Source organism: Salmo salar, chromosome ssa09 (genome assembly GCF_905237065.1).
Source record: "Salmo salar chromosome ssa09, Ssal_v3.1, whole genome shotgun sequence".
NCBI classification, from domain to species: domain Eukaryota; kingdom Metazoa; phylum Chordata; class Actinopteri; order Salmoniformes; family Salmonidae; genus Salmo; species Salmo salar.
Window position 1 is genome coordinate 92,503,370 of NC_059450.1, and position 60,948 is coordinate 92,564,317.

Sequence of the window (60,948 nt, forward strand, 5' to 3'; positions counted from 1 at the left end):
TATATACATGAGGGAGGGTACATACAGGATGTTTAGTGACATGAGGGGAGGGTACATACAGGATGTTTAGTGACATGAGGGAGGGTACATACAGGATGTTTAGTTACATGAGGGGAGGGTACATACAGGATGTTTAGTGACATGAGGGAGGGTACATACAGGATGTTTATATACATGAGGGGAGGGTACATACAGGATGTTTATATACATGAGGGGAGGGTACATACAGGATGTTTATATACATGAGGGGAGGGTACATACAGGATGTTTAGTGACATGAGGGGAGGGTACATACAGGATGTTTAGTGACATGAGGGGAGGGTACATACAGGATGTTTATATACATGAGGGGAGGGTACATACAGGATGTTTAGTGACATGAGGGAGGGTACATACAGGATGTTTAGTGACATGAGGGGAGGGTACATACAGGATGTTTATATACATGAGGGAGGGTACATACAGGATGTTTAGTGACATGAGGGGAGGGTACATACAGGATGTTTATATACATGAGGGAGGGTACATACAGGATGTTTATATACATGAGGGGAGGGTACATACAGGATGGTTATATACATGAGGGGAGGGTACATACAGGATGTTTAGTGACATGAGGGAGGGTACATACAGGATGTTTAGTGACATGAGGGGAGGGTACATACAGGATGTTTATATACATGAGGGGAGGGTACATACAGGATGTTTAGTGACATGAGGGGAGGGTACATACAGGATGTTTAGTGACATGAGGGGAGGGTACATACAGGATGTTTAGTTACATGAGGGGAGGGTACATACAGGATGTTTATATACATGAGGGGAGGGTACATACAGGATGTTTATATACATGAGGGAGGGTACATACAGGATGTTTAGTGACATGAGGGGAGGGTACATACAGGATGTTTATAGACATGAGGGAGGGTACATACAGGATGTTTATATACATGAGGGAGGGTACATACAGGATGTTTAGTGACATGAGGGGAGGGTACATACAGGATGTTTAGTGACATGAGGGGAGGGTACATACAGGATGTTTATATACATGAGGGGAGGGTACATACAGGATGTTTAGTGACATGAGGGAGGGTACATACAGGATGTTTAGTGACATGAGGGAGGGTACATACAGGATGTTTATATACATGAGGGGAGGGTACATACAGGATGTTTATATGACATGAGGGAGGGGTACATACAGGATGTTTAGTGACATGAGGGAGGGGTACATACAGGATGTTTATATACATGAGGGAGGGTACATACAGGATGTTTATATACATGAGGGGAGGGTACATACAGGATGTTTAGTGACATGAGGGGAGGGTACATACAGGATGTTTATAGACATGAGGGAGGGTACATACAGGATGTTTATATACATGAGGGGAGGGTACATACAGGATGTTTAGTGACATGAGGGGAGGTACATACAGGATGTTTAGTGACATGAGGGGAGGGTACATACAGGATGTTTATATACATGAGGGGAGGGTACATACAGGATGTTTAGTGACATGAGGGAGGGTACATACAGGATGTTTAGTGACATGAGGGAGGGTACATACAGGATGTTTATATACATGAGGGGAGGGTACATACAGGATGTTTAGTGACATGAGGAGGGTACATACAGGATGTTTAGTGACATGAGGGGAGGGTACATACAGGATGTTTAGTGACATGAGGGGAGGGTACATACAGGATGTTTAGTGACATGAGGGGAGGGTACATACAGGATGTTTATATACATGAGGGAGGGTACATACAGGATGTTTAGTGACATGAGGGGAGGGTACATACAGGATGTTTAGTGACATGAGGGAGGGTACATACAGGATGTTTATATACATGAGGGAGGGTACATACAGGATGTTTAGTGACATGAGGGGAGGGTACATACAGGATGTTTATATGACATGAGGGGAGGGGTACATACAGGATGTTTATATACATGAGGGGAGGGTACATACAGGATGTTTATATACATGAGGGGAGGGTACATACAGGATGTTTAGTGACATGAGGGAGGGTACATACAGGATGTTTAGTGACATGAGGGGAGGGTACATACAGGATGTTTAGTGACATGAGGGGAGGGTACATACAGGATGTTTATATACATGAGGGAGGGTACATACAGGATGTTTAGTGACATGAGGGAGGGTACATACAGGATGTTTAGTGACATGAGGGAGGGTACATACAGGATGTTTAGTGACATGAGGGAGGGTACATACAGGATGTTTAGTGACATGAGGGAGGGTACATACAGGATGTTTATATACATGAGGGAGGGTACATACAGGATGTTTAGTGACATGAGGGGAGGGTACATACAGGATGTTTAGTGTACATGAGGGGAGGGTACATACAGGATGTTTATATACATGAGGGGAGGGTACATACAGGATGTTTAGTGACATGAGGGGAGGGGTACATACAGGATGTTTAGTGACATGAGGGGAGGGTACATACAGGATGTTTATATACATGAGGGGAGGGTACATACAGGATGTTTAGTGACATGAGGGAGGGTACATACAGGATGTTTAGTGACATGAGGGGAGGGTACATACAGGATGTTTATATACATGAGGGAGGGTACATACAGGATGTTTATATACATGAGGGAGGGTACATACAGGATGTTTAGTGACATGAGGGGAGGGTACATACAGGATGTTTAGTGACATGAGGGGAGGGTACATACAGGATGTTTATATACATGAGGGAGGGTACATACAGGATGTTTAGTGACATGAGGGGAGGGTACATACAGGATGTTTATATACATGAGGGAGGGTACATACAGGATGTTTATTTACATGAGGGAGGGTACATACAGGATGTTTAGTGACATGAGGGGAGGGTACATACAGGATGTTTAGTGACATGAGGGGAGGGTACATACAGGATGTTTAGTGACATGAGGGGAGGGTACATACAGGATGTTTATATACATGAGGGAGGGTACATACAGGATGTTTAGTGACATGAGGGAGGGTACATACAGGATGTTTAGTGACATGAGGGGAGGGTACATACAGGATGTTTAGTGACATGAGGGGAGGGTACATACAGGATGTTTAGTGACATGAGGGAGGGTACATACAGGATGTTTATATACATGAGGGGAGGGTACATACAGGAAGTTTAGTGACATGAGGGAGGGTACATACAGGATGTTTATATACATGAGGGGAGGGTACATACAGGATGTTTAGTGACATGAGGGGAGGGTACATACAGGATGTTTATGTGACATGAGGGGAGGGTACATACAGGATGTTTATATACATGAGGGAGGGTACATACAGGATGTTTAGTGACATGAGGGGAGGGTACATACAGGATGTTTAGTGACATGAGGGGAGGGTACATACAGGATGTTTATATACATGAGGGAGGGTACATACAGGATGTTTAGTGACATGAGGGAGGGTACATACAGGATGTTTATATACATGAGGGAGGGTACATACAGGATGTTTAGTGACATGAGGAGGGTACATACAGGATGTTTAGTGACATGAGGGGAGGGTACATACAGGATGTTTATGTACATGAGGGGAGGGTACATACAGGATGTTTAGTGACATGAGGGGAGGGTACATACAGGATGTTTAGTGACATGAGGGGAGGGTACATACAGGATGTTTATATACATGAGGGAGGGTACATACAGGATGTTTAGTGACATGAGGGGAGGGTACATACAGGATGTTTAGTGACATGAGGGAGGGTACATACAGGATGTTTATATACATGAGGGGAGGGTACATACAGGATGTTTAGTGACATGAGGGGAGGGTACATACAGGATGTTTAGTGACATGAGGGGAGGGTACATACAGGATGTTTATATACATGAGGGGAGGGTACATACAGGATGTTTATATACATGAGGGGAGGGTACATACAGGATGTTTAGTGACATGAGGGGAGGGTACATACAGGATGTTTAGTGACATGAGGGGAGGGTACATACAGGATGTTTATATACATGAGGGGAGGGTACATACAGGATGTTTAGTGACATGAGGGGAGGGTACATACAGGATGTTTAGTGACATGAGGGGAGGGTACATACAGGATGTTTATATACATGAGGGAGGGTACATACAGGATGTTTAGTGACATGAGGGGAGGGTACATACAGGATGTTTAGTGACATGAGGGGAGGGTACATACAGGATGTTTAGTGACATGAGGGGAGGGTACATACAGGATGTTTATATACATGAGGGGAGGGTACATACAGGATGTTTATATACATGAGGGAGGGTACATACAGGATGTTTAGTGACATGAGGGAGGGTACATACAGGATGTTTAGTGACATGAGGGGAGGGTACATACAGGATGTTTAGTGACATGAGGGGAGGGTACATACAGGATGTTTAGTGACATGAGGGGAGGGTACATACAGGATGTTTAGTGACATGAGGGGAGGGTACATACAGGATGTTTATATACATGAGGGAGGGTACATACAGGATGTTTAGTGACATGAGGGGAGGGTACATACAGGATGTTTATATGACATGAGGGGAGGGTACATACAGGATGTTTAGTGACATGAGGGAGGGTACATACAGGATGTTTAGTGACATGAGGGGAGGGTACATACAGGATGTTTAGTGACATGAGGGGAGGGTACATACAGGATGTTTATATACATGAGGGAGGGTACATACAGGATGTTTATATACATGAGGGGAGGGTACATACAGGATGTTTAGTGACATGAGGGAGGGTACATACAGGATGTTTAGTGACATGAGGGGAGGGTACATACAGGATGTTTATTTACATGAGGGAGGGTACATACAGGATGTTTAGTGACATGAGGGGAGGGTACATACAGGATGTTTATATACATGAGGGAGGGTACATACAGGATGTTTAGTGACATGAGGGAGGGTACATACAGGATGTTTAGTGACATGAGGGGAGGGTACATACAGGATGTTTAGTGTACATGAGGGGAGGGTACATACAGGATGTTTAGTGACATGAGGGGAGGGTACATACAGGATGTTTAATGACATGAGGGGAGGGTACATACAGGATGTTTATATACATGAGGGGAGGGTACATACAGGATGTTTATATGACATGAGGGGAGGGTACATACAGGATGTTTAGTGACATGAGGGGAGGGTACATACAGGATGTTTAGTGACATGAGGGGAGGGTACATACAGGATGTTTATATACATGAGGGAGGGTACATACAGGATGTTTAGTGACATGAGGGGGGGGTACATACAGGATGTTTAGTGACATGAGGGGAGGGTACATACAGGATGTTTATATACATGAGGGAGGGTACATACAGGATGTTTAGTGACATGAGGGGAGGGTACATACAGGATGTTTAGTGACATGAGGGGAGGGTACATACAGGATGTTTATATACATGAGGGAGGGTACATACAGGATGTTTAGTGACATGAGGGGAGGGTACATACAGGATGTTTAGTGACATGAGGGGGGGTACATACAGGATGTTTAGTGACATGAGGGGAGGGTACATACAGGATGTTTAGTGACATGAGGGGAGGGTACATACAGGATGTTTAGTGACATGAGGGGAGGGTACATACAGGATGTTTATATACATGAGGGAGGGTACATACAGGATGTTTAGTGACATGAGGGGAGGGTACATACAGGATGTTTAGTGACATGAGGGGAGGGTACATACAGGATGTTTAGTGACATGAGGGAGGGTACATACAGGATGTTTAGTGACATGAGGGGAGGGTACATACAGGATGTTTAGTGACATGAGGGGAGGGTACATACAGGATGTTTATATACATGAGGGAGGGTACATACAGGATGTTTATATACATGAGGGAGGGTACATACAGGATGTTTATATACATGAGGGGAGGGTACATACAGGATGTTTAGTGACATGAGGGGAGGGTACATACAGGATGTTTAGTGACATGAGGGGAGGGTACATACAGGATGTTTAGTGACATGAGGGAGGGTACATACAGGATGTTTATATACATGAGGGGAGGGTACATACAGGATGTTTAGTGACATGAGGGGAGGGTACATACAGGATGTTTAGTGACATGAGGGAGGGTACATACAGGATGTTTATATACATGAGGGGAGGGTACATACAGGATGTTTAGTGACATGAGGGGAGGGTACATACAGGATGTTTATATACATGAGGGGAGGGTACATACAGGATGTTTAGTTACATGAGGGGAGGGTACATACAGGATGTTTATATACATGAGGGGAGGGTACATACAGGATGTTTAGTGACATGAGGGGAGGGTACATACAGGATGTTTATAGACATGAGGGGAGGGTACATACAGGATGTTTATATACATGAGGGAGGGTACATACAGGATGTTTAGTGACATGAGGGGAGGGTACATACAGGATGTTTAGTGACATGAGGGGAGGGTACATACAGGATGTTTATATACATGAGGGGAGGGTACATACAGGATGTTTATATACATGAGGGGAGGGTACATACAGGATGTTTATATACATGAGGGGAGGGTACATACAGGATGTTTATATACATGAGGGGAGGGTACATACAGGATGTTTAGTGACATGAGGGGAGGGTACATACAGGATGTTTATATACATGAGGGGAGGGTACATACAGGATGTTTAGTGACATGAGGGGAGGGTACATACAGGATGTTTAGTGACATGAGGGGAGGGTACATACAGGATGTTTATATACATGAGGGGAGGGTACATACAGGATGTTTAGTGACATGAGGGGAGGGTACATACAGGATGTTTAGTGACATGAGGGAGGGTACATACAGGATGTTTATATACATGAGGGGAGGGTACATACAGGATGTTTATATACATGAGGGGAGGGTACATACAGGATGTTTAGTGACATGAGGGGAGGGTACATACAGGATGTTTAGTGACATGAGGGGAGGGTACATACAGGATGTTTATATACATGAGGGGAGGGTACATACAGGATGTTTAGTGACATGAGGGAGGGTACATACAGGATGTTTAGTGACATGAGGGAGGGTACATACAGGATGTTTATATACATGAGGGAGGGTACATACAGGATGTTTAGTGACATGAGGGGAGGGTACATACAGGATGTTTATATACATGAGGGAGGGTACATACAGGATGTTTAGTGACATGAGGGAGGGTACATACAGGATGTTTAGTGACATGAGGGGAGGGTACATACAGGATGTTTATATGACATGAGGGGAGGGTACATACAGGATGTTTAGTGACATGAGGGGAGGGTACATACAGGATGTTTAGTGACATGAGGGGAGGGTACATACAGGATGTTTAGTGACATGAGGGGAGGGTACATACAGGATGTTTATATACATGAGGGGAGGGTACATACAGGATGTTTATATGACATGAGGGGAGGGTACATACAGGATGTTTAGTGACATGAGGGGAGGGTACATACAGGATGTTTAGTGACATGAGGGGAGGGTACATACAGGATGTTTATATACATGAGGGAGGGTACATACAGGATGTTTAGTGACATGAGGGGAGGGTACATACAGGATGTTTAGTGACATGAGGGGAGGGTACATACAGGATGTTTATATACATGAGGGGAGGGTACATACAGGATGTTTATATACATGAGGGGAGGGTACATACAGGATGTTTAGTGACATGAGGGGAGGGTACATACAGGATGTTTATATACATGAGGGAGGGTACATACAGGATGTTTATATACATGAGGGGAGGGTACATACAGGATGTTTAGTGACATGAGGGGAGGGGTACATACAGGATGTTTAGTGACATGAGGGGAGGGTACATACAGGATGTTTATATACATGAGGGGAGGGTACATACAGGATGTTTAGTGACATGAGGGGAGGGTACATACAGGATGTTTAGTGACATGAGGGAGGGTACATACAGGATGTTTATATACATGAGGGAGGGTACATACAGGATGTTTAGTGACATGAGGGGAGGGTACATACAGGATGTTTAGTGACATGAGGGAGGGTACATACAGGATGTTTATATACATGAGGGGAGGGTACATACAGGATGTTTATGTGACATGAGGGAGGGTACATACAGGATGTTTATATACATGAGGGGAGGGTACATACAGGATGTTTAGTGACATGAGGGAGGGTACATACAGGATGTTTAGTGACATGAGGGAGGGTACATACAGGATGTTTAGTGACATGAGGGGAGGGTACATACAGGATGTTTAGTGACATGAGGGGAGGGTACATACAGGATGTTTATATGACATGAGGGGAGGGTACATACAGGATGTTTAGTGACATGAGGGGAGGGTACATACAGGATGTTTAGTGACATGAGGGAGGGTACATACAGGATGTTTAGTGACATGAGGGGAGGGTACATACAGGATGTTTATATACATGAGGGGAGGGTACATACAGGATGTTTATATACATGAGGGGAGGGTACATACAGGATGTTTAGTGACATGAGGGGAGGGTACATACAGGATGTTTAGTGACATGAGGGGAGGGTACATACAGGATGTTTATATACATGAGGGGAGGGTACATACAGGATGTTTAGTGACATGAGGGAGGGTACATACAGGAGGTTTAGTGACAGGAGGGGAGGGTACATACAGGATGTTTATATACATGAGGGGAGGGTACATACAGGATGTTTATATACATGAGGGAGGGTACATACAGGATGTTTAGTGACATGAGGGGAGGGTACATACAGGATGTTTAGTGACATGAGGGGAGGGTACATACAGGATGTTTAGTGACATGACGGGAGGGTACATACAGGACGTTTAGTGACATGAGGGGAGGGTACATACAGGATGTTTATCGACATGAGGGGAGGGTACATACAGGATGTTTAGTGACATGAGGGAGGGTACATACAGGATGTTTAGTGACATGAGGGGAGGGTACATACAGGATGTTTAGTGACATGAGGGAGGGTACATACAGGATGTTTAGTGACATGAGGGGAGGGTACATACAGGATGTTTATATACATGAGGGAGGGTACATACAGGATGTTTAGTGACATGAGGGGAGGGTACATACAGGATGTTTATATACATGAGGGGAGGGTACATACAGGATGTTTATATACATGAGGGGAGGGTACATACAGGATGTTTAGTGACATGAGGGGAGGGTACATACAGGATGTTTAGTGACATGAGGGGAGGGTACATACAGGATGTTTAGTGACATGAGGAGGGGTACATACAGGATGTTTATATACATGAGGGAGGGTACATACAGGAAGTTTAGTGACATGAGGGAGGGGTACATACAGGATGTTTAGTGACATGAGGGGAGGGTACATACAGGATGTTTAGTGACATGAGGGGAGGGTACATACAGGATGTTTAGTGACATGAGGGGAGGGTACATACAGGATGTTTATATACATGAGGGGAGGGTACATACAGGATGTTTAGTGACATGAGGGAGGGTACATACAGGATGTTTAGTGACATGAGGGGAGGGTACATACAGGATGTTTAGTGACATGAGGGGAGGGTACATACAGGATGTTTATATACATGAGGGAGGGTACATACAGGATGTTTATATACATGAGGGGAGGGTACATACAGGATGTTTAGTGACATGAGGGGAGGGTACATACAGGATGTTTAGTGACATGAGGGGAGGGTACATACAGGATGTTTATATACATGAGGGGAGGGTACATACAGGATGTTTATATACATGAGGGGAGGGTACATACAGGAAGTTTATATACATGACGGGAGGGTACATACAGGATGTTTATAGACATGAGGGGAGGGTACATACAGGATGTTTAGTGACATGAGGGGAGGGTACATACAGGATGTTTAGTGACATGAGGGGAGGGTACATACAGGATGTTTATATACATGAGGGAGGGTACATACAGGATGTTTAGTGACATGAGGGGAGGGTACATACAGGATGTTTATATACATGAGGGGAGGGTACATACAGGATGTTTATATACATGAGGGAGGGTACATACAGGATGTTTAGTGACATGAGGGGAGGGTACATACAGGATGTTTAGTGACATGAGGGAGGGTACATACAGGATGTTTATATACATGAGGGGAGGGTACATACAGGATGTTTATATACATGAGGGAGGGTACATACAGGATGTTTATATACATGAGGGGAGGGTACATACAGGATGTTTAGTGACATGAGGGGAGGGTACATACAGGATGTTTATATACATGAGGGGAGGGTACATACAGGATGTTTAGTGACATGAGGGGAGGGTACATACAGGATGTTTAGTGACATGAGGGAGGGTACATACAGGATGTTTATATGACATGAGGGGAGGGTACATACAGGATGTTTAGTGACATGAGGGGAGGGTACATACAGGATGTTTATATGACATGAGGGAGGGTACATACAGGATGTTTAGTGACATGAGGGGAGGGTACATACAGGATGTTTATAGACATGAGGGAGGGTACATACAGGATGTTTATAGACATGAGGGGAGGGTACATACAGGATGTTTAGTGACATGAGGGGAGGGTACATACAGGATGTTTATATACATGAGGGAGGGTACATACAGGATGTTTATATACATGAGGGGAGGGTACATACAGGATGTTTAGTGACATGAGGGAGGGTACATACAGGATGTTTAGTGACATGAGGGGAGGGTACATACAGGATGTTTATATACATGAGGGGAGGGTACATACAGGATGTTTAGTGACATGAGGGGAGGGTACATACAGGATGTTTAGTGACATGAGGGGAGGGTACATACAGGATGTTTATATACATGAGGGGAGGGTACATACAGGATGTTTATATACATGAGGGGAGGGTACATACAGGATGTTTAGTGACATGAGGGGAGGGTACATACAGGATGTTTAGTGACATGAGGGGAGGGTACATACAGGATGTTTAGTGACATGACGGGAGGGTACATACAGGACGTTTAGTGACATGAGGGAGGGTACATACAGGATGTTTATAGACATGAGGGGAGGGTACATACAGGATGTTTATGTACATGAGGGGAGGGTACATACAGGATGTTTAGTGACATGAGGGGAGGGTACATACAGGATGTTTAGTGACATGAGGGGAGGGTACATACAGGATGTTTATGTGACATGAGGGGAGGGTACATACAGGATGTTTATATACATGAGGGGAGGGTACATACAGGATGTTTAGTTACATGAGGGGAGGGTACATACAGGATGTTTAGTGACATGAGGAGGGTACATACAGGATGTTTAGTGACATGAGGGAGGGTACATACAGGATGTTTAGTGACATGAGGGGAGGGTACATACAGGATGTTTAGTGACATGAGGGGAGGGTACATACAGGATGTTTATAGACATGAGGGAGGGTACATACAGGATGTTTAGTGACATGAGGGGAGGGTACATACAGGATGTTTATATGACATGAGGGGAGGGTACATACAGGATGTTTAGTGACATGAGGGGAGGGTACATACAGGATGTTTATATACATGAGGGAGGGTACATACAGGATGTTTATAGACATGAGGGGAGGGTACATACAGGATGTTTAGTGACATGAGGGGAGGGTACATACAGGATGTTTATATACATGAGGGGAGGGTACATACAGGATGTTTATATACATGAGGGAGGGTACATACAGGATGTTTAGTGACATGAGGGGAGGGTACATACAGGATGTTTAGTGACATGAGGGGAGGGTACATACAGGATGTTTATATACATGAGGGAGGGTACATACAGGATGTTTATAGACATGAGGGGAGGGTACATACAGGATGTTTAGTGACATGAGGGGAGGGTACATACAGGATGTTTAGTGACATGAGGGGAGGGTACATACAGGATGTTTATATGACATGAGGGGAGGGTACATACAGGATGTTTAGTGACATGAGGGAGGGTACATACAGGATGTTTAGTGACATGAGGGGAGGGTACATACAGGATGTTTAGTGACATGAGGGGAGGGTACATACAGGATGTTTATATACATGAGGGAGGGTACATACAGGATGTTTAGTGACATGAGGGGAGGGTACATACAGGATGTTTAGTGACATGAGGGAGGGTACATACAGGATGTTTAGTGACATGAGGGGAGGGTACATACAGGATGTTTATAGACATGAGGGAGGGTACATACAGGATGTTTATATACATGAGGGAGGGTACATACAGGATGTTTAGTGACATGAGGGAGGGTACATACAGGATGTTTAGTGACATGAGGGGAGGGTACATACAGGATGTTTAGTGACATGAGGGGAGGGTACATACAGGATGTTTAGTGACATGAGGGAGGGGTACATACAGGATGTTTATATACATGAGGGGAGGGTACATACAGGATGTTTATATACATGAGGGAGGGTACATACAGGATGTTTAGTGACATGAGGGGAGGGTACATACAGGATGTTTAGTGACATGAGGGGAGGGTACATACAGGATGTTTATATACATGAGGGGAGGGTACATACAGGATGTTTATATACATGAGGGAGGGTACATACAGGATGTTTAGTTACATGAGGGGAGGGTACATACAGGATGTTTAGTGACATGAGGGAGGGTACATACAGGATGTTTAGTGACATGAGGGAGGGTACATACAGGATGTTTATATACATGAGGGGAGGGTACATACAGGATGTTTAGTGACATGAGGGAGGGTACATACAGGATGTTTAGTGACATGAGGGGAGGGTACATACAGGATGTTTATATACATGAGGGAGGGTACATACAGGATGTTTAGTGACATGAGGGGAGGGTACATACAGGATGTTTAGTGACATGAGGGGAGGGTACATACAGGATGTTTATGTGACATGAGGGGAGGGTACATACAGGATGTTTAGTGACATGAGGGAGGGTACATACAGGATGTTTAGTGACATGAGGGGAGGGTACATACAGGATGTTTATATACATGAGGGGAGGGTACATACAGGATGTTTAGTGACATGAGGGGAGGGTACATACAGGATGTTTATGTACATGACTGGAGGGTACATACAGGATGTTTAGTGACATGAGGGGAGGGTACATACAGGATGTTTAGTGACATGAGGGAGGGTACATACAGGATGTTTATATACATGAGGGGAGGGTACATACAGGATGTTTAGTGACATGAGGGAGGGTACATACAGGATGTTTAGTGACATGAGGGGAGGGTACATACAGGATGTTTATATACATGAGGGAGGGTACATACAGGATGTTTATATACATGAGGAGGGTACATACAGGATGTTTATAGACATGAGGGAGGGGTACATACAGGATGTTTAGTGACATGAGGGGAGGGTACATACAGGATGTTTATATACATGAGGGAGGGTACATACAGGATGTTTAGTGACATGAGGGGAGGGTACATACAGGATGTTTAGTGACATGAGGGAGGGTACATACAGGATGTTTATATACATGAGGGGAGGGTACATACAGGATGTTTAGTGACATGAGGGAGGGTACATACAGGATGTTTAGTGACATGAGGGGAGGGTACATACAGGATGTTTATATACATGAGGGGAGGGTACATACAGGATGTTTAGTGACATGAGGGGAGGGTACATACAGGATGTTTAGTGACATGAGGGGAGGGTACATACAGGATGTTTATATACATGAGGGGAGGGTACATACAGGATGTTTAGTGACATGAGGGAGGGGTACATACAGGATGTTTAGTGACATGAGGGAGGGTACATACAGGATGTTTAGTGACATGAGGGGAGGGTACATACAGGATGTTTATATACATGAGGGGAGGGTACATACAGGATGTTTAGTGACATGAGGGGAGGGTACATACAGGATGTTTATATACATGAGGGGAGGGTACATACAGGATGTTTATAGACATGAGGGAGGGTACATACAGGATGTTTAGTGACATGAGGGGAGGGTACATACAGGATGTTTAGTGACATGAGGGAGGGTACATACAGGATGTTTAGTGACATGAGGGAGGGTACATACAGGATGTTTAGTGACATGAGGGGAGGGTACATACAGGATGTTTAGTGACATGAGGGAGGGTACATACAGGATGTTTATATGACATGAGGGGAGGGTACATACAGGATGTTTAGTGACATGAGGGGAGGGTACATACAGGATGTTTATGTGACATGAGGGGAGGGTACATACAGGATGTTTATATACATGAGGGGAGGGTACATACAGGATGTTTAGTGACATGAGGGGAGGGTACATACAGGATGTTTAGTGACATGAGGGAGGGTACATACAGGATGTTTATATACATGAGGGGAGGGTACATACAGGATGTTTATATACATGAGGGGAGGGTACATACAGGATGTTTAGTGACATGAGGGGAGGGTACATACAGGATGTTTAGTGACATGAGGGGAGGGTACATACAGGATGTTTATATACATGAGGGAGGGTACATACAGGATGTTTAGTGACATGAGGGAGGGTACATACAGGATGTTTATAGACATGAGGGGAGGGTACATACAGGATGTTTATATACATGAGGGGAGGGTACATACAGGATGTTTAGTGACATGAGGGAGGGTACATACAGGATGTTTAGTGACATGAGGGAGGGTACATACAGGATGTTTAGTGACATGAGGGAGGGTACATACAGGATGTTTAGTGACATGAGGGGAGGGTACATACAGGATGTTTATATACATGAGGGAGGGTACATACAGGATGTTTAGTGACATGAGGGGAGGGTACATACAGGATGTTTAGTGACATGAGGGAGGGTACATACAGGATGTTTATATACATGAGGGAGGGTACATACAGGATGTTTAGTGACATGAGGGGAGGGTACATACAGGATGTTTAGTGACATGAGGGGAGGGTACATACAGGATGTTTATAGACATGAGGGAGGGTACATACAGGATGTTTATATACATGAGGGGAGGGTACATACAGGATGTTTAGTGACATGAGGGGAGGGGTACATACAGGATGTTTAGTAACATGAGGGGAGGGTACATACAGGACGTTTAGTGACATGAGGGGAGGGTACATACAGGATGTTTAGTGACATGAGGGGAGGGTACATACAGGATGTTTATATACATGAGGGGAGGGTACATACAGGATGTTTATATACATGAGGGGAGGGTACATACAGGATGTTTAGTGACATGAGGGGAGGGTACATACAGGATGTTTATATACATGAGGGGAGGGTACATACAGGATGTTTATATACATGAGGGGAGGGTACATACAGGATGTTTATATACATGAGGGGAGGGTACATACAGGATGTTTATATACATGAGGGGAGGGTACATACAGGATGTTTAGTGACATGAGGGGAGGGTACATACAGGATGTTTATTGACATGAGGGAGGGTACATACAGGATGTTTATATACATGAGGGGAGGGTACATACAGGATGTTTAGTGACATGAGGGAGGGTACATACAGGATGTTTAGTGACATGAGGGGAGGGTACATACAGGATGTTTATATACATGAGGGAGGGTACATACAGGATGTTTAGTGACATGACGGGAGGGTACATACAGGATGTTTAGTGACATGAGGGGAGGGTACATACAGGATGTTTATATACATGAGGGAGGGTACATACAGGATGTTTAGTGACATGAGGGAGGGTACATACAGGATGTTTATATACATGAGGGAGGGTACATACAGGATGTTTATATACATGAGGGGAGGGTACATACAGGATGTTTAGTGACATGAGGGAGGGTACATACAGGATGTTTATATACATGAGGGGAGGGTACATACAGGATGTTTAGTGACATGAGGGGAGGGTACATACAGGATGTTTAGTGACATGAGGGGAGGGTACATACAGGATGTTTATATACATGAGGGGAGGGTACATACAGGATGTTTAGTGACATGAGGAGGACAAGGAGGGGGTACATACAGGATGTTTAGTGACATGAGGGGGGGTACATACAGGATGTTTATATACATGAGGGGAGGGTACATACAGGATGTTTAGTGACATGAGGAGGGGTACATACAGGATGTTTAGTGACATGAGGGGAGGGTACATACAGGATGTTTAGTGACATGAGGGGAGGGTACATACAGGATGTTTATATACATGAGGGGAGGGTACATACAGGATGTTTATATACATGAGGGGAGGGTACATACAGGATGTTTAGTGACATGAGGGAGGGTACATACAGGATGTTTATATACATGAGGGGAGGGTACATACAGGATGTTTAGTGACATGAGGGGAGGGTACATACAGGATGTTTAGTGACATGAGGGGAGGGTACATACAGGATGTTTATAGACATGAGGGGAGGGTACATACAGGATGTTTAGTGACATGAGGGGAGGGTACATACAGGATGTTTATATACATGAGGGGAGGGTACATACAGGATGTTTAGTGACATGAGGGGAGGGTACATACAGGATGTTTAGTGACATGAGGGGAGGGTACATACAGGATGTTTATATACATGAGGGGAGGGTACATACAGGATGTTTATAGACATGAGGGGAGGGTACATACAGGATGTTTAGTGACATGAGGGGAGGGTACATACAGGATGTTTATATACATGAGGGGAGGGTACATACAGGATGTTTATATACATGAGGAGGGTACATACAGGATGTTTAGTGACATGAGGGGAGGGTACATACAGGATGTTTAGTGACATGAGGGGAGGGTACATACAGGATGTTTATAGACATGAGGGGAGGGTACATACAGGATGTTTATATACATGAGGGGAGGGTACATACAGGATGTTTAGTGACATGAGGGGAGGGTACATACAGGATGTTTAGTGACATGAGGGGAGGGTACAAACAGGACGTTTAGTGACATGAGGGGAGGGTACATACAGGATGTTTAGTGATCTGAGGGGAGGGTACATACAGGATGTTTATATACATGAGGGGAGGGTACATACAGGATGTTTATATACATGAGGGGAGGGTACATACAGGATGTTTAGTGACATGAGGGGAGGGTACATACAGAATGTTTATATACATGAGGGGAGGGTACATACTGGATGTTTATATACATCAGGGGAGGGTACATACAGGAAGTTTATATACATGAGAGGAGGGTACATACAGGATGTTTATATACATGAGTGGAGGGTACATACAGGATGTTTAAATACATGAGGGGAGGGTACATACAGGATGTTTACAGACATGAGGGGAGGGTACATACAGGATATTTATATACATGAGGGGAGGGTACATACAGGATGTTTAGTGACATGAGGGGAGGGTACATACAGGAAGTTTAGTGACATAAGGGGAGGTTACATACAGGATGTTTATATACATGAGGGGCGGGTACATACAGGATGTTTAGTGACATGAGGGGAGGGTACATACAGGAAGTTTAGTGACATAAGGGGAGGGTACATACAGGATGTTTATTTACATGAGGGGAGGGTATATACAGGATGTTTAGTGACATGAGGGGAGGGTACATACAGGAAGTTTATATACATGAGGGGAGGGTACATACAGGATGTTTATATACATGAGGGGAGGGTACATACAGGATGTTTAGTGACATGAGGGGAGGGTACATACAGGATGTTTATATACATGAGGGGAGGGTACATACAGGATGTTTAGTGACATGAGGGGAGGGTACATACAGGATGTTTAGTGACATGAGGGGAGGGTACATACAGGATGTTTATATACATGAGGGGAGGGTACATACAGGATGTTTATAGACATGAGGGGAGGGTACATACAGGATGTTTAGTGACATGAGGGAGGGTACATACAGGATGTTTAGTGACATGAGGGGAGGGTACATACAGGATGTTTATATACATGAGGGGAGGGTACATACAGGATGTTTATATACATGAGGGGAGGGTACATACAGGATGTTTATATACATGAGGGGAGGGTACATACAGGATGTTTAGTGACATGAGGGGAGGGTACATACAGGATGTTTATATACATGAGGGGAGGGTACATACAGGATGTTTAGTGACATGAGGGGAGGGTACATACAGGATGTTTAGTGACATGAGGGGAGGGTACATACAGGATGTTTATAGACATGAAGGGAGGGTACATACAGGATGTTTAGTGACATGAGGGGAGGGTACATACAGGATGTTTATATACATGAGGGGAGGGTACATACAGGATGTTTAGTGACATGAGGGGAGGGTACATACAGGATGTTTAGTGACATGAGGGGAGGGTACATACAGGATGTTTATATACATGAGGGGAGGGTACATACAGGATGTTTATAGACATGAGGGGAGGGTACATACAGGATGTTTAGTGACATGAGGGGAGGGTACATACAGGATGTTTATATACATGAGGGGAGGGTACATACAGGATGTTTATATACATGAGGGGAGAGTACATACAGGATGTTTAGTGACATGAGGGGAGGGTACATACAGGATGTTTAGTGACATGAGGGGAGGGTACATACAGGATGTTTATATACATGAGGGGAGGGTACATAGAGGATGTTTATATACATGAGGGGAGGGTACATATAGGATGTTTATATACATGAGGGGAGGGTACATACAGGATGTTTACAGACATGAGGGGAGGGTACATACAGGATGTTTATATACATGAGGGGAGGGTACATACAGGATGTTTAGTGACATGAGGGGAGGGTACATACAGGATGTTTATAGACATGAGCGGAGGGTACATACAGGATGTTTATATACATGAGGGGAGGTTACATACAGGATGTTTATAGACATGAGGGGAGGGTACATACAGGATGTTTATATACATGAGGGGAGGGTACATACAGGATGTTTAGTGACATGAGGGGAGGGTACATACAGGAAGTTTAGTGACATAAGGGGAGGGTACATACAGGATGTTTATATACATGAGGGGAGGGTACATACAGGATGTTTAGTGACATGAGGGGAGGGTACATACAGGAAGTTTAGTGACATAAGGGGAGGGTACATACAGGATGTTTATAGACATGAGGGGAGGGTACATACAGGATGTTTAGTGACATGAGGGGAGGGTACATACAGGATGTTTAATGACATGAGGGGAGGGTACATACAGGATGTTTAGTGACATGAGGGAGGGTTACATACAGGATGTTTATAGACATGAGGAGGGGTACATACAGGATGTTTATGTACATGAGGGAGGGTACATACAGGATGTTTAGAGACATGAGGGAGGGTACATACAGGATGTTTATATACATGAGGGGAGGGTACATACAGGATGTTTAGTGACATGAGGGGAGGGTACATACAGGATGTTTAGTGACATGAGGGGAGGGTACATACAGGATGTTTATATACATGAGGGGAGGGTACATACAGGATGTTTAGTGACATGAGGGGAGGGTACATACAGGATGTTTAGTGACATGAGGGGAGGGTACATACAGGATGTTTATATACATGAGGGGAGGGTACATACAGGATGTTTATATACATGAGGGGAGGGTACATACAGGATGTTTAGTGACATGAGGGGAGGGTACATACAGGATGTTTAGTGACATGAGGGAGGGTACATACAGGATGTTTATATACATGAGGGGAGGGTACATACAGGATGTTTATATACATGAGGGGAGGGTACATACAGGATGTTTACAGACATGAGGGGAGGGTACATACAGGATGTTTATATACATGAGGGGAGGGTACATACAGGATGTTTAGTGACATGAGGGGAGGTTACATACAGGATGTTTATAGACATGAGCGGAGGGTACATACAGGATGTTTATATACATGAGGGGAGGGTACATACAGGATGTTTATAGACATGAGGGGAGGGTACATACAGGATGTTTATATACATGAGGGGAGGGTACATACAGGATGTTTAGTGACATGAGGGAGGGTACATACAGGAAGTTTAGTGACATAAGGGGAGGGTACATACAGGATGTTTATATACATGAGGGGAGGGTACATACAGGATGTTTAGTGACATGAGGGGAGGGTACATACAGGAAGTTTAGTGACATAAGGGGAGGGTACATACAGGATGTTTATATACATGAGGGGAGGGTACATACAAGAAGTTTAGTGACATGAGGGGAGGGTACATACAGGATGTTTAGTGACATGAGGGGAGGGTACATACAGGATGTTTAGTGACATGAGGGGAGGGTACATACAGGATGTTTATGTACATGAGGGGAGGGTACATACAGGATGTTTAGTGACATGAGGGAGGGTACATACAGGATGTTTATGTACATGAGGGGAGGGTACATACAGGAAGTTTATATACATGAGGAGGGTACATACAGGATGTTTATATACATGAGGGGAGGGTACATACAGGATGTTTATATACATGAGGGGAGGGTACATACAGGATGTTTAGTGACATGAGGGAGGGTACATACAGGATGTTTATGTACATGAGGGGAGGGTACATACAGGAAGTTTATATACATGAGGGAGGGTACATACAGGATGTTTAGTGACATGAGGGGAGGGTACATACAGGATGTTTATATACATGAGGGGAGGGTACATACAGGATGTTTAGTGACATGAGGGAGGGTACATACAGGATGTTTATGTACATGAGGGGAGGGTACATACAGGATGTTTATATACATGAGGGGAGGGTACATACAGGATGTTTAGTGACATGAGGGGAGGGTACATACAGGAAGTTTAGTGACATGAGGGGAGGGTACATACAGGATGTTTATTGACATGAGGGGAGGGTACATACAGGATGTTTAGTGACATGAGGGAGGGTACATACAGGATGTTTATGTACATGAGGGGAGGGTACATACAGGAAGTTTATATACATGAGGGGAGGGTACATACAGGATGTTTATATACATGAGGGAGGGTACATAGAGGATGTTTATATACATGAGGGGAGGGTACATACAGGATGTTTACTGACATGAGGGGAGGGTACATACAGGATGTTTAGTGACATGAGGTGAGGGTACATACAGGATGTTTATATACATGAGGGGAGGGTACATAGAGGATGTTTAGTGACATGAGGGGATGGTACATACAGGATGTTTAGTGACATGAGGGGAGGGTACATACAGGATGTTTATATACATGAGGGGGGGTACATACAGGAAGTTTAGTGACATAAGGGGAGGGTACATACAGGATGTTTATATACATGAGGGGAGGGTACATACAAGAAGTTTTGTGACATGAGGGGAGGGTACATACAGGATGTTTACTGACATGAGGGGAGGGTATATACAGGATGTGTAGTGACATGAGGGGAGGGTACATACAGGATGTTTAGTGACATGAGGGGAGGGTACATACAGGATGTTTAGTGACATGAGGGAGGGTACATACAGGATGTTTATGTACATGAGGGGAGGGTACATACAGGAAGTTTATATACATGAGGGAGGGTACATACAGGATGTTTATATACATGAAGGGGAGGGTACATACAGGATGTTTATATACATGAGGGGAGGGTACATACAGGATGTTTATATACATGAGGGGAGGGTACATACAGGATGTTTAGTGACATGAGGGGAGGTTACATACAGGATGTTTATAGACATGAGCGGAGGGTACATACAGGATGTTTATATACATGAGGGGAGGGTACATACAGGATGTTTATAGACATGAGGGGAGGGTACATACAGGATGTTTATATACATGAGGGGAGGGTACATACAGGATGTTTAGTGACATGAGGGGAGGGTACATACAGGAAGTTTAGTGACATAAGGGGAGGGTACATACAGGATGTTTATATACATGAGGGGAGGGTACATACAGGATGTTTAGTGACATGAGGGGAGGGTACATACAGGAAGTTTAGTGACATAAGGGGAGGGTACATACAGGATGTTTATATACATGAGGGAGGGTACATACAGGAAGTTTAGTGACATGAGGGGAGGGTACATACAGGATGTTTACTGACATGAGGGGAGGGTACATACAGGATGTTTAGTGACATGAGGGGAGGGTACATACAGGATGTTTATGTACATGAGGGGAGGGTACATACAGGAAGTTTATATACATGAGGGGAGGGTACATACAGGATGTTTATAGACATGAGGGGAGGGTACATATAGGATGTTTATATACATGAGGGGAGGGTACATACAGGATGTTTATGTACATGAGGGGAGGGTACATACAGGAAGTTTATATACATGAGGGGAGGGTACATACAGGATGCATAGTGACATGAGGGGAGGGTACATACAGGATGTTTATATACATGAGGGGAGGGTACATACAGGATGTTTAGTGACATGAGGGAGGGTACATACAGGATGTTTATGTACATGAGGGGAGGGTACATACAGGAAGTTTATATACATGAGGGGAGGGTACATACAGGATGTTTAGTGACATGAGGGGAGGGTACATACAGGAAGTTTAGTGACATGAGGGGAGGGTACATACAGGATGTTTAGTGACATGAGGGGAGGGTACATACAGGATGTTTAGTGACATGGAGGAGGGTACATACAGGATGTTTAGTGACATGAGGGAGGGTACATACAGGATGTTTATGTACATGAGGGGAGGGTACATACAGGAAGTTTATATACATGAGGGGAGGGTACATACAGGATGTTTATATACATGAGGGGAGGGTACATAGAGGATGTTTATATACATGAGGGGAGGGTACATACAGGATGTTTAGTGACATGAGGGGAGGGTACATACAGGATGTTTAGTGACATGAGGTGAGGGTACATACAGGATGTTTATATACATGAGGGGAGGGTACATAGAGGATGTTTAGTGACATGAGGGGATGGTAAATACAGGATGTTTAGTGACATGAGGGGAGGGTACATACAGGATGTTTATATACATGAGGGGAGGGTACATACAGGAAGTTTAGTGACATGAGGGGAGGGTACATACAGGATGTTTATATACATGAGGGGAGGGTACATACAAGAAGTTTTGTGACATGAGGGGAGGGTACATACAGGATGTTTACTGACATGAGGGGAGGGTATATACAGGATGTTTAGTGACATGAGGGGAGGGTACATACAGGATGTTTAGTGACATGAGGGAGGGTACATACAGGATGTTTAGTGACATGAGGGAGGGTACATACAGGATGTTTATGTACATGAGGGGAGGGTACATACAGGAAGTTTATATACATGAGGAGGGTACATACAGGATGTTTATATACATGAAGGGAGGGTACATACAGGATGTTTATATACATGAGGGGAGGGTACATACAGGATGTTTACTGACATGAGGGGAGGGTACATACAGGATGTTTAGTGATATGAGGGGAGGGTACATACAGGATGTTTATATACATGAGGGGAGGGTACATACAGGATGTTTAGTGACATGAGGGGAGGGTACATACAGGATGTTTAGTGACATGAGGGGAGGGTACATACAGGATGTTTATATACATGAGGGGAGGGTACATACAGGAAGTTTAGTGACATGAAGGGAGGGTACATACAGGATGTTTATATACATGAGGGGAGGGTACATACAAGAAGTTTTGTGACATGAGGGGAGGGTACATACAGGATGTTTACTGACATGAGGGGAGGGTACATACAGGATGTTTAGTGACATGAGGGGAGGTACATACAGGATGTTTAGTGACATGAGGGGAGGGTACATACAGGATGTTTAGTGACATGAGGGAGGGTACATACAGGATGTTTATGTACATGAGGGAGGGTACATACAGGAAGTTTATATACATGAGGGGAGGGTACATACAGGATGTTTATATACATGAGGGGAGGGTACATACAGGATGTTTATATACATGAGGGGAGGGTACATACAGGATGTTTACTGACATGAGGGGAGGGTACATACAGGATGTTTAGTGACATGAGGGGAGGGTACATACAGGATGTTTATATACATGAGGGGAGGGTACATACAGGATGTTTAGTGACATGAGGGGAGGGTACATACAGGATGTTTAGTGACATGAGGGGAAGGTACATACAGGATGTTTATATACATGAGGGGAGGGTACATACAGGATGTTTATAGACATGAGGGGAGGGTACATACAGGATGTTTAGTGACATGAGGGGAGGGTAGATACAGGATCTTTATATACATGAGGGGAGGGTACATACAGGATGTTTATATACATGAGGGGAGGGTACATACAGGATGTTTAGTGACATGAGGGGAGGGTACATACAGGATGTTTAGTGACATGAGGGGAGGGTACATACAGGATGTTTATATACATGAGGAGGGTACATACAGGATGTTTATATACATGAGGGGAGGGTACATATAGGATGTTTATATACATGAGGGGAGGGTACATACAGGATGTTTACAGACATGAGGGGAGGGTACATACAGGATGTTTATGTACATGAGGGGAGGGTACATACAGGAAGTTTATATACATGAGGGGAGGGTACATACAGGATGTTTATATACATGAGGGGAGGGTACATACAGGATGTTTATATACATGAGGGGAGGGTACATACAGGATGTTTAGTGACATGAGGGAGGGTACATACAGGATGTTTATGTACATGAGGGGAGGGTACATACAGGAAGTTTATATACATGAGGGGAGGGTACATACAGGATGTTTAGTGACATGAGGGGAGGGTACATACAGGATGTTTATATACATGAGGGGAGGGTACATACAGGATGTTTAGTGACATGAGGGAGGGTACATACAGGATGTTTATGTACATGAGGGGAGGGTACATACAGGAAGTTTATATACATGAGGGGAGGGTACATACAGGATGTTTAGTGACATGAGGGGAGGGTACATACAGGAAGTTTAGTGACATGAGGGGAGGGTACATACAGGATGTTTAGTGACATGAGGGGAGGGTACATACAGGATGTTTATTGACATGAGGGGAGGGTACATACAGGATGTTTAGTGACATGAGGGAGGGTACATACAGGATGTTTATGTACATGAGGAGGGTACATACAGGAAGTTTATATACACGAGGGGAGGGTACATACAGGATGTTTATATACATGAGGGGAGGGTACATAGAGGATGTTTATATACATGAGGGGAGGGTACATACAGGATGTTTACTGACATGAGGGGAGGGTACATACAGGATGTTTAGTGACATGAGGTGAGGGTACATACAGGATGTTTATATACATGAGGGGAGGGTACATAGAGGATGTTTAGTGACATGAGGGGATGGTACATACAGGATGTTTAGTGACATGAGGGAGGGTACATACAGGATGTTTATATACATGAGGGAGGGTACATACAGGAAGTTTAGTGACATAAGGGGAGGGTACATACAGGATGTTTATATACATGAGGGGAGGGTACATACAAGAAGTTTTGTGACATGAGGGGAGGGTACATACAGGATGTTTACTGACATGAGGGGAGGGTATATACAGGATGTGTAGTGACATGAGGGGAGGGTACATACAGGATGTTTAGTGACATGAGGGGAGGGTACATACAGGATGTTTAGTGACATGAGGGAGGGTACATACAGGATGTTTATGTACATGAGGGGAGGGTACATACAGGAAGTTTATATACATGAGGGGAGGGTACATACAGGATGTTTATATACATGAAGGGAGGGTACATACAGGATGTTTATATACATGAGGGGAGGGTACATACAGGATGTTTATATACATGAGGGGAGGGTACATACAGGATGTTTAGTGACATGAGGGGAGGTTACATACAGGATGTTTATAGACATGAGCGGAGGGTACATACAGGATGTTTATATACATGAGGGGAGGTTACATACAGGATGTTTATAGACATGAGGGGAGGGTACATACAGGATGTTTATATACATGAGGGGAGGGTACATACAGGATGTTTAGTGACATGAGGGGAGGGTACATACAGGAAGTTTAGTGACATAAGGGGAGGGTACATACAGGATGTTTATATACATGAGGGGAGGGTACATACAGGATGTTTAGTGACATGAGGGGAGGGTACATACAGGAAGTTTAGTGACATAAGGGGAGGGTACATACAGGATGTTTATATACATGAGGGGAGGGTACATACAAGAAGTTTAGTGACATGAGGGGAGGGTACATACAGGATGTTTACTGACATGAGGGGAGGGTACATACAGGATGTTTAGTGACATGAGGGGAGGGTACATACAGGATGTTTATGTACATGAGGGGAGGGTACATACAGGAAGTTTATATACATGAGGGGAGGGTACATACAGGATGTTTATAGACATGAGGGGAGGGTACATATAGGATGTTTATATACATGAGGGGAGGGTACATACAGGATGTTTATGTACATGAGGGGAGGGTACATACAGGAAGTTTATATACATGAGGGGAGGGTACATACAGGATGTTTAGTGACATGAGGGGAGGGTACATACAGGATGTTTATATACATGAGGGGAGGGTACATACAGGATGTTTAGTGACATGAGGGAGGGTACATACAGGATGTTTATGTACATGAGGGGAGGGTACATACAGGAAGTTTATATACATGAGGGGAGGGTACATACAGGATGTTTAGTGACATGAGGGGAGGGTACATACAGGAAGTTTAGTGACATGAGGGGAGGGTACATACAGGATGTTTAGTGACATGAGGGGAGGGTACATACAGGATGTTTAGTGACATGAGGGGAGGGTACATACAGGATGTTTAGTGACATGAGGGAGGGTACATACAGGATGTTTATGTACATGAGGGGAGGGTACATACAGGAAGTTTATATACATGAGGGGAGGGTACATACAGGATGTTTATATACATGAGGGGAGGGTACATAGAGGATGTTTATATACATGAGGGGAGGGTACATACAGGATGTTTACTGACATGAGGGGAGGGTACATACAGGATGTTTAGTGACATGAGGTGAGGGTACATACAGGATGTTTATATACATGAGGGGAGGGTACATAGAGGATGTTTAGTGACATGAGGGGATGGTACATACAGGATGTTTAGTGACATGAGGGGAGGGTACATACAGGATGTTTATATACATGAGGGGAGGGTACATACAGGAAGTTTAGTGACATAAGGGGAGGGTACATACAGGATGTTTATATACATGAGGGGAGGGTACATACAAGAAGTTTTGTGACATGAGGGGAGGGTACATACAGGATGTTTACTGACATGAGGGGAGGGTACATACAGGATGTTTAGTGACATGAGGGGAGGGTACATACAGGATGTTTAGTGACATGAGGGGAGGGTACATACAGGATGTTTAGTGACATGAGGGAGGGTACATACAGGATGTTTATGTACATGAGGGGAGGGTACATACAGGAAGTTTATATACATGAGGGGAGGGTACATACAGGATGTTTATATACATGAGGGGAGGGTACATACAGGATGTTTATATACATGAGGGGAGGGTACATACAGGATGTTTAGTGACATGAGGGGAGGGTACATACAGGATGTTTAGTGACATGAGGGGAGGGTACATACAGGATGTTTATATACATGAGGGGAGGGTACATACAGGATGTTTAGTGACATGAGGGGAGGGTACATACAGGATGTTTAGTGACATGAGGGGAGGGTACATACAGGATGTTTATATACATGAGGGGAGGGTACATACAGGAAGTTTAGTGACATGAGGGGAGGGTACATACAGGATGTTTAGTGACATGAGGGGAGGGTACATACAGGATGTTTATATACATGAGGGAGGGTACATACAGGATGTTTAGAGACATGAGGGAGGGTACATACAGGATGTTTAGTGACATGAGGGGAGGGTACATACAGGATGTTTATATACATGAGGGGAGGGTACATACAGGATGTTTATATACATGAGGGAGGGTACATACAGGATGTTTAGAGACATGAGGGAGGGTACATACAGGATGTTTAGTGACATGAGGGGAGGGTACATACAGGATGTTTATATACATGAGGGGAGGGTACATACAGGATGTTTATATACATGAGGGAGGGTACATACAGGATGTTTAGTGTACATGAGGGGAGGGTACATACAGGATGTTTAGAGACATGAGGGGAGGGTACATACAGGATGTTTATATACATGAGGGGAGGGTACATACAGGATGTTTAGTGACATGAGGGGAGGGTACATACAGGATGTTTATATACATGAGGGAGGGTACATACAGGATGTTTATATACATGAGGGGAGGGTACATACAGGATGTTTAGTGACATGAGGGGAGGGTACATACAGGATGTTTAGTGACATGAGGGGAGGGTACATACAGGATGTTTAGTGACATGAGGGGAGGGTACATACAGGATGTTTAGTGACATGAGGGAGGGTACATACAGGATGTTTATGTACATGAGGGGAGGGTACATACAGGATGTTTATATACATGAGGGGAGGGTACATACAGGATGTTTAGTGACATGAGGGAGGGTACATACAGGATGTTTAGTGACATGAGGGGAGGGTACATACAGGATGTTTAGTGACATGAGGGGAGGGTACATACAGGATGTTTAGTGACATGAGGGGAGGGTACATACAGGATGTTTAGTGACATGAGGGGAGGGTACATACAGGATGTTTATGTACATGACGGGAGGGTACATACAGGAAGTTTATATACATGAGGGGAGGGTACATACAGGATGTTTATATACATGAGGGGAGGGTACATACAGGATGTTTATATACATGAGGGGAGGGTACATACAGGATGTTTACTGACATGAGGGGAGGGTACATACAGGATGTTTAGTGACATGAGGGGAGGGTACATACAGGATGTTTATATACATGAGGGGAGGGTACATACAGGATGTTTAGTGACATGAGGGGAGGGTACATACAGGATGTTTAGTGACATGAGGGGAGGGTACATACAGGATGTTTAGTGACATGAGGGGAGGGTACATACAGGATGTTTATATACATGAGGGGAGGGTACATACAGGATGTTTATAGACATGAGGGGAGGGTACATACAGGATGTTTAGTGACATGAGGGGAGGGTACATACAGGATCTTTATATACATGAGGGGAGGGTACATACAGGATGTTTATATACATGAGGGGAGGGTACATACAGGATGTTTAGTGACATGAGGGGAGGGTACATACAGGATGTTTAGTGACATGAGGGGAGGGTACATACAGGATGTTTATATACATGAGGGGAGGGTACATACAGGATGTTTATATACATGAGGGGAGGGTACATATAGGATGTTTATATACATGAGGGGAGGGTACATACAGGATGTTTACAGACATGAGGGGAGGGTACATACAGGATGTTTATATACATGAGGGGAGGGTACATACAGGATGTTTAGTGACATGAGGGGAGGGTACATACAGGATGTTTATAGACATGAGGGGAGGGTACATATAGGATGTTTATATACATGAGGGGAGGGTACATACAGGATGTTTATTGACATGAGGGGAGGGTACATACAGGATGTTTATATACATGAGGGGAGGGTACATACAGGATGTTTATATACATGAGGGGAGGGTACATACAGGATGTTTAGTGACATGAGGGGAGGGTACATACAGGATGTTTAGTGACATGAGGGGAGGGTACATACAGGATGTTTAGTGACATGAGGGGAGGGTACATACAGGATGTTTAGTGACATGAGGGAGGGTACATACAGGATGTTTATGTACATGAGGGGAGGATACATACAGGAAGTTTATATACATGAGGGGAGGGTACATACAGGATGTTTATATACATGAGGGGAGGGTACATACAGGATGTTTATATACATGAGGGGAGGGTACATACAGGATGTTTATATACATGAGGGGAGGGTACATACAGGATGTTTAGTGACATGAGGGGAGGGTACATACAGGATGTTTAGTTACATGAGGGGAGGGTACATACAGGATGTTTAGTGACATGAGGGGAGGGTACATACAGGATGTTTATATACATGAGGGGAGGGTACATACAGGATGTTTATAGACATGAGGGGAGGGTACATACAGGATGTTTAGTGACATGAGGGGAGGGTACATACAGGATCTTTATATACATGAGGGGAGGGTACATACAGGATGTTTATATACATGAGGGGAGGGTACATACAGGATGTTTAGTGACATGAGGGGAGGGTACATACAGGATGTTTAGTGACATGAGGGGAGGGTACAAACAGGATCTTTATATACATGAGGGGAGGGTACATACAGGATGTTTATATACATGAGGGGAGGGTACATACAGGATGTTTATATACATGAGGGGAGGGTACATATAGGATGTTTATATACATGAGGGGAGGGTACATACAGGATGTTTACATACATGAGGGAGGGTACATACAGGATGTTTATATACATGAGGGGAGGGTACATACAGGATGTTTATAGACATGAGGGGAGGGTACATATAGGATGTTTATATACATGAGGGGAGGGTACATACAGGATGTTTAGTGACATGAGGGGAGGGTACATACAGGATGTTTATATACATGAGGGGAGGGTACATACAGGATGTTTATATACATGAGGGGAGGGTACATACAGGATGTTTAGTGACATGAGGGGAGGGTACATACAGGATGTTTAGTGACATGAGGGGAGGGTACATACAGGATGTTTAGTGACATGAGGGGAGGGTACATACAGGATGTTTATAGACATGAGCGGAGGGTACATACAGGAAGTTTAGTGACATGAGGGAAGGGTACGTACAGGAAGAGAACGAGCGAGAGGGAGATGGAGTAGAGAGCGAGAGCTATAGAGAGAGAGAGAGAGAGAGGCTACAGAGCACCTGGACATCTGTTAATGTAAAGTGAATTGGAGTACACCCTGTAAAATCAGGAACGAGGACACAAAGAGTGGATTTCCAACTGCAGACTGACTGGTCAACATCAGAAAGATGAAGTACTAACATATCCATCATGTAATCAACGTTTAACCTCTAGTTCCATCTTGTGGCCATCCTGTGGAACTGCAAAGATTCAAATCCTGGACACCTTGATTGTGCAACACAGTCATGCATTTCAGAAAACAAAAGACTTACAAACATAGGATATTATTTTATTGAGAAAAAAAAATGTTTTTACCAACATAATGCTGATTTGTTACAGTAGTAAGCATGTCATTTCTAAATAATCAAGATGCAATTTTTCATGTTGATTCCTTAAGACTTCTATACTTGATAACCATTTCATTAGAATTATTATTTAAGATAGTGCACTTCCTTACAACACTTTAATTGGTTATAGAATAGGATTAGCCTATTGGTACAGTATTATACGAGGGAGGGAATTGATTGTCTGCTTTCATTCCATTTCCCTTTGAAACATCACACAGTCCCACCTGATTCGCAGATCTCCTTTCCAGCAGGTTTATTTAGGCACTTTGAACATGTCAACAATAAAACACCTTCAGAAAAAAACAGATCAATACACCATCAACAGGAAGTACAACATATTCCCAAGGGTTGTAAAATCAGAAGTGTCACCACTAGCAACAGGAAGAACAACATATTCCCAGGGGTTGTAAAATCAGAAGTGTCACCACTAGCAACAGGAAGTAGCATTATGACCCATAGAACCAAAAATGATGACACAGTAAGCATCAACTAGAAACGACTATGTCACAATTAAAAACTCCTAAAACTGCTAGTCATGTGACCAGTACCTTACCAAGGGTAAAAGCCGATGACCAATAGAAGCATACCCACGGCCATTCACACTTGAGAAGAAATCTAATAAAAATTTGTGTAAAACATTATGAAAAAGAATCATACTGGTTATGACAAGTTCATAGCAGTACAGTAGGAAGCCATGCAAAAATCACTCAACTGAACTGTTTTACCTGAAAGTGAGTCTGAATCGTATCCTACACTACAGTACTACTACAGTTGCAGCTGTTACTGCTTGTTTGGTACAGGGCCAGTATCCACAACGCCTTTTAAAGTACTGATCTAGGATCAGGTCCCCCCCTCTTATTCATTACGATTGTAAAGGTAAAACTGATCCTTGAGCAGCACTCCTACTCTGAGAGGCTTTGTGTATACAGGCCCAGTTCTCAATTGGCGGCTGGATGAGATGAGAAGAGATGAGAGCAGAGCAGAAGTTCCCTTCAGAATAAAGTAGACAAAATGTCAGTACACCAGCTCATTGAATGGTACATAATGTTCCCTGTATCCACCATTTAATTAGAGTGGGCAGAGAAGGTAATTTATCCACCATTTAATTAGAGTGGGCAGAGAAGGTCCTTTATCCACCATTTAATTAGAGTGGGCAGAGAAGGTCCTTTATCCACCATTTAATTAGAGTGGGCAGAGAAGGTCATTTATCCACCATTTAATTAGAGTGGGCAGAGAAGGTCATTTATCCACCATTTAATTAGAGTGGGCAGAGAAGGTCATTTATCCACCATTTAATTAGAGTGGGCAGAGAAGGTCATTTATCCACCATGTAATTAGAGTGGGCAGAGAAGATCATTTATCCACCATTTAATTAGAGTGGGCAGAGAAGGTCATTTATCCACCATTTAATTAGAGTGGGCAGAGAAGGTCATTTATCCACCATTTAATTAGAGTGGGAAGAGGTCATTTATCCACCATTTAATTAGAGTGGGCAGAGAAGATCATTTATCCATCATTTAGTTATTAGAGTGGACAGAGAAGATGATTTTGAGGCAGCCCAGTTCTTTTCCCATAGCTCCCAGCACTCCTTGTACCCTGTAGTGTCCGTTGGTCAGCCAGTAGGGCAGGTCAATGTCAGGGAGGTAGAAGTCTGACTCTGGTAGTGCGTATACCCCCTTAGAACAGACAGGAAATAGAGGTTTCAACCAATACACTTTCACTTCAACCCAAATGGCATCCTATACCCTATAAAGTGCACTACTTATGACCAAGGCCCATAGGGCTCTATTCAAAGGTAGTGCACCTTAGTCAAAGTATATACAGGAATTAGGTGTAATTTGGGACACAAGCCTTTGAGTGAAGAATGTTTTACTGTATAGAAAAGGTATGCACCCTCAGGAGAGAGAAAATATAGTGAGGGTAAAAAGTATTTGATCCCCTGCTGATTGTGTACATTTGCCCACTGACAAAGAAATGATCAGTCTATAATTTTAATGGTAGGTTTATTTGAACAGTGAGAGACAGAATAACAACCTCAGCTCGTTACCTGTATAAAAGACACCTAGGAGCCAGAAATCTTTCTGATTGAGAGGGGGTCAAATACTTATTTCCCTCATTAAAATGCAAATCATTTTATAACATTTTTGACATGCGTTTTTCTGGATATTTGTGTTGTTATTTTGTCTCTCACTGTTCAAATAAACCTACCATTAAAATTATAGACTGATCCTTTCTTTGTCAGTGGGAAAACATACAAAATCAGCAGGGGATCAAATACTTTTCCCCCTCACTGTAGGTCATTTGAACACAATAGACATTGAGTAAACAGAAAAAACGTATCTTTGAGGAAAAACAGAATGAGTACTGAGCAACAGAACGTTAAGTGCAAATGTTCAAAACATTCAGAGTACGTTTTGTTGTTCAACAAAGAGCACTCTGTTACCAATCATTCACAGTGCTATCAACGGACATTCACTACATTGCACTGATGAGGATATGAAAGAGGGAAGTAGCCTAAGCGGTAACCACTGAATAACAGGTACTTTCTACAACACATACCATGTAGGAGGGTTGTGTTCAAAAGGCACCAAATTGAATAAAATTGACAAATATGCCTATAGAGGGACCAGGAACACCCATGCCAATAGAAGGACCAGGAACAACCATGATCATTTTTCATTGCAAAATGGTTTCAAATGATTGTGCCCTAATGAACATGACCACAAACTCAAGACTCACAGCTTTAACGGGACAGTGGCAGGGGATGAACTACAGTATAGACTCACATCTTTAAAGGGGCAGTCGGCAAGGGATGAACTACAGTATAGACTCACAGCTTTAAATGGGCAATGGGCAGGGGATGAACTACAGTAAAGACTCACAGCTTTAAAGGGGCAGTAGGCAGGGGATGAACTACTGTATAGACTCACAGCTTTAAATGGGCAATGGGCAGGGGATGAACTACAGTAAAGACTCACAGCTTTAAAGGGACAGTGGCAGGGGATGAACTACAGTAAAGACTCACAGCTTTAAAGGGACATTGGCAGGGGATGAACTACAGTATAGACTCACAGCTTTAAAGGGACAGTGAGCAGGGGATGAACTACAGTATAGACTCACAGCTTTAAAGGGACAGTGAGCAGGGGATGAACTACAGTATAGACTCACAGCTTTAAAGGGACAGTGAGCAGGGGATGAACTACAGTATAGACTCACAGCTTTAAAGGGACAGTGGCAGGGGATGAACTACAGTAAAGACACAGCTTTAAAGGGACAGTGAGCAGGGGATGAACTACAGTATAGACTCACAGCTTTAAAGGGACAGTGAGCAGGGGATGAACTACAGTAAAGACACAGCTTTAAAGGGACAGTGAGCAGGGGATGAACTACAGTATAGACTCACAGCTTTAAAGGGACAGTGAGCAGGGGATGAACTACTGTATAGACTCACAGCTTTAAAGGGACAGTGAGCAGGGGATGAACTACTGTATAGACTCACAGCTTTAAAGGGACAGTGAGCAGGGGATGAACTACAGTAAAGACACAGCTTTAAAGGGACAGTGAGCAGGGGATGAACTACAGTAAAGACTCACAGCTTTAAAGGGACAGTGGCAGGGGATGAACTACAGTAAAGACTCACAGCTTTAAAGGGACAGTGGCAGGGGATGAACTACAGTATAGACTCACAGCTTTAAAGGGACAGTGGCAGGGGATGCCGTAGGTGTGAAGAGGTTCAGGACAGTCCTGTCCTGGCGGTATCAGCTGGTTGAGCAGTTCACAGCCGTCTGTGTAATGGCAGCTCCCTATCTCTTCCAGACATGGGACCTTGACCCAGAACCCTGCCACCTCCTTCTCCAGCGTCACATTCACCTAAGAGAGAAATATATTGGGCCAGTTAAGTGGGATGTCTGGAAAAACATGGTAGGCTACAGTAACAGTACACCTATCCACAAGGTAAGCCATCACAAGGTTACATTTACCTACGGACAAAATACTGTTATTTAACTACTGTTCGACTTTTGACTGGCCAATTTGCATCCTAAATAGGGCCAGGATGTTATGAAAAACAAAGTGTCAATAAAACTATATTTTACAGTTGTACCACCAAGCTTGGTCAAGTTACCTAAGAGGAGAAAATAGGACCAGTGCCATGGTGTTTTAAAGCCTTGTCTAATGCCACGCTATTCTTGACTTGAACATTGTGCCCTAGTCGTTTACAGCAAAGACAAAACTGTTATATTCTTCCCTTGCAATGATGTCACCATTGGAATTCTGCAATGTTAGAAAGAATTCAGGGGAGGGTATTACTGCCATACCAAGCTAAAAGGCAGTAACTGCTCATTTGGTCTAAAATTTGTTCATGTCATTTTTGCTACATTAAATACATGCTTAATCATGTGAACAAGTATCCTGCCTCTATTGTTCTGTGTTTTGGAGAAAATGGGGGTCATGTTAGCAGTAACTGCATAACGTTACTGTGAAACCAAGGTAAATAAAAGCAATTTTTCTCAGTTGCACGCTATGAACAGTTACTGCCTTTTTACTTGGTAGGGAAGGAAAATTATAATCTGGCACTGTGATCTAAGTAATTGATTTCCAAGAAGAACAGTTAAGTCACTCTTCTATGCATTGCATCAACTAAAGCAATTCAAGTTCAGGAACAACAGAATGTCTAGTACGTGAAAGCTGTCTGTTGAATTTTTTTCTCCAAAATGCAGCAATATTACATTGGTGCATTCTTGATCAGAACATTGCCAAAAGCACTGCCAATGCCATCCCTTCTCTTGTGAACTCTGCATTGTAAGGGTGAGCATTGTATCAGGAAGTATACTGTACATTTCATATCTATTTGGGTCATCAGTGCAACAGAGCGGGGTTTATGTGGTGAGCTGCTCACATGAAGCTCATGGGATCAGTGAGTCATACTAACATCCCCCAGGCAAGTTTCTACCTGTTTAACAACACGGCACCCAGAAGCACCCAGAACTACCCAGAGCCCCCCAGAAGCACTCAGAGCCAACAATAGACACACACAGACAAAGTGGAATAGGCTCTCACCTGTCTGAATAGGCCTACAGACTGAAATGGCTAAGTAACAGCATTCAATTCTCTGTTGGTAAGTTTTTCAGGCAGAACTGATGGTCTCTTATTTATTAGGGCTATAGTGTGTATAACTGGCTTTTACTGTGACCATTTTTATCCATGAAGAGCCTATTCATTCTATATATATGTATATATTAAAAAGACAGGCAATACCATATGCCTACCTCAAAAACGAATGGTTGGTTAACTACATTTCACTAGCTACCAGCACTGTAAAGTCCTTAAGTAAAAATACTTTAAAGTAATACTTAAGTAGTTTTTTGTGGGATATCTGTACTTTACTATTGATATTTTTGACTACTTTTACTTCGCTATAGTCCTAAAGAAAATTATGTACATTTTACGCCATACATTTTCCTTTAGCAGGACAGGAAAATTGACTTATTCACACACTTATCAAGAGAACATCCCTGGTCATCCCTACTGCCCCTGATCTGGCGGACTCACTAAACACAAATGCTTTGTTTGTAAATGATGTCTGAGTGTTGGAGCATGTCCCTGGCTATCTGTAGATTTAAAAAAAAAACAATAAAATGATTCCATCTGGTTTGCTTTATATAAGGAATTTTAAATTATTTATACTTGTACTTTTACTCTTGATACTTAAGTATATTTTAGCAATTACATTTACTTTTGATACTTAAGTATATTTAAATCCAAATACCTTTAGACTTTTACTCAAGTAGTATTTTACTGGGTCATTTTCACTTTTATTTGAGTAATTTTCTATTAAGGTAACTTTACCTTTATTAAGTATGACAATTGGGTACTTTTTCCACCACCGCTAGCTACCTAAACAAATCAGTATACTTCATAAGTAATCAAATAGCATTCCAAATCTCATTTGAGCATTTTAGGAGGAGACCCTTTGTGCATGCTTAGTACTAACAGCGAGGGGAGCGGCCAGCTCGACCGTTGTGTTCCCGGACGCACTGGCCGTCAGATCCCCTGGAACTGTGATGGGGTCCGGGGACAGGGCTAGGGTCTTCAGAACCGCTGGGTCGTCTGGCTTACCGCAGTTCTCCCATGAGAACCCAAAGATCTGTGCAATAGCATTGAATAGTCTATGTTACTATACCATACATAATGAATTGATAGCGTAGGTTACTGAACAACATTTGAATACATTTAAAGATATTTCACTCGCCTTTGCAGAATATGCCGTGCGCGTTTTATCGAAATCCAAAGAATCATTCACCTGCATTACAATGCATAGTGTTATCACAGCAGCAATACAGTTCTTCATTGTGCTAATCTACTCTACAGCAGAACTATAAATAATTACGGTTAATTCAGAATAACAGCAGAAATCACGTAAACTAAGATTGTGCACGTATAAAAATAATCGGTATTGACTGTGTCATAACACTTTGTGAGGCGGTGCGGTAAAGATTTGTTTTCACGTTTCAGCCCCACTTCCGTGTTTATCAACGCAAACTGGACGCTCGTCACGTGACATACTCCATAAAGTGGGCGCAAATGTAAATGGACAAATCTTAATTATATTTCCTCGCATCCTCGCTCCTTTCTCCTTCTTCTCAAAACCCATTGAAGGTGAAGGTCAGATGGGCGGAACCTCTAAATCTCATCCAATGGGGTTTGAGAAGGAGGCGAGGAGAGAGAGGACGCGAGGAATATACAGTTGAGATCTTCCTACAGTCAGAAGTTTATTTACCAGATGCGTTAGATTAGACGTTTATTTACCAGATGTGTTCGTTTTCATAATCAATTTAATCCTTCACTTGATACCTCCAATCAGGAAATTGGTCTTTATTCTTTAGATTGATCAATTGTGATACAGGCTTTTGTGAACAAATCTAATCCATAGCCTGTCTCCAGCATAAAGACAATTCAGTGGTTGCCAGATTTAGTTCTAAGTACAGTAGCCAAACATCTCAGCAAAACTGCCATCCATTAGTATCCTCCAGGTTCCAAAACAAGCATTTAACGTTGCAGCTAAACCCATGGGATAGACTTCAATCAATCAATCACATTTATTTATATAGACCTATTTACAACTGATGTTGTCACAAAGGCCTATACAGAAACAGAGCCTAAAACCCACGAGAGTAAGCGACGCAGATGTAGAGGCTTAATTGGTTGCTAGCCTGAGGCACTGTATTTTGAAGACAACGCTTACACCCATCTAGGTAGCTGGCTTATAGTTACAGTAGCAAACTTGTCTACGGGCATCTTGTTCTACAGTACTGTTTATCTGCTTCCCACCACCAGATGGAAGTGTTGTCTTTATTTCCTCACCTCCCAGTGAACACCATGGCATGGACTCACCTCCCAGTGAACACCATGGCATGGCCTCACCTCCCAGTGAACACCATGGCATGGCCTCACCTCCCAGTGAACACCATGGCATGGCCTCACCTCCCAGTGAACACCATGGCATGGCCTCACCTCCCAGTGAACACCATGGCATGGACTCACCTCCCAGTGAATACCATGGCATGGCCTCACCTCCCAGTGAACACCATGGCATGGCCTCACCTCCCAGTGAACACCATGGCATGGACTCACCTCCCAGTGAACACCATGGCATGGCCTCACCTCCCAGTGAACACCATGGCATGGCCTCACCTCCCAGTGAACACCATGGCATGGCCTCACCTCCCAGTGAACACCATGGCATGGCCTCACCTCCCAGTGAACACCATGGCATGGCCTCACCTCCCAGTGAACACCATGGCATGGCCTCACCTCCCAGTGAATACCATGGCATGGCCTCACCTCCCAGTGAACACCATGGCATGGCCTCACCTCCCAGTGAACACCATGGCATGGCCTCACCTCCCAGTGAACACCATGGCATGGCCTCACCTCCCAGTGAATACCATGGCATGGCCTCACCTCCCAGTGAACACCATGGCATGGCCTCACCTCCCAGTGAATACCATGGCATGGCCTCACCTCCCAGTGAACACCATGGCATGGCCTCACCTCCCAGTGAACACCATGGCATGGACTCACCTCCCAGTGAACACCATGGCATGGCCTACTCTCAGAGATTTGACATCGTAGACAATGCTGAAAGTAAAGTCCAGCAGTGTCTTGCACAAGTTGTTTTGAATTACATTTTTAAAATCCTTTCAGTGTTATTTTCTGATGTTATAACACTATAGTAGTGCTTTTGTCAGTCATATAGCCTGTACCTAGTCAGTCATATAGCCTGTACCTAGTCAGTCATATAGCCTAAATGTCATGCATTGACAACATTTATCCCAGATAGGCAAATGATTGTAATGTTCTACAAGCTGACCAGGTTAATATTCTGCAGATGCATTAAGCTATTTCTTGCAATGCAGCTCATGCAAACAGCCATTGGATGAATGCAACATGCAGCACCCTCCACACACTCGCTGATTTAAATGTATTCTGGTGGGACAGCTAATAACCCTGAGACAGCATAGAGACAGGGCTGGTGGGACAGCTAATAACCCTGAGACAGCATAGAGACAGGGCTGGTGGGACAGCTAATAACCCTGAGACAGCATAGAGACAGGGCTGGTGGGACAGCTAATAACCCTGAGACAGCATAGAGACAGGGCTGGTGGGACAGCTAATAACCCTGAGACAGCATAGTGACAGGTCCTGTGGGACAGATATTAACCCTGAGACAGCATAGTGACAGGGCTGGTGGGACAGCATAGTGACAGGTCCTGTGGGACAGCTAATAACCCTGAGACAGCATAGAGACAATGCTGGTGGGACAGCTAATAACCCTGAGACAGCATAGAGACAGGGCTAATGGGACAGCTAATAACCCTGAGACAGCATAGTGACAGGACTGGTGGGACAGCTAATAACCCTGAGACAGCATAAAGACATGACTGGTGGGACAGCTAATAACCCTGAGACAGCATAGAGACAGGGCCTGTGGGACAGATAATAACCCTGAGACAGCATAGTGATAGGTCCTGTGGGACAGATAATAACCCTGAGACAGCATAGTGACAGGACTGGTGGGACAGCTAATAACCCTGAGACAGCATAGAGACAGGGCTGGTGGGACAGCTAATAACCCTGAGACAGCATAGAGACAGGGCTGGTGGGACAGCTAATAACCCTGAGACAGCATAGAGACAGGGCCTGTGGGACAGATAATAACCCTGAGACAGCATAGTGACAGGGCCTGTGGGACAGATAATAACCCTGAGACAGCATAGAGACAGGGCCTGTGGGACAGATAATAACCCTGAGACAGCATTGTGACAGGTCTGTGGGACAGCTAATAACCCTGAGACAGCATAGTGACAGGACTGGTGGGACAGCTAATAACCCTGAGACAGCATAGTGACAGGGCTGGTGGGACAGATAATAACCCTGAGACAGCATAGTGACAGGACTGGTGGTACAGCTAATAACCCTGAGATAGCATAGAGACAGGGCCTGTGGGACATATAATAACCCTGAGACAGCATAGAGACAGGGCCTGTGGGACAGATAATAACCCTGAGACAGCATAGTGATAGGTCCTGTGGGGCAGCTAATAACCCTGAGACAGCATAGTGACAGGACTGGTGGGACAGCTAATAACCCTGAGACAGCATAGAGACAGGGCTGGTGGGACAGCTAATAACCCTGAGACATCATAGAGACAGGGCCTGTGGGACAGATAATAACCCTGAGACAGCATAGAGACAGGGCCTGTGGGACAGATAATAACCCTGAGACAGCATTGTGACAGGTCTGTGGGACAGCTAATAACCCTGAGACAGCATAGTGACAGGACTGGTGGGACAGCTAATAACCCTGAGACAGCATAGTGACAGGACTAGTGGTACAGCTAATAACACTGAGATAGCATAGAGACAGGGCCTGTGGGACAGATAATAACCCTGAGACAGCATAGAGACAGGGCCTGTGGGACAGATAATAACCCTGAGACAGCATAGTGACAGGTCCTGTGGGACAGCTAATAACCCTGAGACAGCATAGAGACAGGGCTGGTGGATTGATATAGCTCTGTTCTCTGTTTAGCCTTGAGGTTGACAATCTTCATCTTGTCATGGGAAACTCAGTAAAACACTAAATGAACTGCTGTTAGCCTTCAGATCACACTGCATGTGTATACGCAGCAGAAGAATCAGAGCAGGTCATGTCCCTGTCTCATAGGCTATTCTCAGCTTCATGCCACTATGGGTGAAACTACTTTAGCATGTCTAGATCTGGAAATTAAATGGAAATAAAATTATGTTTTCAAGTAAGAAGTTTTCAAGTAAGAATGCAACACCATGTACTAGGGCTGGTAGGGCTGGTAGGGCTGTAACACCATGTACTAGGGCTAGTAGGGCTGGTAGGGCTGGTAGGGCTCATAGGGCTGGTAGGGCTGTAACACCATGTACTAGGGCTGGTAGGGCTGGTAGGACTGGTGGAGCTGTAACACCATGTACTAGGGCTGGCAGGGCTGATAGGGCTGGTATGGTGGTAGGGCTGTAACACCATGTACTAGGGCTGGTGGGGCTGGTAGGGCTGGTGGGGCTGTAACACCATGTACTAGGGCTGGCAGGGCTGGTAGGGCTGGTAGGGCTGTAACACCATGTACTAGGGCTGGTAGGGCTGGTAGGGCTGTAACATCGTGTACTAGGGCTGGTATGGCTAGTAGGGCTGTAACACCATGTACTAGGGCTGGTAGGGCTGGTGGGGCTGTAACACCATGTACTAGGGCTGGTAGGGCTGGTAGGGCTGGTAGGGCTGGTAGGGCTGTAACACCATGTACTAGGGCTGGTAGGGCTGGTAGGGCTGGTAGGGCTGTAACATCATGTACTAGGGCTGGTAGGGCTGGTAGGGCTGGTAGGGCTGTAACACCATGTACTAGGGCTGGTAGGGCTGGTAGAGCTGGTAGGGCTGTAACACCATATACTAGGGCTGGTAGGGTTGGTAGGGCTGGTAGGGCTGGTAGGCTGGTAGGCTGGTAGGGCTTGTGGGGCTGGTAGGGCTGTAACACCATGTACTAGGGCTGGTAGGGCTGGTAGGGCTGGTAGGGCTGTAACACCATGTACTAGGGCTGGTAGGGCTGTAACACCATATACTAGGATTGGTAGGGCTGGTGGGGCTGGTAGGGCTGTAACACCATGTACTAGGGCTGGTAGGGCTGGTAGGGCTGGTAGGGCTGGTAGGGCTAGAACACCGTGTACTAGGGCTGGTATGGCTAGTAGGGCTGTAACACCATGTACTAGGGCTGGTAGGGCTGGTAGGGCTGGTGGGGCTGTAACACCATGTACTAGGGCTGGTAGGGCTGGTAGGGCTGGTAGGGCTGTAACACCATGTACTAGGGCTGGTAGGGCTGGTAGGGCTGGTAGGGCTGTAACACCATGTACTAGGGCTGGTAGGGCTGGTAGGCTGTAACACCATGCACTAGGGCTGGTAGGGCTGGTAGGGCTGGTAGGGCTGTAACACCATGTACTAGGGCTGGTAGGGCTGGTAGAGCTGGTAGGGCTGTAACACCATGTACTAGGGCTGGTAGGGTTGGTAGGGCTGGTAGGGCTGGTAGGCTGGTAGGCTGGTAGGGCTGGTGGGGCTGGTAGGGCTGTAACACCATGTACTAGGGCTGGTAGGGCTGGTGGGGCTGTAACACCATGTACTAGGGCTGGTAGGGCTGGTAGGGCTGTAACACCATGTACTAGGGCTGGTAGGGCTGGTAGGGCTGTAACACCATGTACTAGGGCTGGTAGGGCTGGTAGAGCTGTAACACCATGTACTAGGGCTGGTAGGGCTGGTAGACTGGTAGGGCTGGTGGGGCTGTAACACCATGTACTAGGGCTGGTAGGGCTGGTAGGGCTGTAACACCATGTACTAGGGCTGGTAGGGCTGGTAGGGCTGGTAGGGCTGTAACACCATGTACTAGGGCTGGTTGGGCTGGTAGACTGGTAGGGCTGGTGGGGCTGTAACACCATGTACTATATCCTCATATTGCTACTGCTGTATCATCAAATTAACTTTCTAAATGGGTCTCAGAAATGGCTAATATATGAATGTTATCTGATTTTAGCAAGTTACTAATTTCCTGAACCTATTGCTACATATATTAATATGGGCTATTTTACAGCCCTTTCCTGGGTAGCTTATCAGAGATAGACATAACATGGAAAAGAGCAAACAAAGTAGGAGAAAAACATACATACATTCAGCAGTCCATTAATCAGTTGGTGTGTGGAAGTGTGTGTGCTGTGTGGTTGAAGCTACGAACTCATAGGTTTGGCTCTCTCATCCCTACCAAGCTGTTTGGGAGCGAGGGTGGACAATGATCCTGTGATGTAGCAGATGTAAAAAATGTCCCCACGCGCTCTGGCAGCTTTCATGGCTGGGATCAGTTCTTTCCTCTTCTGGTGCACAACTTCAGGATAGACCTTCTTGAGGAAGATATAGGCTCCTCTCAGGTTCTTAGCTCTTTCCAGAACAGTTACCTTGTCCTTGAACCTCAAGAACTTGACCGCTATCGGCCTGGGCCTGTCGCCTGGGTAGCTTTCCCAGTCCTATGGGAGCACTCCACCTCAACCTTCCTGTGGTTCATCTTCAGTTTCTCCGAGATCCTTTCCCTCACTTTGTTGACTGGTAGGGCTGAAAGGGCTGGTAGGGATGGTAGGTATGGTAGAATGTATGCTGGTAGGGTTGGTAGGGCTAGTACAGATGGTAGGATGGTAGGATGGTAGGGATGGTAGGGATGGTAAGATGGTAGGGATGGTAGGATGGTAGGGATGGTAGAGATATATGCTGGTAGAGTTGGTAGAGCTAGTACAAATGGTAGGGATGGTAGGGCAGGTAGGGCTGGTAGGGATGTATGCTGGTAGGGTTGAAAGGGATGGTAGGGATGTTTGCTGGTAGGCCTGGTAGTGCTGGTAGTGCTGGTAGGGATGGTAGCCTGGTAGAGTTCATGGGGATGTATGATAGTAGGGTTGGTAGGGCTGGTAGGTTGTTAGATTTCGTAGGGATGTATGATGGTAGTGCTTGTAGTGCTGGTAGGGTTGTATGCTTTTAGGGCTGGTAGGGATGGTAGGGCTGGTAATGTCCATAGGGCTTGTAGGGATGCTAAGATTGGTAGAGATGGTAGGGATGTGTGCTAGTAGTGCTGGTAGGCATGGTAGGGATGTATGCTGGTAGGTAGGTATGCTGATGGACTGGTAGGGATGGTAGGACTGGTAGGGATGTTAGTGCTTGTAGGACTGGAAATGATGGTAGGGCTGGTAGGGCTGGTAGGGATGGTAGGGATGTATGCTGGTAGGGATGTTGGGCTGGTAAGGCTGGTGTGTGTTGTAGGGATGGGAGGCTGTATGCTGGTTTGGCTGGTAGGGCTAGTAGGGCTGGTAGGGATGGTAGAGATGTATGCTGGCAGGGCTGGAATGGCTGGTAGGGCTGGTAGGGCTGGTAGGGATAGTAGGGCTGGAAGGGATGGTAGGGCTAATAGGGATGGTAGGGATGGTAGAGATGTATGCTGGCAGGGCTGGAATGGCTGGTAGGGATGGTAGGGCTGGTAGGGATGTAATCTGGTAGGACTGGTAGGGCTGGTAGGGATGTATGCTGGTAGAGCTGGTAGAGATGTTAGGGCTGGTAGGGATGGTAGGGCTAATAGGGATGGTAGGCCTGATAGGAATGTATGCTGGTAGGGCTGGAAGTGCTGGTAGGGATGGTAGGGCTGATAGGGATGGTAGGGATGATAGGGATGTATGCTGGTAGGGCTGGTAGGCTGATAGGGATGGTAGGGCTAATAGGGATGGTAGGGCTGATAGGGACAGTAGTGCTGGTAGAGCTTGTATTGTTGATTGGGCTGTTAGGGATGGTAGGGATGGTAGTGATGTATGATGTAGGGACGGTAGGGATGGCATGGACGGTAGGGATGGTAGGGATGGTAGGGATAGTAGGGATGGTAGGGATCGTATGGATAGTAGTGATGGTAGGGATGGTAGGGGCAGTAGGGGCGGTAGGGACAGTAGGGATGGTAGGGATGGTAGGGACGGTAGGGATGGTATAGATTGTAGGGATGGTAGGGCTGGTAGGGATGATAGGGATGGTATTGATAGTAGGGATGGTAGGGGTGGTAGGGATGGTATGGATAGTAGGGATGGTAGGGACAGTAGGGATGGTAAAGACGGTAGGGATGGTAGGGACGGTAAAGATGGTAGGGACAGTAGGGATGGTAGGGAAGGTATGGATAGTAGGGATGGTAGGGATGGTAGTGATGCTTGATGGTAGGGATGTTTGATGGTAGGGATGGTAGGGATGGTAGGGAGAGTAGGGACGGTAGGGGTGGTAGGGATGGTAGGGATAGTAGGGATGGTAGGGATCGTATGGATAGTAGTGATGGTAGGGGCGGTAGGGGCGGTAGGGCCGGTAGGGATGGTAGGGATGGTAGGGACGGTAGGGATGGTATAGATTGTAGGGATGGTAGGGCTGGTAGGGATGATAGGGATGGTATGGATAGTAGGGATGGTAGGGGTGGTAGGGATGGTATGGATAGTAGGGATGGTAGGGACAGTAGGGATGGTAAAGACGGTAGGGATGGTAGGGACGGTAAAGATGGTAGGGCCAGTAGGGATGGTAGGGAGGGTATGGATAGTAGGGATGGTAGGGATGGTAGTGATGCTTGATGGTAGGGATGTTTGATGGTAGGGATGGTAGGGATGGTAGGGAGAGTAGGGACGGTAGGTACGGTAGGGACGGTAGGGACGGTAGGGATGGTAGGGATGGTAGGGAAGGTAGGGATGTATGATGGTAGAGATGGTAGGGATGTTAGGGATGTTTGATGGTAGGGATGGTAGGGATGGTATGGACAGTAGGGATGGTATGGATACTAGGGATAGTAGGGATGGTAGTGATGTTTGATGGTAGGGATGGTAGGGTTGGTAGAGATGGTAGGGATGTTTGATGGTAGGGATGGTAGGGATGGTAGGGATGGTATGGATGGTAGGATTGGTATGGCTGGTAGGGATGGTAGGGATGGTAGGGACGGTATGGACGGTAGGGATGGTAAGGACGGTAGGGATGGTATGGATGGTAGGGATGGTATGGCCGGTAGGGACGGTAGGGATGGTATGGATAGTAGGGATTGTAGGGATGGTATGGATAGTAGGGATGGTATGGATAGTTGGGATGGTAGGGATGGTAGGGATGTTAGGGATGTTTGATGGTCGGGATGGTAGGGATGGTAGGGATGGTAGAGATTGTAGTGATTTATGATAGGAGGTATGTTAGGGATGGTAGTGAAGTTATGGAATGTAAGGATGGTAGGGATGGTAGGGAAGGTAGGGTGGGTTAGGATGATAGGGATGGTAGTGATGTTATGGAATGTAAGGATGGTAGGGATGGTAGGGACCGTAGGGAAGGTAGGGTGGGTTGGGATGGTAGGGATGGTAGTGATGTTATGGAATGTAAGGATGGTAGGGATCGTATGGATAGTAGGGAAGGTAGGGTGGGTTGGGATGGTAGTGATGTTTGATGGTAGGGATGGTAGGGATGGAAGTGATGTTATGGAATGTAAGGATGGTAGGGCTTGTAGTGATGGTAGGGATGGTAAGGATGGTAGGGATGGTAAGGATGGTAGAGATGTAAGGATGGTAGGGATGGTTGGGATGGTATGGATGGTAGTGATGGTATGGATGGAAAGGATGGTAGGGATGGTAAGGATGGTAGGGATGGTATGGATGGTAGGGATGGTAAGGATGGTAAGGATGGTAGGGATGGTATGGATGCTAGGGCTTGTAGTGATGGTAGAGCTTGTAGTGATGGTAGTGATGGTAGGGATGGTAGGAATGGTAGGGATTGTAGTGATGGTAGTGATGGTAGGAATGGTTGGGATGGTAGTGATGGTAGGGCTGGTAGGAATGGTAGGGATGGTATTGATGGTAGTGATGGTAGGGATGGTAGTGATGGTAGTAATGGTAGGGATGGTAGTGATGGTAGGGCTTGTAGTGTCGGTAGTGATGGTTTTGATGGTAGGGCTTGTAGTGATGGTAGGGATGGTAGTGATGGTAGGGATGGTAGAGCTTGTAGTGATGGTAGGACTTGTAGTGTCGGTAGTGATGGTTTTGATGGTAGAGCTTGTAGTGATGGTAGGGTTTTTAGTGATGGTAGAGCTTGTAGTGATGGCAGGGCTTGTAGTGTCAGTAGTGATGGTATTGATGGTAGTGATGGTAGGGCTTTTAGTGATGGTAGGGATGCTAGGGTAAGAAGTGATGTTAGGGATGGTAGGGGTGGTAGGGCTTGTAGTGATGGTAGGGATGGTAGTGATGGTGGGGCTTGTAGTGATGGTAGGGATGGTAGTGATGGTAGGGATGATAGTGATGGTAGGGCTTGTAGTGATGGTAGGGATGGTAGTGATGGTAAGGATGGTAGTGACAGTAGGGCTTGTAGTGATAGTAGGGATGATAGTGATGGTAGAGCTTGTAGTGATGTTAGGGCTGGTAGTGATGGTGGGGCTTGTAGTGATGGTAGGGATGGTAGTGATGGTAGGGATGGTAGTGATGGTAGGGCTTGTAGTGATGGTAGGGCTTGTAGTGATGGTAGTAGTGATGGTAGGGATAGTAGTGATGATAGGGCTTGTAGTGATGGTAGGGCTGATAGGGATGGTAGGGCTTGTAGTGTCATTAAGGATGGTAGTGATGGTAGGGCTGGTAGTCATGGTAGGGCTTGTAGTGATGGTAGTGATGGTAGGGCTGGTAGTGACGTATGATGGTAGGGGTGGTAGGGATGGTAGTGATGTATGAGGGTAGGGATGTTTGATGGTAGGGATGGTAGGGATGTTTGATGGTAGGGTTGGTAGGGATGGTAGGGATGGTATGGATGGTAGGATTGGTAGGGATGGTAAGGATGGTAGGGATGGTAGGGACGGTAGGGACGGTAGGGATGGTAAGGAATATAGGGATGGTAGGGTTGGTACGGATGGTAGGGACGGTAGGGATGGAAGGGATGGTGGGGACGGTAGGGACAGAAGGGTCGGTAGAGATTGTAGTGATGTATGATAGTAGGTATGGTAGGGATGGTAGTGACGGTAGGGATGGTAGGTACGGTAGGAACGGTAGGAACGGTAGGGACGGTAGGGATGGTAGGGATGTTTGATGGTAGGGATGGTAGGGTTGTTTCGGATGTTTGATTGTAGGGATGGTAGGATTGGTAGGGATGGTAGGGATGTTTGATGGTAGGGATGGTAGGGATGGTATGGATGGTAGGATTGGTATGGCTGGTAGGGATGTAGGGACGGTAGGGATGGTAGGGATGGTTTGGACGGTAGGGATTGTAGTGATGTATGATAGTAGGGATGGTAGGGATGGTAGGGACAGTAAAGATGGAAGGGATGGTAGGGACGGTAGGGACAGTAGTGACGGTAGGGATTGTAGTGATGGTAGGGTGGGTAGGGTGGGTTGGGATGGTAGGGATGGTAGTGCTGTTTGATGGTAGGATTGGTATGTATAGTAGGGATGTAGGGATGGTTGGGATGGTAGGGATAATAGGGATGTAGGGACGGTATGGATGGTAAGGACAGTAGGGACAGTAGGGACGGTAGCGATTGTAGTGATGTATGATGGTAGGGACGGTAGGGACTGTAGGGATGGTATGGACAGTAGGGACGGTATGGATGGTAGGGACGGTAGGGACAGTAGGGACGGTAGCGATTGTATCGATGTATGATAATAGGTATGGTAGGGACGGTAGGGACTGTAGGGATGGTATGGACAGTAGGGATGGTATGGACGGTAGGGACGGTATGGATGGTAGGGACGGTAGGGACGGTATGGACGGTAGGGATGGTAGTGATGGTAGGGACAGTAGGGATGGTAGGGACAGTAGGGATGGTAGTGACGGTGGTGATGTATGATGGTAGAGATGGTAGGGATGTTTGATGGTAGGGTTGGTAGTGATGGTAAGGTTGGTATGGATGGAAGGATTGGTATGGCTGGTAGGGATGGTAGGGACGGTAGGGATTGTAGTGATGTATGATAGTAGGTATGGTAGGGATGGTAGTGATGTTATGGAATGTAAGGATGGTAGGGATGGTAGGGATGGTAGGGAAGGTATGGACAGTAGGGATGGTATGGATGGTAGGGGTTCTAGTGATGGTAGAGCTTGTAGTGATGGTAGTGATGGTAGGGATGGTAGGAATGGTAGGGATGGTAGTGATGGTAGGGATGGTAGTGATGGTAGGGATGGTAGGGATGGTAGGAATGGTAGTGATGGTAGGGGTGGTAGTGATGGTAGGGATGGTAGTGATGGTAGGGCTGGTAGGAATGGTAGGGATGGTAGTGATGGTAGTGATAGTAGGGATGGTAGTAATTGTAGGGATGGTAGTAATTGTAGGTATGGTAGTGATGGTAGTGATGGTAGGGATGGTAGTGATGGTAGGGCTTGTAGTGATGGTAGTGCTTGTAGTGATGGTAGGGATGGTAGTGATGGTAGTGCTGGTAGGGCTTGAAGTGATGGTAGGGCTTGTAGTGATGGTAGGCATGGTAGTGATGGTAGGGCTGGTAGTGATGGTGGGGCTTGTAGTGACGGTAGGGTTTGTAGTGATTGTAGGGATGGTAGTGATGGTAGGGCTTGTAGTGATGGTAGGGCTTGTAGTGATGGTAGGGATGATAGTGATGGTAGAGCTTGTAGTGATGGTAGGGCTTGTAGTGTCTGTAGGGATGGTAGTGATGGTAGGGCTGGTAGTTATGGTAGGGCTTGTAGTGATGGTAATGATGGTAGGGCTGGTAGTGATGTATGATGGTAGGGGTGGTATGGATGGTAGTGATGTATGATGGTAGGGGTGTATGATGGGAGTCATGGTAGGGAGGTATGTTGGGAGGGATGGTAGGGGTGTATGATGGTAGGGGTGTATGATGGGAGTCATGGTAGGGAGGTATGTTGGGAGGGATGGTGGGGTTGTATGATGGGAGGGATGGTAGGGGTGGTAGGGATGGTAGGGGTGTATGATTGTAGGGGTGTATGATTGTAGGGGTGTATGATGGGAGTCGTGGTAGGGATGTATGTTGGGAGGGATGGTGGGGTTGTATGTTTATGTTGAGAGGGATGGTAGGGGTGGTAGGGTTGGTAGGGGTGTATGATTGTAGGGACGGTAGGGAGGTATGTTGGGATGGATGTTGGGGTGGTAGGGGTGGTAGGGGTGGTAGGGGTGGTAGGGGTGTATGATTGTAGGTTTTGTAGGGATGGTAGGGATGGTAGGGATGATAGGGGTGGTAGGGGTGTATGATTGTAGGGATGGTAGGGTTGTATGTTGGGAGGGATGGTAGGGAGGTATGCTAGTTGGGCCGATATGACTGGTAGGGATTTAAGGATGTATCCAGGTAGGGCTGGTTGAGATATATCCTGGAAGAGTTGGTAGGGATGATAGGGATGGTTGGGAGGTATGCTAGTTGTAAGGATGTATACAGGTAGGGCTGGTTGAGATATATCCTGGAAGGGTTGGTAGGGGTGATAGGGATGGTTGGGAGGTATGCTAGTTGTAAGGATGTATACAGGTAGGGCTGGTTGAGATATATCCTGGAAGGGTTGGTAGGGGTGATAGGGATGGTTGGGAGGTATGCTAGTTGTAAGGATGTATCCAGGTAGGGCTGGTTGAGATATATCCTGGAAGGGTTGGTAGGGGTGATAGGGATGGTTGGGAGGTATGCTAGTTGTAAGGATGTATCCAGGTAGGGCTGGTTGAGATATATCCTGGAAGGGTTGGTAGGGATGATAGGGATGGTTGGGAGGTATGCTAGTTGTAAGGATGTATCCAGGTAGGGCTGGTTGAGATATATCCTGGAAGGGTTGGTAGGGGTGATAGGGATGGTTGGGAGGTATGCTAGTTGTAAGGATGTATCCAGGTAGGGCTGGTTGAGATATATCCTGGAAGGGTTGGTAGGGGTGATAGGGATGGTTGGGAGGTATGCTAGTTGTAAGGATGTATACAGGTAGGGCTGGTTGAGATATATCCTGGAAGGGTTGGTAGGGGTGATAGGGATGGTTGGGAGGTATGCTAGTTGTAAGGATGTATCCAGGTAGGGCTGGTTGAGATATATCCTGGAAGGGTTGGTAGGGGTGATAGGGATGGTTGGGAGGTATGCTAGTTGTAAGGATGTATCCAGGTAGGGCTGGTTGAGATATATCCTGGAAGGGTTGGTAGGGATGATAGGGATGGTTGGGAGGTATGCTAGTTGTAAGGATGTATCCAGGTAGGGCTGGTTGAGATATATCCTGGAAGGGTTGGTAGTGATCCTGGAAGGGTTGGTAGGGATCACAGTTCTCTCTAAGTTTTTCTAGTTTAAACAGGACTAAGCTTATAAAATCAACACAAGACAACATTGGCTAATCAGATTCCTAGGCTGACGTAGACCTGTATGAGTTATGTTGGAGCGTTACCAATTCTATGATGTTATCAAACAGTCCTCTCTCTCTCATTCGATCCAGACATACGGTTGGACAGGGTGCACCAGACAGGCTTCTCTCTCTGGCATCACCAAGTGTATGTCCAAAATGGCACCCTGTTCCCTTACTTCCCGATTATTGCATAATACTACAAGGCTCTGGTCAAAAGTAGTGCACTAAATAAGGAATAGGGTACCTGTTGGGACGCATCACCAAATCTTTCTTCCTTTGATTGTCTGAGCTGATCTTCCATCAATCGTGTCTCTCCTTGTCTTCCCTCCCTCTCTCTGTCTCAGACATTAAACTGTGTGAAGAGGATTTAACAAAACATCTTTCTCCCATCTCTTTAGCCTCTATCCTGTCTCTACCACCTTAGTCCAGCTGTGAAGCCATGCTGTGAAGCCATGCTGTGAAACCACGCTGTTGAAGCTATGCTTTGAAGCCATGCTGTTGATGCCACGCTGTGAAACCACGCTGTGAAACCGTGCTGTTGAAGCCGTGCCGTTGAAGCCGTGCTGTGAAGCCGTACTTTGAAGCCGTGCTGTGAAGCCATGCTTCTTTATACTGTGGCCTTTACTCTCTTTTGAATACCTGTTTCAGAAACCTCATATGACAGGTTATTACTAGTCTGTCAGTCCATATCAAACACACGTTTTCCATGTCTCTATAGAACCCTCCTGTCATTATTACCCTTGTAACACTGTTTCATGTTGCGTTATACACATGAAGGGAGGTGCTTGGAAGGTTCTGATGTCGTTCCATATCAAAACTGTACATAATGAAGATAGAGTCCTCTTGTTATATTCCTGTCTATCACAGTATACCTATCAACCTGTTGAGGAAATGTCACCTCATCAGTCAGACTCAGATAGTATCACAGTTTAACTATCAACCTGTTGAGGAAATGTCACCTCATCAGTCAGACTCAGATAGTATCACAGTTTAACTATCAACCTGTTGAGGAAATGTCACATCATGAGTCAGACTCAGATAGTATCACAGTTTAACTATCAACCTGTTGAGGAAATGTCACCTCATGAGTCAGACTCAGATAGTATCACAGTTTAACTATCAACCTTTTGAGGAAATGTCACCTCATCAGTCAGACTCAGATAGTATCACAGTTTAACTATCAACCTGTTGAGGAAATGTCACCTCATCAGTCAGACTCAGATAGTATCACAGTTTAACTATCAACCTGTTGAGGAAATGTCACATCATGAGTCAGACAGATAGTTTATTAACTGTCATGTCACCTCATGAGTCAGACAGATAGTTTATTAACTGTCATGTCACCTCATGAGTCAGACAGATAGTTTATTAACTGTCATGTCACCTCATGAGTCAGACAGATAGTTTATTAACTGTCATGTCACCTCATGAGTCAGACAGATAGTTTATTAACTGTAATGTCACGTCATGAGTCAGACAGATAGTTTATTAACTGTAATGTCACCTCATGAGTCAGACAGATAGTTTATTAACTCTAATGTCAGCGTGATAAAGCATAAGTCTTGGTGGGGATGATAATTGTTAATTTATTCATATGGTTTAGCGTGAATCTGTTTGTTATTAATTGAATAGCAATATTGATTACATTTCCCTCACCTTCACCTTTGATGAAACGTTGGAAAAGATTTGGAAAAAATGTCACTCTGACTGGCGAGCGCATGCATGAGCAGCCCTGACTATGACGCACCATGTCATGACCTCGCATATGAGATTACACTTGATATTATTAAAGTTCCTAGCAAAAGTTTATGTGTGTGAGAGTTTGTTTGTGTTTATATGTGTGTGTGTGAGTGTTTGTGTGTGTGTGAGTGTTGTGTGTGTGTGTGTGTGTGTGTGTGTGTATGAGAGAGAGTTTGTGTCTGTGTGTTTGTGTGTGTGTGTGTGTGTCTGTGTGTGAATGGTCTGATATAGTTATCCATATTTAATGTTTTTTATTATCAGCAACTGAAGTTGAACCACTGTTGTCGGTGATCCCCAAGCCATCATGGTAAACTATGATGTAGGCCTGTTCCTACCTGTACAACCGTGTATCACTGTGCACAGTACCATTCAGTACACTCTCTGCCGTGCCTTGATTGTATTACTGCTGATGGTTTCTGGAAATGTGCATGTACACCCTGGCCCATCTACTGTTGCTAGCCCCAATTCAACTCTGATATCTGCTTCACTGATTTCTGCTCTCATAAAAGCCTGTGTTTTCTGCACATTAAGACTAGAAGCTTATTACCTAAAATGGATAAATTGAAAGTGTGGGTTCACAGCTCCAATCCAGATGTGTTGGTCATTACTGAGACGTGGTTAATTTCACAAGAGTAAACTGCCTGCTACTCAGGCCCAGAAGCTAGGATATGCATATAATTGGTAGATTTAGATAGAAAACACTCTAAAGTTTCCAAAACTGTTAACATAATGTCTGTGAGTATAACAGAACTGATTTGGCAGGCGAAAACCTGAGAAAAATCCATCCAGGAAGTGGGATTTTTTTATGTTTGTAGTTTTCTATTGAATGCCATTACAGTATCCATTGACTTAGGACTCAAATTGCACTTCATATGGCTTCCACTAAATGTCAACAGTCTTTAGAAATTGTTTCAGGCTTGTATTCTGAAAAATGAGAGAGTAAGACCACTCTGAATGAGTGGACCCTACAGTGACCCAGAGATTTTTCATGCGCACGACCGAGAGTGCGCCTTTCTTGTTTACCTTTTATATTGACGACGTTATTGTCTGGTTGAAATATTATGGATTATTTAGGCTAAAAACAACCTGAGGATTGATTATACACATCATTTGACATGTTTCTACGAACTTTACGGATACTATTTGGATTTTTTGTCTGCCTGTAGTGACTGCGTTTGAGCCTGTGGATTACTGAACAAAACGCGCAAACAAAACTGAGGTTTTTTGGATATAAAGAGGGACTTTATCAAACAAAACTAACATTTATTGAGTAAATGGGAGTCTTGTGAGTGCAACCATATGAAGATCATCAAAGGTAAGTGATTAATTTTATCTCTATTTCTGACTTGTGTAACTCCTCTACTTGGCTGGTAACTGTTTGTAATGATTTGTCTGCTGGGCGCTGTTCTCAGATAATCGCATGGTATGCTTTCGCCGAAAAGCCTTTTTGAAATCTGACACCGTGCTTGGATTAACAAGAAATTACTCTTTAAACCGATGTATAACACTTGTATGTTTTATGAATGTTTATAATGAGTATTTCTGTTTTTGAATTTGGCGCTCTACAATTTTACTGGATGTTGGCCAGTACCCTAGTGAGGTTTTAAGGAAGAGTGTTTTGAATACTGACGTTAACCTTTCTGGTTATAACCTTTTTCTGCAAGACAGATCTTCCAATGGTGGGGGAGTGGCAATCTTTACCAAGGATCACCTTCAGTGCTCGGTTGTCTCCACCAAGTCTGTCCCCAAACAATTTAATTTGCTGGTTTTAATCATTACATTTTCAAATAGATCTTCGTTGACTCTCGCTGGGTGTTATCGTCCTCCATCAGCACCAGCCTGTGCCCTCACTTCTTTAAGGTTGCTGCCCCTATCATCGCCAATCCCATCTCTGACCTTTTTAACCTGTCTCTCCTCTCTGGGGAGGTTTGCATTGCTTGGAAGGCAGCCACGGTTCGTCCTTTATTTAAATGGGGAGATCAAGCTGATCCTAACTGTTATAGGCCTATTTCTATTTTGCCCTGTTTATCAATAATGTTGAAAAACTTGTCAATAATCAACTGTCTGGCTTTCTTGATGTCTATAGTATTCTCTCCGCTCCTCTTTCAGCCCAGCTGACAATCTAACCTTGATTCAGATGACCATCCTACCCATGCTAGATTACGGAGATATAATTTATAGATTGGCAGGAAAGGGTGCTCTTGTTCTTTACCATTCTGCCTTCAGATTTTCCACCAGTGCTCCTTATAGGACACATGACTGCACTCTATACTCCTCTGTAAACTTGTCATCTCTGTAGATGACCCACTGATTGATGCTTATTTATAAAACCCCACTATCTGAGACATCTACTGCAGCCCTCATCCTCCACATACAACACCCGTTCTTCCGGTACCGACAGAGATGGCCGCCTCGCTTCGCGTTCTTAGGAAACTATGCAGTATTTTTTTTTATGTATTATTTCTTACACTGTTACCCCAGGAAACCTTAAGTCTCATTACATACAGCCGGGAGGAACTATTGGATATAAGAGCAACGGCAACATTACGACCAGGAATACGACTATCCCGGAGCGGATCCTCTGTTTGGTCCACCACCCAGGACAATAGATCGGCTCCCAGCAGGCAACCAAAAACAACGGCGCCGCAGAAGGAGCAGACGGAGCGATCTTCTGATCAGGCTCCGTAGATGGGCATATCGCCCACCGCTCTTACTAGCCAACGTCCAGTCTCCTGACAACAAGGTAGACAAAATCCGAGCAAGGGTTGCCTTCCAGAGAGACATCAGAGATTGTAACATTCTCTGTTTCACGGAAACATGGCTCACTCGGGATGCGTTATCAGAGTCGGTACAGCCACCTGGTTTCTTCACGCATCGCGCTGATAGAAACAAATATCTCTCTGGTAAGAAGAAGGGCGGGGGTGTATGCCTTATGATTAACGAGTCGTGGTGTGATCATAACAACATACAGGAACTCAAGTCCTTTTGTTCACCTGACCTAGAATTCCTTACAATCAAATGCCGACCGCATTATCTACGAAGAGAATTCTCTTTGATTATAATCACAGTTGTGTACACCCCCCCCAAGCAGACACCTCGATGGCCCTGAAAGAACTTCATTGGACTCTATGTAAACTGGAAACCACATAACCTGAGGCTGCATTTATTGTAGCTTGGGATTTTAACAAGGCTAATCTGAAAACAGGGCTCCCTAAATTTTATCAGCATATCGAATGTGCGACCCGGGCTGGGAAAATTCTGGATCATTGTTACTCTAACTTCCGCGTCGTATACAAAGCCATCCCTCGCCCTCCTTTCGGCAAATCTGACCACGACTTTGTTGCTCCCAGCCTATAGGCAGAAACTAAAAAAGGGAATCCCCGTGCTCATGTCTGTTCAACGCTAGTCAGACCAATCTGATTCAACGCTTCAAGATTGCATCGATCACGTGGACTGGGATATGTTCCGGATAGCGTCGAACAACAACATTAATGTATACGCTGATTCGGTGAGCGAGTTTACTAGCAAGTGCATCGGTGATGTTGTGCCAACAGCGACTATTAAAACCTTCCCCAACCAGAAACCGTGGAATGATGGCAGCATTCGCGCAAAACTGAAAGCGTGAACCACTGCTTTTAATAAGGGCAAGGTGACAGGAAACATGACCGAATACAAACAGTGTAGCTATTCCCTCCGCAAGGCAATCAAACAAGCTAAGCGTCAGTATAGAGACAAAGTAGATTTGCAATTCAATGGCTCAGACACGAGAGGAATGTAGCAGGGTCTACAGTCAATCTACAAAAAGAAAACCAGCCCCGTCGCAGACCCAGATGTCTTGCTACCAGACAAACTAAACAACTTCTTCGCTCGCTTTGAGGACAATACAGTGCCACCATCACGGCCCGCTATCAAAACCTGTGGACTCTCCTTCACCGCAGCCAATGTGAGTAAAAGATTTAAACGTGTTAACCCTCGCAAGGCTGCCGGCCCAGACGTCATCCCTAGCCGCGTCCTCAGAGCATGCGCAGACCAGCTGGTTGGTGTGTTTACGGACATATTCAATCAATCCTTATCCCAGTCTGCTGTCCCCACATGCTTCAAGAGGGCCACCATTGTTCCTGTTCCCAAGAAAGCTAAGGTAACTGAGCTAAACGATTATCGCCCCATAGCACTCACTTCCGTCATCATTAGATTTACATTTACATTTAAGTCATTTAGCAGACACTCTTATCCAGAGCGACTTACAAATTGGTGCACTCACCATATGATATCCAGTGGAACAACCACTTTACAATAGTGCATCTAAATCTTTTAAGGGGGGGGTTAGAAGGATTACTTTATCCTATCCTAGGTATTCCTTAAAGAGGTGGGGTTTCAGGTGTCTCCGGAAGGTGGTGATTGACTCCGCTGTCCTGGCATCGTGAGGGAGCTTGTTCCACCATTGGGGTGCCAGAGCAGCGAACAGTTTTGACTGGGCTGAGCGGGAACTGTGCTTCCTCAGAGGTAGGGAGGCGAGCAGGCCAGAGGTGGATGAACGCAGTGCCCTTGTTTGGGTGTAGGGCCTGATCAGAGCTTGAAGGTACGGAGGTGCCGTTCCCCTCACAGCTCCGTAGGCAAGCACCATGGTCTTGTAGCGGATGCGAGCTTCAACTGGAAGCCAGTGGAGAGAGCGGAGGAGCGGGGTGACGTGAGAGAACTTGGGAAGGTTGAACACCAGACGGGCTGCGGCGTTCTGGATGAGTTGTAGGGGTTTAATGGCACAGGCAGGGAACCCAGCCAACAGCGAGTTGCAGTAATCCAGGTGGGAGATGACAAGTGCCTGGATTAGGACCTGCGCCGCTTCCTGTGTGAGGCAGGGTCGTACTCTGCGAATGTTGTAGAGCATGAACCTACAGGATCGGGTCACCGCCTTGATGTTAGTAGAGAACGACAGGGTGTTGTCCAGGGTCACGCCAAGGTTCTTAGCACTCTGGGAGGAGGACACAATGGAGTTGTCAACCGTGATGGCGAGATCATGGAACGGGCAGTCCTTCCCCGGGAGGAAGAGCAGCTCCGTCTTGCCGAGGTTCAGCTTGAGGTGGTGATCCGTCATCCACACTGATATGTCTGCCAGACATGCAGAGATGCGATTCGCCACCTGGTTATCAGAAGGGGGAAAGGAGAAGATTAATTGTGTGTCATCTGCATAGCAATGATAGGAGAGACCATGTGAGGATATGACAGAGCCAAGTGACATGGTGTATAGCAAGAATAGGAGAGGGCCTAGAAAAGAGCCCTGGGGGACACCAGTGGTGAGAGCACATGGTGCGGAGACAGATTCTCGCCACGCCACCTGGTAGGAGCGACCTGTCAGGTAGGACGCAATCCAAGCGTGGGCCGCGCCGGAGATGCCCAACTCGGAGAGGGTGGAGAGGAGGATCTGATGGTTCACAGTATCAAAGGCAGCAGATAGGTCTAGGAGGATGAGAGCAGAGGAGAGAGAGTTAGCTTTAGCAGTGCGGAGAGCCTCCGTGACACAGAGAAGGGCAGTCTCAGTTGAATGACCAGTCTTGAAACCTGACTGATTTGGATCAAGAAGGTCATTCTGAGAGAGATAGCAGGAGAGCTGGCCAAGGACGGCACGTTCAAGAGTTTTGGAGAGAAAAGAAAGAAGGGATACTGGTCTGTAGTTGTTGACATCGGAGGGATCGAGTGTAGGTTTTTTCAGAAGGGGTGCAACTCTCGCTCTCTTGAAGATGAAAGGGACGTAGCCAGCGGTCAAGGATGAGTTGATGAGCGAGGTGAGGTAAGGGAGAAGGTCTCCGGAAATGATCTGGAGAAGAGAGGAGGGGATAGGGTCAAGCGGGCAGGTTGTTGGGCGGCCGGCCGTCACAAGACGCGAGATTTCATCTGGAGAGAGAGGGGAGAAAGAGCTCAAAGCACAGGGTAGGGCAGTGTGAGCAGGACCAGCGGTGTCGTTTGACTTAGCAAACGAGGATCGGATGTCGTCGACCTTCTTTTCAAAATGGTTGACGAAGTCATCCGCAGAGGGAGGAGGGGGGGGGGGGGGATTCAGGAGGGAGGAGAAGGTGGCAAAGAGCTTCCTAGGGTTAGAGGCAGATGCTTGGAATTTAGAGTGGTAGAAAGTGGCTTTAGCAGCAGAGACAGAAGAGGAAAATGTAGAGAGGAGGGAGTGAAAGGATGCCAGGTCCGCAGGGAGGCGAGTTTTCCTCCATTTCCGCTCGGCTGCCCGGAGCCCTGTTCTGTGAGCTCGCAATGAGTCGTCGAGCCACGGAGCAGGAGGGGAGGACCAAGCCGCCCTGGAGGATAGGGGACATAGAGAATCAAAGGATGCATAAAGGGAGGAGAGGAGGGTTGAGGAGGCAGAATCAGGAGATAGGTTGGAGAAGGTTTGAGCAGAGGGAAGAGATGCTAGGATGGAAGAGGAGAGTAGCGGAAGAGAGAGAGCGAAGGTTGGGACGGCGCAATACCATCCGAGTAGCGGCAGAGTGAGAAGTGTTGGATGAGAGCAAGAGGGAAAAGGATACAAGGTAGTGGTCGGAGACTTGGAGGGGAGTTGCAATGCGATTAGTGGATGAACAGCATCTAGTAAAGATGAGGTCAAGCGTATTGCCTGCCTTGTGAGTAGGGGGGGAAGGTGAGAGGGTGAGGTCAAAAGAGGAGAGGAGTGGAAAGAAGGAGGCAGAGAGGAATGAGTCAAAGGTAGGCGTGGGGAGGTTAAAGTCACCCAGAACTGTGAGAGGTGAGCCATCCTCAGGAAAGGAACTTATCAAGACGTCAAGCTCATTGATGAACTCTCCAAGGGAACCTGGAGGGCGATAAATGATAAGGATGTTAAGCTTGAAAGGGCTGGTAACTGTGACAGCATGGAATTCAAATGAGGAGATAGACAGATGGATCAGGGGAGAAAGAGAGAATGTCCACTTGGGAGAGATGAGGATTCCAGTGCCACCACCCCGCTGGCCAGATGCTCTCGGGGTATGCGAGAACACGTGGGCAGACGAGGAGAGAGCAGTAGGAGTAGCAGTGTTATCTGTGGTAATCCATGTTTCCGTCAGTGCCAAGAAGTCGAGGGACTGGAGGGTAGCATAGGCTGAGATGAACTCTGCCTTGTTGGCCGCAGACCGGCAGTTCCAGAGGCTGCCGGAGACCTGGAACTCCACGTGGGTCGTGCGCGCTGGGACCACCAGGTTAGAGTGGCAGCGGCCACGCGGTGTGAAGCGTTTGTGTGGCCTGTGCAGAGGGGAGAGAACAGGGATAGACAGACACATAGTTGACAGGCTACAGAAGAGGCTACGCTAATGCAAAGGAGATTGGAATGACAAGTGGACTACACGTCTCGAATGTTCAGAAAGTTAAGCTTACGTTGCAAAAATCTTATTGACTAAAATGACGAAGATGATACAGTACAGCTGGCTGGTGAAGTAGGCTAGCTAGCAGTGGCTGCGTTGTTGACTTTGTTTGAACGTGTAGCTGGCTAGGTAACCTCGATAGTTTCAGTGCTACACCTTATCATGATACAAAAGCAACATGTAGCTAGCTAACAGAGCACTAATCAAGACGTTCCTTTGTAATGTATTTAGTTTCTACAATGCTGCTCGTCGGTAATAGTTGGCTAGGTTTGGAAAAATGGCGTCGCGGGGG

General features: G+C 45.4%; 1 protein-coding gene and 1 long non-coding RNA gene across 3 annotated transcripts; one reads left to right on the forward strand and one right to left on the reverse strand.

Moving 5' to 3' along the window:
• Positions 1–31,090: 31,090 nt before the first annotated feature.
• On the reverse strand, positions 31,091–37,751 carry LOC106612259 (ganglioside GM2 activator). 2 transcript variants are annotated; one of them, XM_014213262.2, is made up of 5 exons: positions 37,644–37,751; positions 37,415–37,564; positions 37,157–37,309; positions 34,852–35,034; positions 31,091–32,840 (listed from the first exon to the last, which is right to left on the reverse strand). In XM_014213262.2, the coding sequence occupies exons 2-5, from the start codon at positions 37,511–37,513 to the stop codon at positions 32,682–32,684; spliced, it is 594 nt and encodes a 197-aa protein (XP_014068737.2). In that variant the 5' UTR covers positions 37,514–37,564; positions 37,644–37,751; the 3' UTR covers positions 31,091–32,681. The 2 variants fall into 2 exon arrangements, with proteins under 2 accessions (XP_014068737.2, XP_014068738.2); XM_014213263.2 differs by having other exon boundaries at positions 37,415–37,708.
• On the forward strand, positions 36,072–53,371 carry LOC106612260 (uncharacterized). Its single transcript, XR_001330262.2, has 2 exons — positions 36,072–36,280; positions 51,963–53,371. It is a non-coding gene; the product is annotated as an uncharacterized lncRNA (long non-coding RNA).
• The last annotated feature ends 7,577 nt before the right edge of the window (positions 53,372–60,948 follow it).

Bases quoted from the DNA above. Each gene is read 5' to 3' on its own strand.
- LOC106612259 (XM_014213262.2), bottom strand. From the start codon at position 37,513: ATGAAGAACTGTATTGCTGCTGTGATAACACTATGCATTGTAATGCAG. The intron at 35,035-37,156 runs GTTAGTACTAAG...TTTCTCTCTTAG, and splicing joins AGCTGGCCGCTCCCCTCGCT to GTGAATGTGACGCTGGAGAA. The intron at 32,841-34,851 runs GTGAGTCTATAC...GTCTGTTCTAAG, and splicing joins GCCACTGTCCCTTTAAAGCT to GGGGTATACGCACTACCAGA.